General features: G+C 42.6%; 3 pseudogenes; 1 reads left to right on the top strand and 2 right to left on the bottom strand.

Moving 5' to 3' along the window:
* Positions 1 to 19,166: 19,166 nt before the first annotated feature.
* LOC147958547 (uncharacterized) lies at positions 19,167 to 32,542 on the bottom strand (annotated as a pseudogene).
* Positions 32,543 to 51,344: 18,802 nt separating this feature from the next.
* Positions 51,345 to 52,398, top strand: LOC147958546 (uncharacterized; annotated as a pseudogene).
* Positions 52,399 to 65,958: 13,560 nt separating this feature from the next.
* Positions 65,959 to 69,538, bottom strand: LOC147958545 (uncharacterized; annotated as a pseudogene).
* Positions 69,539 to 72,089: the final 2,551 nt, after the last annotated feature.

Genomic DNA, 72,089 nt, shown 5'->3' with positions numbered 1-72,089 from the left:
AGGACTAAGATAGATCCCCTATACTTGTGGGTCATCAAGACTCTTTTCTGGCGCCGTTGCAGGGGAGTGTAGCGCCTTTGGTAGGTGGAATTTGGTAAGGAAAAATTTATATAGTGTGCTGAAATTTACTGTCACTTGTTACTATGGAAAGTAATTCCCTGAGGGGCTTGTTCGGGGTATCTTCACCCCATCCAGTAGAGCAAGGAGTTGCTCCTCAACCTACTGAACCTATTGAAAATGAAACTCCTTTTGAATTTCCTTCAGGTATGATGGAAAAACTGCTAGCTAACCCTTTTACAGGAGATGGAACAAAGCATCCTGATGAGCATTTAATATATGTGGCTGAAGTTTGTGGATTATTTAAGCTTGCAGGTATACCCGATGATGTTGCTAAGAAGAAGGTCTTCCCTTTATCTTTGAAGGGAGACGCGTTGATATGGTATAGGCTATGTGATGATATGAGATCATGGAACTATAAAAGATTGAAGTTGGAATTTCATCAAAAGTATTACCCTATGCATCTTGTTCATCATGATCGCAATTATATATATAATTTCTGGCCTCGTGAAGGAGAAAGCATCGCTCAAGCTTGGGGGAGGCTTAAATCAATGTTACATTCATGCCCCGATCATGAGCTCTCGAGAGAAATAATTATGCAAAGTTTTTATGCTTGGCTTTCTGAAAACAATCGCACCATGCTCGATACTTCTTGTGCTGGCTCTTTTATTATGAAGACTATTGAATTTAAATGGAATTTATTGGATAGAATTAAATGCAACTCTGAAGATTGGGACCTCGACGAAGGTAAGGAGTCAGGTATGGCACCTAAGTTTGATTGTGTTAAATCTTTTATGGACACCGATATTTTCCGTAAGTTTAGCACTAAATATGGACTTGACTCTGAGATAGTAGCTTCTTTCTGTGAATCTTTTGCTACTTATGTTGATCTCCCTAAGGAGAAGTGGTTTAAATATCATCCTCCCATAGAAGTAAAAGTAGCTGCACCTATTAAAGTTGAAGAAAAGACTGTCACTTATAATGATCCTATTGTTCCTACTTCTTATGTTGAGAAACCACCTTTCCCTATTAGAGTAAAGGATCATGCCAAAGCTTCAACTGTTGTTCGTAAAAGCAATATTAGAACTTATACACCTCCTGAGCAAGTTAAAGTAGAACCTAATATTGCTATTGTTAAAGATCTCTTGTCTGATAATATTGATGGGCACGTTATTCAATTCGATGGTGAAACTGCTAGAATTGATAAGCCTTGTGATAAAGATAAACATAGACCTGTGGTAGGCGTGCCTGTTATTTCTGTTAAAATAGGAGATCATTGTTATCATGGCTTATGTGATATGGGTGCTAGTGCTAGTGTTATACATTATGACTTGTATAAAGAAATCAAGCATGAAATTGCACCTGCTGAGTTAGAAGATATTGATGTCACAATTAAAATTGCCAATAGAGATACTATTTTAGCGATGGGAAATGTTAGAGATGTTGAAGTCTTGTGTGGGAAAACTAAATATCCTGCTAATTTTCTTGTTCTTACTTCTCCGCAAGATAGCTTTTGTCCCATTATATTTGGTAGACCCTTCTTGAATACTGTTAATGCTAGGATAGATTGCAAAAAGAATGTTGTTACTATTGGCTTGGATGATATGGTTCATGAGTTTAATTTCTCTAAATTTAGTAAACAACATCGTGAGGAAGAATTACCTAGTAAGGATGAAATTATTGGTCTTGCTTCTATTGCCGTATCTCCTAGTGATCCTTTAGAACATTATTTGCTAGACCATGAAAATGATATGTTCATGAATGAAAGAAGGGAAATAGATGAAGTATTCTTTAAACAGGAACCTATTCTGCAACACAATTTGCCTGTTGAAATTTTAGGGGATCCTCCTCCACCCAAGGTTGATCCCGTGTTTGAGCTTAAACCCTTGCCTGATAATCTTAAATATGCTTATCTTGATGAAAAGATGATATATCCTGTTATTATTAGTGCTAACCTTTCAGAGCATGAAGAAGAAAGATTATTGAAAACTCTGAAGAAGCATCGTGCTGCTATTGGATATACTCTTGATGATCTTAAGGGCATTAGTCCCACTCTATGTCAACATAAAATAAATTTGGAAGCAGATGCCAAACCAGTTCGTGATCCTCAACGACGTCTGAATCCTAAAATGAAAGAAGTGATAAGAAAAGAAATACTCAAGCTTCTGGAGGCAGGTATAATCTATCCCGTTGCTGATAGTCAGTGGGTAAGTCATGTCCATTGTGTCCCTAAGAAGGGAGGTACTACTGTTGTTCCTAATGATAAAGACGAATTGATTCCACAAAGAATTATCACAGGTTATAGGATGGTAATTGATTTCCACAAATTAAATAAAGCTACTAAGAAAGATCATTACCCCTTACCTTTTATTGATCAAATGCTAGAAAGATTATGCAAACATACACACTATTGCTTTCTAGATGGATTCTGGTTTCTCTCAAATACCTGTGTCGGCTAGAGATCAATCAAAGACTACTTTTACATGCCCTTTTGGTACTTTTGCTTATAGATGTATGCCTTTTGGTTTATGTAATGCACCTGCTACCTTTCAAAGATGCATGATGGCTATATTCTCTAACTTTTGTGAAAAGATTTGTGAGGTTTTCATGGACGATTTTTCCGTCTATGGTTCCTCTTTTGATGATTGCTTGAGCAATCTTGATCGAGTTTTGCAGAGATGTGAAGAAATTAATCTTGTCTTGAATTGGGAAAAGTGCCACTTTATGGTTAATGAAGGTATTGTCTTGGGGCATAAAGTTTTTGAAAGAGGTATTGAAGTTGATAAAGCCAAGGTCGATGCTATTGAAAAGATGCCATGTCCCAAGGACATCAAAGGTATAAGAAGTTTCCTTGGTCACGCTGGATTTTATAGGAGGTTCATTAAGGACTTCTCAAAAATTTCTCAGCCTCTGACTAATTTATTGCAAAAAGATATACCATTTGTCTTTGATGATGATTGTGTGGAAGCATTTGAAACACTTAAGAAAACATTAGTCTCTGCACCTGTTGTTCAGCCACCTGATTGGAATTTACCCTTTGAAATTATGTGTGATGCTAGTGATTATGCTGTAGGTGCTGTTCTAGGGCAAAGAGTTGATACGAAATTAAATGTTATTCATTATGCTAGTAAGACTCTAGACAATGCTCAAAGAAATTATGCTACTACTGAAAAAGAGCTTTTAGCAGTTGTATTTGCTTGTGATAACTTCAGACCTTATATTGTTGATTCTAAAGTAACTATTCACACTGATCATGCTGCTATTAAATACCTTATGGAAAAGAAAGATGCTAAACCTAGACCTATTAGATGGGTTCTCTTGCTACAAGAATTTGATTTGCATATTGTTGATAGGAAAGGAGCTGAGAACCCCGTTGCAGACAACTTGTCTAGGTTAGAAAATATTCTTGATGACCCACTACCTATTAATGATAGCTTTCCTGATGAACAATTAAATGTTATAAGTACTCCTCGTAGTACTCCATGGTATGCTGATTATGCTAATTATATTATTGCTAAGTTTATACCACCTAGCTTCACATACCAGCAAAAGAAAAAGTTTTTCTATGATTTAAGACATTACTTTTGGGATGACCCACATCTTTATAAAGAAGGAGTAGATGGTGTTATTAGACGTTGTGTACCTGAGCATGAACGGGAACAAATCCTACGCAAGTGTCATTCCGAGGCTTATGGAGGACACCACGCTGGAGATAAAACTGCACATAAGGTATGGCAATCTGGTTTTTATTGGCCTACTCTCTTCAAGGATGCCCGTAAGTTTGTCTTGTCTTGTGATGAATGTCAAAGAATTGGTAATATTAGTAGACGTCAAGAAATGCCTACGAATTATTCTCTTGTTATTGAACCGTTTGATGTTTGGGGCTTTGATTATATGGGACCTTTTCCTGCCTCTAATGGATACACACATATTCTAGTTGTTGTTGATTACATTACTAAGTGGGTAGAAGCTATTCCAACTAGTAGTGCTGATCATAACACTTCTATTAAAATGCTTAAAGAAGTTATTTTTTCGAGGTTTGGAGTCCCTAGATATTTAATGACTGATGGTGGTTCACACTTTATTCATGGTGCCTTCCGTAAAATGCTTGCTAAATATGATGTTAATCATAGAATTGCATCTCCTTATCACCCTCAGTCTAGTGGTTAAGTAGAGTTGAGCAAGAGAGAGCTCAAATTAATTTTGCAAAAGACTGTTAATAGGTCTAGAAAGAATTGGTCCAAGAAACTTGATGATGCATTATGGGCATATAGAACTGCATACAAAAATCCTATGGGTATGTCTCCGTATAAAATGGTTTATGGAAAAGCATGTCACTTACCTCTCGAACTAGAACATAAGGCATATTGGGCTATTAAAGAGCTCAACTATGATTTTAAACTTGCCGCTGAGAAGAGGTTATTTGATATTAGCTCACTTGATGAATGGAGAACCCAAGCTTATGAAAATGCCAAGTTGTTTAAAGAAAAAGTTAAAAGATGGCATGACAAAAGGATACAAAAGCGTGAGTATAATGTAGGTGATTATGTATTGCTATACAACTCTCGTTTAAGATTTTTTGCAGGAAAACTTCTCTCTAAATGGGAAGGCCCCTATGTTATCGAAGAGGTCTATCGTTCCGGTGCCATAAAGATCAACAACTTTGAAGGCACAAATCCAAAGGTGGTAAATGGTCAAAGAATCAAACATTATATCTCAGGTAATCCCATAAATGTTGAAACCAATATTATTGAAACAGTAACCCCAGAGGAATACATAAGGGACACTTTTCAGAACGTTTCAGACTCCGAAAAGGAATAGGTATGTGGTACGGTAAGTAAACCGACTCCAAAACAATTTTTAAGGAAATATTTCTCCGTTTTGGAATATTTAGAAAAATAGAAAAATAAGTAGCAGTCCGGGAAGGACACGAGGGTGGTGGGCGCGCCCTATCCCCTGGGTGCGCCCCCTACCTCGTGCGCCTTCCAGACTTCGTTTTCTTGCACGATACGTATTTTTCTCGGTAAAAATTTCATTATATAACATCCTGAAGGTTTTGACTCCCGTATCACGCAAATCTCCTCTGTTTGTTTTCGAGCTGTTGCTGCTGCATATTAGAACAAGATGTCTTCCCAAGAGTCAATTGGGGAGAGCCGGGTATCTAATTCGGCACCGGAACCAAGGGCAAACAGCGACGCTAACCACTTTGGGCCAGCAACGGAGGAAGCGATGGAGGCTGACTTGATGAGAGTAGATGCCATGGAGGATGAAGAAGTCACCTCTCGCCTCCGAGCTGCGTTCACGATGGGGGAACTACAGAGCTCAGCTATTCCAAATTCGGTTATCCCTTCGAATGTTAGATTTCTTTCTTATGAAAATATGAAGAGGAGTGTCACTTATTCTCCCGCAGCTATGCAACACCCTTGGGTGCAAGGAGCTTTAGCTGTCACAGGAAAGCTTCGTAAGGAAATAATGGACCTCAAACAACAAGTCAACAAGCTCCAGGAGGAGAACCGCATCCTGAGGGGAATCATCGCCAAGAATATTACACCGACAAGAAGGAGATATAATCACATGGTTATGGGCACTCCCCTTGGCAACTGCCAAGCTTGGGGAGGTGCCCCGGTATCGTATCACAATCACAACTCCTATATTTACCGTTTTTTTCTCAGTTCAATCCTATTAGTAGTATCTTGATCTAGTAGAATAAAGTTTACGGCATGATCTAGTTTTGAGTTTGCTTTATGATCTTTCTTTGTAATTGAGTCTGTGAGCTATATATAATAAAGATTAGTGTTGAGTCAAGGGATTGATTATTTTGCCATGCTCTTGGGTAAATAAAAGAAAGGAGAAAACGAATAAAAAGAAATAAAAAGTTCATATTGATCTTATTGAGAGTAATGACTTCACATAGAAAGAGTATGATGATTAAAAGTTGTTGGGAGTTGGTAGACATAGCTTTGGTCATTGTTGCAATTAATAGGAAGTAATAGGGAAAGAGAGGTTTTCACATATAGATATATTATCATTGACATCTTTTATGATTGGGAGCACTCATTAAAATATGACATGCTAAAGAGTTGATGTTGGACAAGGAAGACAAGTAATGAGTTATGTCTTTCTTATATCTGAGATAAAGTATGTTGTCATGGATCCTCCAACTTGTTGAGCTTGCCTTTCCTCCTCATGCTAGCCAAATTCTCAGCACCAAGTAGAAATACTACTTGTGCTTCCAAATACCCTTAAACCAGTTTTGCCATGAGAGTCCACCATATCTACCTATGGATTGAGTAAGATCCTTCAAGTAAGTTGCCATCGGTGCAAAGCAATAAAAATTGCTCTAAATATGTATGATTGATTGGTGTGGGAGAAATAAGCTTTATACGATCTTGTGATGTGGAAGTAATAAAAGCGACGGACTGCATAATAAAGGTTCATATCACAAGGGGCAATATAAAGTGACGTTCTTTCGCATTGAAATTTTATGCATCCAACCATAAAAGCGCATGGCAACCTCTGCTTCCCTCTACGAAGGGCCTATCCTTTATTATTATCTTCTACCTTATGCAAGAGTCATGGTGATCTTCACCTTTTCTTTTTTCATTTTATCGGTTGGCAAGCTCAGCATGTTGGAAAGAACATGATATATATATATATATATATATATATATATATATATATCTAATTGGATGTAGGGGAGCATGAACCATTATTGTTGACATTACCCTTGAGGTAAAAGGTTGTGGGGCAAAACTATAAGCCCCTATCTTTCTCTGTGTCCGATTAAAACTCCGTAACCACAAGTATTGCGTGAGTGTTAGCAATTATGGAGGACTAAATGATAGTTGAGTATGTGGACTTTCTTTTTAGCTCTGACATAGACTCTTTCCGATGTTATGATAAATTGCAATTGCTTCAATGACTGAGATTATAGTTTGTCGGAGCCCAATAAGGTTTATGATTTATACTTTTGCATTGTGAACATAAGTAATCATATGACAAAATCTATATGTTGCTGTTATGAGAATAATCATGATGCCTTCATGTCCGTATTTTATTTTTATCGACTCCTCTACCTCTAAACATGAGGACATATTTATTGTTATCGGCTTTTCGCTTGAGGACAAGCGAGGTCTAAGCTTGGGGGAATTGATACGTCCATTTTGCATCAAGCTTTTATATCAATATTTATTGCATTATGGACTGTTATTTCATCTTATGTCACAATACTTATGGCTATTCTCTCTTATTTTACAAGGTTTACATAAGGAGGGAGAATGCCGGCAGCTGGAATTCTGGGCTGGAAAAGGAGCAAATATTAGAGACCTATTCTGCGCAACTCCAAAAGTCCTGAAACTCCACGGAACATCTTAAAATAAATAAAGAAAAAGCCTCGCCAAAGATGAAGGCCAGGGGGCCCACACCCTACTCACGAGGGTGGGGGGCGCCCCCCTAGGGCGCGCCCCCTACCTCGTGGGCCCCCTGGTGGCTCTCCAACGTCCATCTTCTCCTACATGAAGTCTTTCGATGAGAAAAAAATAGGAAGGAACCTTTCGGGACGAGACTCCGCCGCACGAGGCGGAACCTTGGCGGAACCAATCTAGAGCTCTGGTAGAGCTATTCTGCCGGGGATACTTCCCTCCGGGAGGGGGAAATCATCACCATCGTCATCACCAACGCTCCTCTCATCGGGAGAGGGCAATTACTTCTTGTAGTTGATGCTAGTTGGTTTATTTGGTGGAAGATCATATGTTCAGATCCTATATGCATATTATTACGCCTCTAATTATGAATATGAATATGCTTTGTGAGTAATTACGTTTGTTCCTGAGGACCAGGGAGAAGTCTTGCTATTAGTAGTCATGTGAATTTGGTATTCGTTTGATATTTTGATAAGATGTATGTTTTCTAGCCTCTAGTGGTGTTATGTGAACGTCGACTACATAGCACTTCACCATTATTTGGGCCTAGAGGAAGGCATTGGGAAGTAATAAGTAGATGATGGGTTGCTAGAGTGACAGAAGCTTAAACCCTAGTTTATGCGTTGCTTCATAAGGGGCTGATTTGGATCCACATGTTTCATGCTATGGTTAGGTTTACCTTAATACTTTTGTTGTAGTTGAGGATGCTTGCAATAGAGGTTAATCATAAGTGGGATGCTTGTTCAAGTAAGAACAGCACCCAAGCACCGGTCCACCCACATATCAAATTATCAAAGTAACGAACGCGAATTATATGAACATGATGAAAACTAGCTTGACGATATTCCCATGTGTCCTCGGGAGCGCTTTTCCTACTATAAGAGTTTGTTCCGGCTTGTCCTTTGCTACAAAAAGGATTGTGCCACCTTGCTGCACTTTATTTACTTTTGTTACTTGTTGCTCGTTACAATGTATCCTATCACAAAACTATCTGTTACCACTTATTTCAGTACTTGCAGAGAATACCTTGCTGAAAACCGCTTATCATTTCCTTCTGCTCCTCGTTGGGTTCGACACTCTTACTTATCAAAAGGACTATGATAGAACCCCTATACTTGTGGGTCATTAGTCTCCTTCTTGCACCGGCATTGGGTCACCGGAGCCGTCCTCACGGTCTCCTTCTTGCACTGGCATTGGGTCACCGGAGCCATCATAATCATAGCCAGCTGCTTCCAGACCATCGGTGTCGTTGAGAAACAATGAGCAGACGGCATCACTTCCTCGTGCGATTATGTCCCCCAACAACTCTTCTTGTACTTCGTCTCGGGCGGTGTCCATAGTTTCTACAAATATTTACAACATGGCAATTATTATTCAAACATGACAGATGGATATATTAGTGGCAAACGTAGAACTAATATTAATTAGTGGCCTCGACGCTGCTTCTCTAGGGTTTGGGGTGGCCTCGACAACGCTTCAAGGGTTTGGGGTATATCGACAATGACGGCATACGTACATGGGAAAATAATATTATCGGGGAGGGGGTATATCGACCCCCCCCCCACGTGTTGAAGTTATCGGGAGGGGGTATATCGACCCCCCTCGTGTTGAAGTTATCGGGAGGGTGTATATCGACCCCCCCCCCACGTGTTGAAGTTATCGGGAGTTTATATCGACACGACATACATACATAGGAAAATAATATTATCGGGGAGGGGGTATGTCGACCCCCCCCCTCGTGTTGAAGTTATCGGGAGGGGGTATATCGACCCCCCCACGTGTCGAAGAAAAAAAAGAAGAAAAAAAAGAGGAGAAGAAGAAAGGAATTGAATATATTCTATTTTCTCTTCTTCTCCTCTTCTTTTTCTTCTTTTTTCTTCTTCTTATTTATTTCTCCTCGTCTTCCTCTCCCCTCTTCTTCTCCTTTCTTCCTCTTCTTATTTCCTTTTTCTTCTCATTCTTTTTCTTCTTCTTCCTTCTTAAAAATACATGAAGTAGTATTGCTTATTTTTTTAAATGATGTTCAAATAGAAATTTTAGAAAAAAAGTAAAGATTTTGCCTAATTCATTGTTCATATGGATATACAAACATTTGCATATTTAAAATAATCAATATCACCAAAAAAATCTATGAACAGAAAAAATACTATTTTTTCTAAAAATCTATCTTTTGCATATATACATGAATATATATATAGGCGTCGGCGTTTAACACTACATCGACGTCCCACAAGTGACGTGGGCGTCGACGCCCGCGTCACTTGTGGGACGTGGATGTAGTGTCCAACACCGACGGCCACATGTATCTCACACCGACGATACTTGCTATTTAGGGTTTCCTCTACCGCTCGGCAACCCTCGACGACCCTCGTTCCCGATAAAAAAAAGAGGAAGAAGAAGAAAAAAGAGGAGAAGAAAGAATAGAGGAGATTCTTTTTTTATCCTCTTCTTCCTCTCATGTTCGACGACCCTCGACCCCTCGGCGACCCTAGACCCCCTCTCGACCCTCGACCCTTGGCGACCGTCGACCCCCTCTCGACCCTCGACCCCTCGGTGACCCTCGACCCCCTCTCGACCCTCGACCCCTCAGCGACCCTCGACCCCCTCTCGACCCCTTGACGATCCTAGAACTTTTTTTTCTCCCCGATAACATTTTTTATCCTTGTGAACCGGAGGGGGACATTGGTCATATCGGATTCGCCATATTTTCTATGAATGTTCTATATACATACATCCATCGATATCATTCCATACATACATAGACATCTACATTATATATGAACAAAAAAATATCAAAATTCATCATACATACATCTACAGTATATATGAACAAAAATTTCATCATATCAATATTTACATATACATACACACATACATACATACACATGACCCCCCTCATTCATCATATCAAATTCATCATATCAATATTTTGCAAAGGAGCTATATTCTCCCCAACTCTACAGTATATATGAACAAAAATTTCATCACATCAATATTTTGCAAAGGAGCAGGGGAAGGAAGGAAGGGGGGAGGATGGGGCGGTAGCTACCTCTCCTGGCGGGATCAGGGAGGAGACGCGGGCGGCCGGTGTCGGGGGCGACGGCGACGAGGACGGGCTCGGGGTCGGCGAGGGCGACGGCGGGGCGCGCTCGGCGACAACGGCGACGCAGGGCACACTCGGGGGCGGCGGACGGGCTCGGGGGCGCAGGGGGTGCGGCAGGGCACGCTCGGGGGCGGCGGACGGCAACGTCGTGGGCGGCGGACGGCGTCGGCGTGGGGTCGGGGGCGGGGCAGGGGCAACGGCATGGGCGGCGACGGCGAGACAGCCTGGCGGCGATGAGCTCGGCGGCGTCGGGGGGAAATGGGCGAGGTAAACTGAAACCGCTAAGTGGTGGGTATATATACATGAAGCATTGGTCTCGGTTCGTGGCACGAACCGGTACCAATGCCCCCTATGGTCCCGGTTCGTGCTACCAACCGGGACCAAAGGTCTCATTTCGGCAGCCCAAAGGGCGGGAAGCAGAGGCCATTGGTCCCGGTTCGTCGCACGAACCGGGACCATAGGTAGGCATTCGTACCGGTTTGTGCCACGAACCGGTACGAATGCCCCCCTATGGTCCAGGTTCGTGCGTCTAACCGGGACCAATGGCCTTCGCCGCAGTGCGGTGCGGTGGGATTTTTAGTCCCACCTCGCTAGCTGAAGAGCTCCCGCACCTGTTTATAAGCCCCGCTCTGTGTTCCCTTTCGAACTCCTCTGAACTACAGGCTTACAGGCCTAATGGGACACTGCAATGCCTGTGGGCCTGCTGCGGGCCTGAATCCTGGCGCATGGTTGGGTTTCTAGTCATATTCAGGCCGTGCTGGCCCAGTAGGTGGCATTTTTTTTTCTTTTTTCCTATTTATTTTTTCATTTCTACTTAGAACTAAATACTTATAGTTTTTTAGTGATTTCTTTTTTTCTTTTAGGTCACAAAAATTATAAACTTTCTGTTAGTGCCATTAGTTTTAAAATTTGAATAGTTTAAATTTGAATAGTTTAAATTTGAATTTTTTAAAATTTGTGTGAATCACTAGTTTATGAATAACTTTACTATAAAAATTGATTTTTGAGTCATTCTTTTTCCTGCCATTTAATATTACTGTGTTTTATCATTATACTCAATTTGGTAATTTTAGTTAGTCATAACAAATATTATAGGCATTTTTTTCTTTTTTGCTATTTATATTACTGTGTTTGGAGTGCAGACTGTTCTTGTGTTCATCGACATACGGGGTCACCAAGGTAGAGTTCTGTAGAACTGTGTAGTGTGCTTGAGACCAAGAATATCCGTCCCTGCATATTATTGAGTCACTTCCAAGAGTGCTTTTTCTAGTCAGTCTCCCCTCATACCGCGATTTAGGGAGACCTATTTTCTTAAGGCCAGGAATGAAGTCAACACAAAACCGGATGGCATCCTCTGTTTGATGGCCCATGGAGATGCTTCGTTCTGGCCTAGCGCGGTTACGGACATATTTCTTTAGGACTCCCATGAACCTCTCAAAGGGGAACATATTGTGTAGAAATACGAGCCCCAGAATGACAATCTCATCGACTAGATGAACCAGGACGTGCGTCATGATATTGAAGAAGGATGGTGGGAACACCAGCTCGAAACTGACAAGACATTGCGCCACATCACTCCTTAGCCTTGGTACGATTTCTAGATCGATCACCTTCTGAGAGATTGCATTGAGGAATGCACATAGCTTCACAATGGCTAATCGGACGTTTTCCGGTAGAAGCCCCCTCAATGCAACCGGAAGCAGTTGCGTCATAATCACGTGGCAGTCATGAGACTTTAGGTTCTGGAACTTTTTCTCTGGCATATTTATTATTCCCTTTATATTCGACGAGAAGCCAGTCGGGACCTTCATACTGAGCAGGCATTCAAAGAAGATTTCTTTCTCTTCTTTCGTAAAAGCATAGCTGGCAGGACCTTCATACTGCTTCGGAGGCATGCCGTCCTTTTCGTGCAAACGTTGCAGGTCCTCCCGTGCCTCAGGTGTATCTTTTGTCTTTCCATACACGCCCAAGAAGCCTATCAGGTTCACGCAAAGGTTCTTCGTCACGTGCATCACGTCGATTGAAGAGCGGACCTCTAGGTCTTTCCAGTAGGGTAGGTCCCAAAATATAGATTTCTTCTTCCACATGGGTGCGTGTCCCTCAGCGTCATTCGGAACAGCTAGTGCGCCGGGACCCTTTCCAAAGATTACGTGTAAATCATTGACCATAGTAAGTACGTGATCACCGGTACGCATGGCAGGCTTCTTCCGGTGATCTGCCTCGCCTTTGAAATGCTTGCCTTTCTTTCAACATTGATGGTTGGTCGGAAGAAATCGACGATGGCCCAGGTACACATTCTTCCTACATTTGTCCAGGTATATACTTTCAGTGTCATGTAAACAGTGCGTGCATGCGTGGTATCCTTTGTTTGTCTGTCCTGAAAGGTTACTGAGAGCGGGCCAATCGTTGATGGTCACGAACAGCAACGCCTTTAGGTTAAATTCCTCTTATCTGTGCTCATCCCACGTATGTACACTGTTTCCATTCCACAGCTGTAAAAGTTCTTCAACTAATGGCCTTAGGTACACATCAATGTCTTTGTCGGGTTGCTTAGGGCCTTGGATGAGAACTGGCATCATAATGAACTTCCGCTTCATGCACATCCAAGGAGGAAGGTTATACATACATAGAGTCATGGGCCAGGTGCTGTGATTGCTGCTCTGCTCCCCGAAAGGATTAATGCCATTCGCGCTTAAAGCAAACCATACGTTCCTTGGGTCCTTTGCAAATTCATCCCAGTACTTTCTCTCAATTTTTCTCCACTGCGACCCATCAGTGGGTGCTCTCAACTTCCCATCTTTCTTACGGTCCTCACTGTGCCATCACATCAACTTGGCATGCTCTCCGTTTTTGAATAGACATTTCAACCGTGGTATTATAGGAGCATACCACATCACCTTCGCAGGAACCCTCTTCCTGGGGGGCTCGCCGTCAATATCACCAGGGTCATCTCGTCTGATCTTATACCGCAATGCACCGCATACCGGGCATGCGTTCAGATCCTTGTATGCACCGCGGTAGAGGATGCAGTCATTAGGGCATGCATGTATCTTCTCCACCTCCAATCCTAGAGGGCATACGACCTTCTTTGATGCGTATGTACTGTCGGGCAATTCGTTATCCTTTGGAAGCTTCTTCTTCAATATTTTCAGTAGCTTCTCAAATCCTTTGTCAGGCACAGCATTCTCTGCCTTCCACTGCAGCAATTCTAGTACGGTACCGAGCTTTGTGTTGCCATCTTCGCAATTGGGGTACAACCCTTTTTTGTGATCCTCTAACATGCGATCGAACTTCAGCTTCTCCTTTTGACTTTCACATTGCGTCCTGGCATCGACAATGACCCGGCGGAGATCATCATCATCGGGCACATCGTCTGGTTCCTCTTGATCTTCAGCAGCTTCGCCCGTTGCAGCATCATTGGGCACATCGTCTGGTTCCTCTTGATCTTCAGCAGCTCCCCCGTTGCAGCATCACCGTATTCAGGGGGCACATAGTTGTCATCGTACTCTTCTTCTTCGTCGTCTTCCATCATAACCCCTATTTCTCCGTGCCTCGTCCAAACATTATAGTGTGGCATGAAACCCTTGTAAAGCAGGTGGGAGTGAAGGATTTTCGGTTAGAGTCAAACATCGTATTCCCACATTCAGTGCATGGACAACACATAAAACCATTCTGCTTGTTTGCCTCTGCCGCATCGAGAAACTCATGCACGCCCTTAATGTACTCGGAGGTGTGTCTGTCACCGTACATCCATTGTCGGTTCATCTGCGTGCATTATATATAATTAAGTGTCCAAATTAATAGAAGTTCATCATCACATTAAAACCAAAGTACATACATAGTTCTCATCTAACAACATATAGCTCTCCAGAGCATCTAATTAATTAAAACATACATTGAAACTATGTAAAACATTTCAATGCAAAAACAAATGCGATCATAATCGCAACCAAGGTAACAATTGATCCAACGGCATAATGATACCAAGCCTTGGTATGAATGGCATATTTTCTAATCTTTCTAATCTTCAAGCGCATTGCATCCATCTTGATCTTGTGATCAACGACGACATCCGCAACATGCAACTCCAATATCATCTTCTCCTCCTCAATTTTTTTTATTTTTTCCTTCAAGAAATTGTTCTCTTCTTCAACTAAATTTAACCTCTTGACAATAGGGTCGGTTGGAATTTACGGTTCACATACATCCTAGATAAATAAAATCTATGTCACGTTGGTCAGCATAATTTTCATAAACAATAAATGAGCCAATAGTTATAAAGATAATATATATACCACATCCGAATCATAGACAGGACGAGGGCCGACGGGGGCGGATACCAAAACCATCGCACTATATAAGATGCAATAATAAAAGTAAGAAAAGAATACAAGTATCTATGTAAACATACAAGTAAGAATATATTTTTCCTTTCAGAAAGAAGATAAGAACAAGAGGCTCACCACGGTTGTGCCGACGATGAGCTCGGCGCGGGTGATCGACGGTGGTGAAGACAGGGACGGGGCATGAAGGACCGCTAAACCTAGACAAATATTGAGGAAAATGGAGCTTGGAGGTCGAGCTTGGAGAGGAGAAAGCTTAAGTAGTGTGGCTCGGGCATTCCATCGAACACCTTGTGTGCATAGGAGGTGAGCTAGAGCACCACCAAGCCCTCTCCCCCTCGGCCAGAAAAAACAGAGCAGTGTGCTCTGCTCTTACGCGAGGGGGTATATATAGGCACCTCATTGGTCCCGGTTGGTGGCATGAACCGGGACTAAAGGGGAGCCTTTGGTCCCGGTTCAAGCCACCAACCGGGACCAATGGTGGTGGGCCAGGAGCGAGGCCCATTGGTCCCGGTTCGTCCCACCAACCGGGACCAAAAGGTCCAGACGAACCGGGACCAATGGCCCACATGGCCCGGCCGGCCCCCTGGGCTAACGAATCGGGTCCAATGCCCCCATTGGTCCCGGTTCTGGACTAAACCGGGACTAATGGGCTGACCCGGCCTGGACCTTTGCCCCCTTTTCTACTAGTAGTACCTACACAAACAAATAAGAACCTTGCAACCAACGCGATAAAGGTGTTGTCAATCCCTTCACGACCATTTACAAAAGTGAGATCTGATAGAGATAATAAATATTTTTGGTATTTTTATGATATAGATTGGAAGTAAAGATTACAAAGTAAAATAGATTGGAAACTTATATGATAAAAGATAGACCCGGGGGCCATAGGTTTCACCAGTGGCTTCTCTCAAGATAGCATAAGTATTATGATGGGTGAACAAATTACTGTCGAGCAATTGATAAAAAAGTGCATAATTATGAGAATATCTAGGCATGATCATGTATATAGGCATCACGTCCGCGATAAGTAGACCGAAACAATTCTGTATCTACTACTATTACTCCACACATCGACTGCTATCCAGCATGCATCTAGAGCATTGATTTCATAAGAACAGAGTAACAGATTAGGCAAGATGACATGATGTAGAGGGATAAACTCAAGCAATAAGATATAAACCCCATCTTTTTATCCTCGATGGCAACAATACAATACATGCCTTGCTGCCCCTGCTGTCACTGGGAAAGGACACCGCAAGATTGAACCCAAAGCTAAGCACTTCTCTTATTGCAAAAAAGATCAATCTAGTAGGCCAAACTAAACTGATAATTCGAAGAGACTTGCAAAGATAATTAAATCATACATATAAGAATTCAGAGAAGAATCAAATATTGTTCATAGATAAACTTGATCATAAACCCACAATTCATCGGATCTCGATAAGCACACCGCAAAAAGAGTTACATCAAATAGATCTCCAAGAAGATCGAGGAGAACATTGTATTAAGATCCAAAGAGAGAGAAGAAGCCATCTAGATAATAACTATGGACCCGAAGGTCTGTGGTAAACTACTCACACATCATCGGAGAGGCTATGGTGTTGATGTAGAAGCCCTCCGTGATCGACCCCCCCTCCGACGGAGCTCCGGAAAAGGCCCCAAGATGGGATCTCTTGGGTATAGAAGGTTGCGGTGGTGGAAATAGGGTTTCGTGATGCTCCTGGATTTTTCGGGGTATATGAATATATATATATATAGGAGGAAGAAGTAAGTCGGTGGAGCTACGAGGGGCCCACAATGGTGGGGGCGCGCCCAGAGGGGGCAGGCGCGTCTCCCTGCCTCGTGACCGTCTCGTTTCTTTCTTGACGTCTACTCCAAGTCTCCTGGATCACGTTTGTTCCAAAAATAACTCTCCCGAAGGTTTCATTCCGTTTGGATTCCGTTTGATATTCCTTTTCTGCGAAACACTGAAATAGGCAAAAAACAGCAATTTGCACTAGGCCTTGGGTTAATAGGTTAGTTCCAAAAATAATATAAAAGTGTATAAATAAGCCCATTAAACATGCAAAACAGATAATATAATAACATGGAACAATCAAAAATTATAGATACGTTTGAGACATATCAATGAGTGCCTAGATCTGAGACACATGGGGGTGCGCGCAGAGGAGTTGTGGTGGAGGCGGGCGTCATGATCGGCGGCGCAAGGAGCTATGCGGGTGGCGCCATGGGAGCCACACGAGTGACATGGCAAGGTTGGGGCTCTCCTTGGTGGCGGGAGCAGCGCTGAGAGAGATAGGAGAGTGTCAGTGAGTCCCCGGCCGCGCCAGGGTGCCCCTCCGGTACTGATGCAGTGCCACAACCAGATCGACCTATCGCACGACCATAGGGGTAGCGATGGGGGCGTTGAGAACGGAGGAGGTGGGGAGGGCTCCGGGGATGCGGGGTGTGTCGGCGTGTGGGGAGGAGCCGCCGCCGAGATCCAGATCGAGCGAGGAAAAGACCGGAGGTGCAACGAAAAAGAACCCGAGAAAAAATGCAGTGGGAGGGGTAGCGCCGTAGTGGTGGGAAGTGCAAAAAGAAAAACCAGATAAAAGAAACGACGAAAACAAACCATACGAAGGTGGGACAAAAAAAACTTGGAATGGAGACTACCAACTGCTTCATTAAAAATAGAGAAAGATATATCTCCCATGTTTTTCGAGTATCATGGCAATTTCTTCCCTAGATAGTGTTGAGATGCATGTTTTTTATTTTGCAATTGCCTACATAGGTAATTCAAAGAATTTTATATACATGATAACTGGGCATTTTTCCTGCACTTCAAGCAATCAAGGCTTCTGGCCATCAGATCTACGAGTTTAGGAATTTTTGACCGTTAGGCCGATTTGCAAAAACTCGTGAGTAACCACAGATCGCTATACAGGCTGGGCTGCTGCTCCCGTAACAAAATGGACGATCTGTAATTATTTGGGCCTGATGGGCCTTAGATGTGCAAGAGACAAAAAGAAATAGCGCAGAGTTCGCAGCCGCACGTCCCTCTCTTGTTGGCGAACTGTTCCGCGAGGTCGACGGAGCATCAGCACGCAGCCTCCGTCCCATGTGTTCGCCAGCGGCTCCATCTCTTCGCAAGAGGGGAAAACGTTTCGCCACCGTCGATCTCGCCGGCGGGCGAACCAATCTATACAAGCCGAGCGGGAGGCCATATCCGGTTCTTGCGATGCGAGCGGGAGGATCTCACAAAATTATGCAAGCTCTCGTCGGTCGCGATGACAAAACTATGCCCGCCGAAGGCCATGGGAGAAGAATCCGCCTTCAAATGCGCACGGTCTTTGTTCACGTGAGCTCCTAGTGCAGACTGCGTGGCGTGAACACCACTACGCCTCCTGCGCCCTCCGTTCAGTGCATTCGCGGCTCGTTGACGAGCATTTGTATATTCCCCACGGCCACCCTTTAGAGTCTACCACACGAGCATATGAAAAGGGGAGCCCGTGCACATGCTTAGTTCACGCCTTCAAAGTCTGGTAAGTCAATACATTAATTCAACGAGATCCATGATAGCCCGGTTTTTTTTAAACAATATAGCTCGTTAATAAATCTTGTATGCAGCGAGCTTGGCCTGCATGCTCCAAGGACATCTCCGACAGCGACCCCCAAATTGCCTCCCGCATCTGCGAGGAGATCAGTCTATGGACACGGATGCAGGAGACAACCATCCAACATTGTTCACATATATTTCAAATACTTGATGAATCAACCGGATGAAATACATGCAAGCACAGTTGGATTTCGTAGAAACATGACAAATTTCATATAGACCCAACGAAAACGGTTACATTTTGTATATATATTTAACCAAAAACGACACTGAACTATGATAAAACTAATCTACGGCCGGCGTCGGTGGATATCCATTCCGATAAGATGGATACCCTTGACTAGTCTACCGCCGGCTCGGCGGATCTCTACTGTCGTCCCCATGTTCGGCAGTCGTGAGCCCCCAAGGTATAAGCTTCATCGCAAAAGGCGGCTTGCTTCCCCACCGCTCATCCTAGTGGAACCGCCGGCTGATGCTTCAGCCGGATGGGAAGGGTCCCTATGCTGCAGAGACCAAAGTTAGTTTTTCGGTAAGGGGATGATGGTGGCATGCGAGAGGGCAAGACAACGGTTGCGTACGCGTCGTCGCCGCGTCTCGGCGGTGGACTTCATGAGACGCAAGCGGCGGCGGCCTCCCGTGTTCTACTTCTCCTCGATGATGGCGGCTGGCACGGACGTGCGGGCCGCCACCCCATCACAGACATGGGAGGCGTGGTACGACGCGACATCATCCAAGGTAGTGACGATGCCCATGCCGCCGTGCCCCCCTCCACCCCTCCCCCGCATGCCGACCTGTAGCAACTTGCCCCTCCTCCGGGAGCTGACTTGGAGCGGCGAGTTGCTGAACCACGCGCCGGCTTGGAGCGGCAACTTGCACCATCTGGCTTGGAGGAGCAGCGACACTACAGGAATCTGGAACTTTGCCGCCTGCCATGGCTAACGACAAAGGCATGCCTGACGGACGGCAAAGGCCTTTGCCATCGGCCAGCAGACGGCAACACGTCCGGCTGTACAAACTACAACAAAGGCCTCTTTGTCATCCGCTGGCAGACGAAAAAGATGCAAAGGCCTATGTCGTCTGCTGCCGGACGGCAAAGGGCCTGGACAGCACATGTGGCAGCTTAGGTCCGTTAAGGGGTTAACGGCATGCTTTGCCGTCTGCTGGCAGACGACAAACATATTTGCATCTTTGTCGTCTGCCAGCAGACTACAAAGTTCCCATATAGGCCAGCCCAGATAACTGCCATGTGGCATGCTATCAGACGACAAAGACCAACTTTGCCGTCTGCTCGCTGATGGCAAAGCTCTTTGCCATCTGCCAGCAGACGGCAAAGAGCCTGTACAACCCCTGTTTTTCTGTTTTTTTTCTTAAATTCATTCAATTTGACAGAATTTCACATATATATACACACATTTGAAAATAATTTCAACAAGCATACCAACAATAAGTTTCCAATAACATATCCAATATACAAGTTTCCAACAACATATCCAACATACAATGGTTTCCAATAACATATTCATACATACATATCCAAAAAAAGTTTCTAACAAGTTTTCATAAACAAAAAGAAAGTACAAGGAGAAGAGTACACTCCATCAATGCAAGCTTCCTTATCTAAAGTGATGACCCACAAGTATAGGGGATCTATTATAGTCCTTTCGATAAATAAGAGTGTCGAACCCAACGAGGAGCAAAAGGAAATGATAAGCGGTTTCCAGCAAGGTATTCTCTGCAAGTACTAAAATAAGTGGTAACAGATAGTTTTATGATAAGATAATTTGTAACGAGCAACAAATAATAAAAGTAAATAAGGTGCAGCAAGGTGGCCCAATCCTTTTTGTAGCAAAGGACAACCCTGGACAAACTCTTATATGATGTAAAGCGCTCCCGAGGACACATGGGAATATCGTCAAGCTAGTTTTCATCATGTTCATATGATTCGCGTTCGGTACTTTGATAATTTGGTATGTGGGTGGATCGGTGCTTGCGTACTGTCCTTACTTGGACAAGCATCCCACTTATGATTACCTTCTATTGCAAGCATCCGCAACTACAACAAAAGTATTAAGGTAAACCTAACCATAGCATGAAACATATGGATCCAAATCAGCCCCTTACGAAGCAACGCATAAACTAGGGTTTAAACTTCTGTCACTCTAGCAACCCATCATCTACTTATTACTTCCCAATGCCTTTCTCTAGGCCCAAATAATGGTGAAGTGTCATGTAGTCGACGTTCACATAACACCACTAGAGGAGAGACAACATACATCTCATCAAAATATCAAACGAATACCAAATTCACATGACTACTAATAGCAAGACTTCTCCCATGTCCTCAGGAACAAAAGTAACTACTCACAAAGCATAAACATGTTCATGATCAGAGGGGTATTAATATGCATATAGGATCTGAACATATGATCTTCTACCAATTAAACCAACTAGCATCAACTACAAGGAGTAATTAACACTACTAGCAACCTACTAACACCAATCCCGGACTTGGAGACAAGAATTGGATACAAGAGATGAACTAGGGTTTTGAGATGAGATGGTGCTGATGAAGATGTTGATGGAGATTGCCCTCTCCCGATGAGAGGAGCATTGGTGATGATGATGGCGATGATTTCCCCCTCCAGGAGGGAAGTTTCCCCAGCAGAACAGCTCCGGCAGAGCCCTAGATTGGTTCCGCCAAGGTTCCGCCTCGTGGCGGCGGAGTTTCGTCCGAGAAGATGGCTTATGAATTGTTTCCCACCGAAAGAATCCATATAGCAGAAGATGGCCACCGGAGGGCCACTAGGGGGCCCACGAGGTAGGGGGCGCGCCCAGGGGGGTAGGGCGCGCCCCCCACCCTTGTGTGCAGGGTGTGGCCTCCCTGGTGAAGTTCTTGCTCTCAATATTTTTTTTATATTTGGAAAACATCTTCCGTGAAGTTTTAGGACTTTTGGAGTTGTGCAGAATATGTCTCTAATATTTGCTCCTTTTCCAGCCCAGAATCCCAGCTGCCAGCATTCTCCCTCTTTATGTAAACCTTATAAAATAAGAGAGAATAGACATAAGTATTGTGACATAATGTGTAATAACAGCCCATAATGCAATAAATATTGATATAAAAGCATGATGCAAAATGGACGTATCAACTCCCCCAAGCTTAGACCTTGCTTATCCTCAAGCGAAAAGCCGAAATCGAAAAATATGTCCACATGTTTAGAGATAGAGGTATCGATAAAAATAAAATACGGACATGAGGGCATCATGATCATTCTTAGAACATCAACTCATATAATTCTTTGTCATATAATCTCTAATGCTAGAGTAATAATTCAATCACAATATCAAGTATGAATCGTGAACTTCATTGAAAACTAACAAACTACAATATCAGTCATTGAAGCAATTGCAATTTATCATAACATAGGAAAGAGTCAATGTATAAGAGATTTTCAGCAAGTCCACATACTCAACTATCATATAATCTTTCACAATTGCTGACACTCACGCAATACTTATGGGTATGGAGTTTTAATCGGACACAGAGAAAGATAGGGGCTTATAGTTTTGCCTCCCAGCGTTTTACCTCAAGGATAATGTCAACAGTAATAGTTCATGAAACTCACATTCAATTAACCATATATACCAGGATCTTTCCAACATATTGTGCTTGCCAAAGGATAAAGTGTAAAAAGGAAGGGTGAAAATCACCATGACTCTTATGCAATGTAGGAGATAAAAGTAAAAGATAGGCCCTTCGCAGAGGGAAGCAGAAATCTTAATGCGAAAGAACGTCACTTTATATTGCCACTTGTGATATGGACCTTTATTATGCAGTCTGTCGCTTTTATTACTTCCATATCACACGATCATATAAGGCTTATTTCCTCCACACCAATCAATCATACATATTTAGAGAGCAATTTTTATTGCTTGCACCGATGAAAACTTACTTGATGGATCTTACTCAATCCATAGGTAGATACGGTGGACTCTTATGGCAAGACTGGTTTGAGGGTATTTGGAAGCACAAGTAGTATCTCTACTTGGTGCAATGAATTTGGCTAGCATGAGGGGGAAAAGCAAGCTCATCATGTTGGAAGATCCAAGACAATATAATTCATCTTAGATGTAAGAAAACATAACCCATTACGTTGTCTTTCTTGTCCAATGTCAACTCTTTAGCATGTCATATTTTAATCAGTGCTCACAATCATAAAAGATGTCCAAGATAGTATATTTATATGTGAAGACCTCTCTTTCTTTATTACTTCCTATTAATTGCAACGATGACCAAAACTATGTTTGTCAACCCTCAACAACCTTTATTCATCATACTTTTCTATGTGCTCTCATTACTCTTCATAAAACTCTCATGATCTCTTTATTTCTTTTTATTTCTTTCTCTTTTCTTTTATTCACTTAGGATCATGGCAAAATAATCAAACCCTTGACTCAACACTAATCTTTATTCTATAGCTCACGGACTCGATTACATAGAAGGATAATAAAGCAAAACTCACAACTTGATCACACTAAGAGATTTCATTCTACTAGATCAAGATATTACCAAAAGGATCAAACTAAGGAAAACGGTAAAGATAAAAGTGATGGTGATACGATACCGGGGCACTCCCCCAAGCTTGGCAGTTGCCAAGTGGAGTGCCCATACCAAATACTCAATTCTTCTTTGTTGGTGGAGACGGTGGTGATTTTGTTGATGGCGTAGGCTTCTTCCTTAATTTGCGTTTGAGGACAGAATTTTGGTCCCTTAGGTCCTCGATCTCCTGTTCCAGGCTCAATATCTTTTTGCATAGTTCCTGCTTGTTTTCCTGCAAGAGGCGAAAAGGGATGAACTCAATCTTAGGTTTCTTTACTCTATCCGGGAGACTTGACTTTTTGAACTCCACATGCATGTCCCCAGGTTGAGGTAGTGGGACTTCATCTTCATCTGAGCTCGTCTCCTCATTTCCCTTGGGTTCATAGTCTTCTTCTTCTTCCGTAGTCCAACCACAATGCTCCACATCCCCATAGACCTTAGGATCTGCAAGGTAATCAGCCACATAGCTTTCTCCTTTCGAATCCTGGGACGACAAGTTGCTCTGTCTGCAGCAGGACAGCTCAAAACAAAGGCAAGAGATTTTTGCGTGACATGGGAGTCAAAACCCCCGGGAGATTATACAATGAATTTTTACCGACCAAAATACGTGTCGTGTACGAAAACGGAGTCCGGAGAGCACACGAGGTGCCCACGAGGTAGGGGGCGCACCCGTAGGGTAGGGCGCGCCCTCCACCCTCGTGTCCTTCCCGGACTGCTGCTTATTTTTCTATTTTTCTAAATATTTCAAAACGGAGAAATATTACCTTAAAACTGTTTTGGAGTCGGTTTACTTACCGTACCACATACCTATTCCTTTTCGGAGTCTGAAACATTCCGGAAAGTGTCCCTTATGTATTCCTCCGGGGTTACGGTTTCGATAACATTGGTTTCAACATTTATGGGATTACCTGAGATATAGTGTTTGATTCTTTGACCGTTCACCTCCTTCGGATTGGTGCCTTCGAAGTTGGTGATTTTTATGGCACCGGAACGGTAGACCTCCTCGATAACGTAAGGACCTTCCCATTTAGAGAGAAGTTTTCCTGCAAAAATCTTAAACGAGAGTTGTATAGCAATACATAATCACCTACATTAAACTCACGCTTTTGTATCCTTTTGTCATGCCATCTTTTAACTTTTTCTTTAAACAACTTGGCATTTTCGTAGACTTGGGTTCTCCATTCATCGAGTGAGCTAATATCAAATAACCTCTTCTCACTAGCAAGTTTAAAATCATAATTAATTTCTTTAATAGCCCAATAAGCCTTGTGTTCTAGTTCGAGAGGTAAGTGGCATGATTTTCCATAGACCATTTTATACGGAGACATACCCATAGGATTTTTATATGCAGTTCTATAGGCCCATAATGCATCATCAAGTTTCTTGGACCAATTCTTTCTAGATCTATTAACAGTGTTCTGCAAAATTAATTTGAGTTCTCTATTACTCAATTCTACTTGACCACTAGACTGAGGGTGATAAGGAGATGCAATTCTATGATTAACATCATATTTGGCAAGCATTTTACGGAAAGCACCATGAATAAAATGTGAACCACCATCAGTCATTAAATATCTAGGGACTCCAAACCTTGGAAAAATAACTTCTTTAAGCATTTTAATAGAAGTGTTATGATCAGCACTACTAGTTGGAATAGCTTCTACCCACTTAGTAACTTAATCAACAACAACTAAAATATGTGTATAACCATTAGAGGAAGGAAAAGGTCCCATATAGTCAAAGCCCCAAACATCAAATGGTTCAATAACAGGTGAATAATTCATAGGCATTTCTTAACGTCTACTAATATTACCAATTCTTTGACATTCATCACAAGATAAGACAAACTTACGGGCATCCTTGAAGAGAGTAGGACAATAAAAACCAGATTGCAATACCTTATGTGCAGTCCTATCTCCAGCATGGTGTCCTCCATAAGCTTCGGAGTGACACTTGCGTAGGATCTGTTCCTGTTCATGCTCAGGTACACAATGTCTAATAACACCATCTACTCCTTCTTTATAAAGATGTGGGTCATCCCAAAAGTAATGCCTCAAATCATAGAAGAACTTTTTCTATTGCTGGTATGTGAAACTAGGTGGTATAAACTTAGCAACAATGTAATTAGCATAATCAGCATACCATGGAGCAGTATGAGAAGAATTTATGACATTTAATTGCTCATCAGGAAAGCTATCATTAATAGGTAGTGGGTCATCAAGCACATTTTCTAACCTAGACAAGTTATCTGCAACGGGGTTCTCAGCTCCTTTTCTATCAACAATATGCAAATCAAATTCTTGTAGTAAGAGAACCCATCTAATAAGTCTAGGTTTAACATCTTTCTTTTCCATAATATATTTAATAGCAGCATGATCAGTGTGAATAGTTACTTTAGAATCAACAATATAAGGTCTAAACTTATCACAAGCAAATACAACTGCTAAGAATTCTTTTTCAGTAGTAGCATAATTTCCTTGAGCATTGCCTAGAGTTTTACTAGCACATTGAATAACATTTAGTTTCTTATCAACTCTTTGTCCTAGAACAGCACCTACAGCATAATCACTAGCATCACACATAATTTCAAAGGGTAAATTCCAATGAGGTGGCTGAACAATAGGTGCAGAGACCAATGCTTTCTTAAGTATTTCAAATGCTTCTACACAATCATCATCAAAGATCAATGGTATATCTTTTTGTAATAAATTAGTCAGAGGCTGAGAGATTTTTGAGAAGTCCTTAATGAACCTCCTATAAAAACCGGCATGACCCAGGAAACTTCTTATACCTTTGATGTCCTTGGGACATGGCATCTTTTCAATAGCATCAACCTTGGCTTTATCAACTTCAATACCTCTTTCAAAAACTTTATGCCCCAAGACAATACCTTCATTAACCATAAAGTGGCACTTTTCCCAATTCAAGACAAGATTAGTTTCTTCATATCTCTGCAAAACTCGATCAAGGTTGCTCAAGCAATCATCGAAAGAAGATCCATAGATGGAAAAGTCGTCCATGAAAACCTCACGAATCTTTTCACAAAAGTCAGAGAATATAGCCATCATGCATCTTTGAAAGGTAGCAGGTGCATTACATAAACCAAAAGGCATACGTCTATAAGCAAAAGTACCAAAAGGGCATGTAAAAGTAGTCTTTGATTGATCTTTTGCTGACACAGGTATTTGAGAGAAACCAGAATAACCATCTAGAAAGCAAAAGTGTGTATGTTTGTATAATCTTTCAAGCATTTGATCGATAAAAGGTAAGGGGTAATGATCTTTTTAGTAGCCTTATTTAATTTGCGGAAATCAATTACCATCCTATAACCTGTAATAATTCTTTGAGGAATCAATTCATCTTTATCATTAGGAACACCAGTAATAACTCCCTTCTTAGGGACACAATGGACAGGGCTTACCCACTGACTATCAGCAACGTGATAAATTATACCTGCCTTAAGGAGCTTTAGTATCTCCTTTCTTACCACTTCTTTCATTTTAGGATTCAGCCGGCATTGATGATCACGAACTGGTTTAGCATCTTCTTCCAAATTAATTTTATGTTGACATAGAGTGGGACTAATGCCCTTAAGATCATCAAGAGTATACCCAATAGCAGCGCGATGCTTCTTCAGAGTTTTCAATAATCTCTCTTCCTCATGCTCTGAAAGGTTAGCACTAATAATAACAGGATATATCTTTTTCTCATCAAGATAAGCATATTTAAGAGTATCAGGTAACGGTTTAAGCTCAAACACGGGATCACCATTGGGTGGAGGAGGATCCCCTAGGATTTCAACAGGTAAATTGTTTTTCAGAATAGGTTCCTGTTTAAAGAATACTTCATCTAATTCCCTTCTTTCATTCATAAACATATCATTTTCATGGTCCAGCAAGTATTGTTCTAAAGGATCACTAGGAGGTACGAAAATAGAAGCAAGACCAATAATTTCATCCTTACTAGGTAGTTCTTCTTCACGGTGTTGTCTACTAAATTTAGAAAAATTAAATTCATGAGTCATATCATCTAAACCGATAGTAACAACATCTCTTTTGCAATCTATGGTAGCATTAACAGTATTTAAGAAGGGTCTACCAAATATTATGGGACAAAAGCTATCTTGTGGGGAACCAAGAACAAGAAAATCAGCAGGATATTTAGTTTTCCCACACAAGACTTCAACATCTCTAACAATTCCCATTGGTGAAATAGTATCTCTATTGGCAAGTTTAATTGTGACATCAATATCTTCCATCTCAGCAGGTGCAATATCATGCATAACTTCTTTGTATAAGGAATAAGGTATTGCACTAGCACTAGCACCCATATCACATAAGGCATGATAACAATGGTCTCCTATTTTAACAGAAATAACAGGCATGCCTACCACAGGTCTAGGTTTATCTTTATCGCGGGGTTTAGCAATTCTAGCAGTTTCATCACAGAAATAAATAACATGCCCATCAATATTATCAGACAAGAGATCTTTAACGATAGCAATATTAGGTTCAACTTTAACTTGCTCAGGAGGTGTATATGTTTTAATATTGCTTTTAAGAACCACAGTTGAAGCTTTAGCATGATCCTTTATCCTAACAGGGAAAGGTGGTTTCTCAACATAAGAAGTAGGAACAATAGGATCATTATAAGTAATAGCTGTTTCTTCAAATTTAATAGGTGCAGCTACTTTTACTTCTATGGGAGGATGATATTTAAACCACTTCTCCTGGGGGAGATCAACATAAGCAGCAAAAGATTCACAGAAAGAAGCTACTATCTCATAGTCAAGTCCACATTTAGTGCTAAATTTACGAAAAATATCGGTATCCATAAAAGATTTAACACAATCAAAACTAGGTGTCATACCTAGCTCCTTACCATTGTCGAGGTCCCAATCTTCATAGTTGCGTTTAATTCTTTCCAATAAATCCCATTTGAATTCAATAGTCTTCATCATAAAAGAGCCAGCACAAGAAGTATCAAGCATGGTGCGATTGTTACCAGAAAGCCGAGCATAAAATTTTTGAATAATCATTTCTCTTGAGAGCTCATGATTCGGGCATGAATATAAGATTGATTTAAGCCCCCCCCCCCCAAGGTTGAGTGATGCTTTCTCCTTCGCAAGGCCAAAAATTATATATATGAAATTGCGATCACGATGAACAAGGTGCATAGGATAAAACTTCTGATGAAATTCCAATTTCAATCGTTTGTAATTCCAAGACTTCATATCATCACATAGCCTATACCATGTCGATGCATCTCCCCTCAAAGATAAAGGGAAGACCTTCTTCTTAACAACATCTCTGCGTACACCTGCAAGCTTAAATAATCCATAAACTTCATCCACATATATCAGATGTTCATCAGGATGTTTTGTTCCATCTACTAAAAAAGGATTAGGTAGCAGTTTTTCTATCATACCCGAAGGAACTTCAAAGCAAGCATTTTCATTTTCATTTTCATTTTCATTTTCAGTAGGTTCAGTATGTTGAGGAGCAACTCTTTGCTCTACTGGTCGGGGTGAAGATACCTCGAACAAGCCCCTCAGAGGATTACTTTCCATGGTAACAAGTGACAACAAATTTCAGCACACTATATAAATTTTTCCTTACCAAATTCCACCTACCAAAGGCGCTTCACTCCCCGGCAACGACGCCAGAAAAGAGTCTTGATGACCCACAAGTATAGGGGGTCTATCGTAGTCCTTTCGATAAGTAAGAGTGTCAAACCCAACGAGGAGCAGAAGGAAATGATAAGCGGTTTCCAGCAAGGTATTCTCTGCAAGTACTGAAATAAGTGGTAACAGATACTTTTGTGATAAGATAATTTGTAACGAGCGACAAGTAACAAAAGTAAATAAGGTGCAGCAAGGTGGCCCAATCCTTTTTGTAGCAAAGGACAACCCTGGACAAACTCTTATATGATGTAAAGCGCTCCCGAGGACACATGGGAATATCGCCAAGCTAGTTTTCATCACGTTCATATGATTCACATTCGGTACTTTGATAATTTGGTATGTGGGTGGACCGATGCTTGGGTACTTTCCTTACTTGGAAAAGCATCCCACTTATGATTAACCTCTATTGCAAGCATCCGCAACTACAACAAAAGTATTAAGGTAAACCTAACCATAGCATGAAACATACGGATCCAAATCAGCCCCTTACGAAGCAACGCATAAACTAGGGTTTAAGCTTCTGTCACTCTAGCAACCCATCATCTACTTATTACTTCCCAATGCCTTCCTCTAGGCCCAAATAATGGTGAAGTGTCATGTAGTCAATGTTCACATAACACCACTAGAGGAGAGACAACATACATCTCATCAAAATATCGAACGAATACCAAATTCACATGACTACTAATAGCAAGACTTCTCCCATGTCCTCAGAAACAAAAGTAACTACTCACAAAGCATAAACATGTTCATGATCAGAGGGGTACTAATATGCATATAGGATCTGAACATATGATCTTCCACCAATTAAACCAACTAGCATCAACTATAAGGAGTAATTAAGACTACTAGCAACCTACTAGCACCAATCCCGGACTTGGAGACAAGAATTGGATACAAGAGATGAACTAGGGTTTTGAGATGAGATGGTGCTGATGAAGATGTTGATGGATATTGCCCTCTCCTGATGAGAGGAGCGTTGGTGATGATGATGGTGGTGATTTCCCCCTCCGGGAGGGAAGTTTCCCCGGCAGAACAGCTCCGCCAGAGCCCTAGATTGGTTCCGCCAAGGTTCCGCCTCGTGGCGGTGGAGTTTCGTCCGAGAAGATGGCTTATGAATTTTTTTCCCATCGAAAGACTCCATATAGAAGAAGATGACCACCGGAGGGCCACCAGGGGGCCCACGAGGTAGGGGGCGCGCCCAGGGGGGTAGGGCGCGCCCCCACCCTCGTGGGCAGGGTGTGGCCCCCCTGGTGAAGTTCTTGCTCTCAATATTTTTTTATATTTGGAAAACATCTTCCGTGAAGTTTCAGGACTTTTGGAGTTGTGTAGAATAGGTCTCTAATATTTGCTCCTTTTCCAGCCCAGAATCCGAGCTGCCAGCATTCTCCCTCTTTATGTAAACCTTGTAAAATAAGAGATAATAGGCGTAAGTATTGTAACATAATGTTTAATAACAACCCATAATGCAATAAATATTCATATAAAAGCATGATGCAAAATGGACGTATCATATAGCAAATCTGCAAATTGGGAAATAAGAAAGTTAGAAGAAGAAGAAGACTAGCTAGAAGAAAAAGAAGAAAAAGAAGAAGACGAAAGTAAATAGGTCATTTTGGAGCTTAGTAAGGTTATTATGTCATTTTCAAGGAAAATAAGCTAAGTATGTCATAAATGAACTAAAGAAGCGAAGTATAGGTCATTTTTGAGCTAACCTAGGTAGTTATGCCATTTTGAGCTAAGTAAGCATATTTATTCATTTTGGAGAACAAAATGGTAAGTGTAGGCCATTTTAGAGCTATCCTAGATAAAATCGGTCATTTTGGAGCTAGGTAAGGTTATTTTGTCATTTTGGAGGAAAATAAACTAATTATATGATAGTTTGAAGCTAAACCAAGGTTATTATGCCATTTTTTTACCTAAGTAAGCTAATCTTGTCATAAATGAACTAGGTAAGCTAAGTATAGATCATTATTCAGCTATCCTAGGTAGTTATGCCATTTTAGCTAACTAAGCATATTAAGTCATTTAGGAGGAAAAAATGATAAGTATAGGTCATTTTATAGCTACCCTAGGCAAAGTATGTCAGTTTGGAGCTAAGTAAGGTTATTATGTCATTTTCGAGGAAAATAAGCTAAGTATCGGTCATTTTGGAGCTAAACCAAGGTTATTAAGCCATTTTTTACCTAAGTGAGCTAATTATGTCATAAATGAACTAACTAAGCTAATTATAGATCATTATTGAGCTATCATAGGTAGTTACGCCATTTTTAGCTAACTAAGCATATCAAGTCATTTTGAAAAAAATGCTAAGTATAGGCCATTTTATAGCTATCCTAGGTAAAATATGTCATTTTGGAGCTAAGTAAGGTTATTATGTCATTTTAGAGAAAAATAAGCTAAGTATAAGTCATTTCGAAGCTAAGTAGGTCATTTCTTAAGCTAAGTATGCATTTGCGCAAAACACTTGGAGAAACTTACCATCATCACGGAGGTGAAGAACCGGTTGGGTTTGTGCCAGCGCCAGGCGGAGAAGGACCGGTCGGGGTCGGGGTTGCGCCAGTGCGAGACGGAGAAGGATCGGTCGATGCTTTTCGGGAGGCATGCTGCACCAAAGATCATTTGCAATGTATCGTTAGCATGTAACTGAAATGTGAATACTAGTAAATAATGACCATTCAAATGAAACTCACCATGTCCGTTATACCAATCTGGGGCATCGACGGAGGGGTCTGACCATTTTTCTCGCACACGGACTGCACATTTTGTTTTCATGAGTCAGTCATATTAGTTAGTAATGAAACGAACATTACGTGCATGATTTAACTAATATGCAGGAGAAACTTACCACGAGGAGCTCGTATAGGGCCCGGTGAGACTCGTCGTTCTGGTTCCTCTCCGCCTCCAACAGACTAGTCGTCCTCTCCTCCAACTCCCTCTCCATCTCCGCTGCCTGCTTGTTTGCCTCCGCCAGAAGCTCCTGGGCCCTAGCCTCGATGGCGAGCTCCATTGGCCGTGGACGAGGCCTTATCTTAGGAAGAGAGCTCGTCTGGCGCTTCTTGATCTCCGAGAGAGTTCTAGGACAACGTATGAGTCCATCCCCAATGGCTGCCGAGCCATTTTTCCTCCCGTCACTAGATAGCATCACGAGCTCTGGATCAAAAGCACTCTGGCTCAGGTTAAAGTCCTCCCCTTTCGCCACCTTCCCAAAGTCTCTATACCTCACGAGCTTGTCATGGGAGGAGATGTTGGTGAAGCTCTCTGGATGATCGAGGTCAGACTCAGAGAATGCCTTGGCCTTCTTGTACGGGGCAGTATGGGCAATGGCACAGAGGTCGTACAGCGATGGCACGTCCTTCTTGTCGTGTCACACCTAAAAGAGAGGAACAACATATTAGTTAAGGGCTCAAGCTAGCATGAAGAATTAAATTGCATGAATCGTGAAGCAAACCACATACTCAATGATCCCCGTACTCAAACAGGTTGGAGCTCCCTTGATGGTGTGGCACACCTTGCATTTGGGAACGCTTATCCCTGGCCTTGTTGTGGACGGCTAGCCATTGGGTAGAGCACCACTCATCCACCAACGCCTCCCAACAGTCCATCCTATCCGTACACCATCTCAATGGCACCTAAGTTAGACAAAGAGAAATTTCAGCGCTACGCCTACGAATCAAATCAAGGAAACTAAGTACAAGGCCTTAAGAATAGGTAATTACCTTCATGTAATTCTCCTTACTCACATACTTGGTGTGACACTTCTTCTTGGCCCTCTTAATGTTAGTCGAGGCATAGTAGTCTCGAACAGCCTGCACCCGAGCCTCGTGCCATAAGTTCTGAAGTAGGCGCTTGCACTCGGTTTCGAGAACCATAGCCGCGTTCGCCTGGTGTTCCTCAAGACACCTGTAGAAGGTCTGCAACCAAACAAGAAAACACTGATTATTACAATCACTAGGTACTGTTGATTTTTAATTCTGTAAAGGAGAAATTACCCAAAACCGTCGAATCTCAATGTCGGCCACCGTCTCGCACAAGACACCGTCGAAACTCTATTGATCTATTACAGTTCATCATTACTTTTTATTGTCGCTGGTTGTTTCTTTTCACATGTTCGATTAAGTTTGTTGCACTAGTTTGCATCCTGGGAGTGAAAAAATATCGTGATAATGTGTAAGCTACTTCGAGTTTTACCTACTGGCTATTACATTTTATAATGTGGCGTAATTTTCATAATGTGGCAGATATTGGTTTATGGGAGCAATTTCAACCACAACGACATGCGTTTTGATGACTTCGGTGTGCAGCCAGAAACATGGGATCACCCATAGTTGCTATTTGATGAGAGTTGGCCTTGCTGATTTGGGCGGTACTGGCTGGAGAGTAGCATAGTGTTCTTTGAGACGTGCTTGTAAAATTAGTGTTTTCTGGGTCTTCCTTTTGCTCCTGTACTGATATATTTTTGGTGTATATTTGTAATTTTCTTTTTTTAGTGAAATGAGCATATATTTTTTGGCAAACTCTTAATAGCCTGAAATTTCCATGGACCAAGAGAAATGACTGATGGGCTGATGTCTTTGGATTGAAATTCATGGGCCTTACCCGAAATTATTATGGGCCGGGTATTCAATTATGAGTTAGGTCAGGTATTCAATTATTATTATGTACATATATATATATTATTAATTATTTCACGTTATTAGGTATTCGATTTTTTTATTATGTTCATGATAATGATACACACTTAAATATTTTATTATGTTTATGTTGTACTAATTTCGTTTACTCTTTGTCATTGCAGGTGTTAACAGATGGTGGGCGCGGGTCGAGAGCGCTCCGAGCCACCTTCCTCGGCGCGTGCTGGGAGGGGTGCTATTATTCCACCCCAGCACCTTCGCAAAGCGCTGGTAGATAGTATGACGACACCGGCGGGCGCTTCTTCTTCGGCTAGGAGAGGTCGGGGGAAGACGAAGAGGGCTGCTAGAGGTGGGCATGGCGGTAGGAGAGTGTCTTTGGATTGAAATTATTATGGATGGGCTGATGTCTTCCAGAGGCAGAGCACCTTTTTCGGGAGGTGTCGGTGTGTCGGGGGTGTCGTGTCGGGGTCGGGGTGTTGTGTCGGGGTCGGGGGTGTCGTGTGGGGGTCTCGGGGTGTCGTGTCGGGGGTCGGGGTGTCGGTGGTGTTGTGTCGGGGTGCTGTGTCGCGGTCGGGGGGTGCCGTGTCGGGGTCGGGGTGCTGTGTCAGGGTCGCGGTGTCGGGGTGTCGAGGCGGGGTCAGGGTGTCGTGTCGGGGTCGGGGTGTCGGGGTCGCGTCGGCGACCCTCGACCCCTTTTCCCCTTTTCCCCTCGACCCCTCAACACCTCGATCCTCGACCCCTAGACCCTTGACTCCTTTTACCCTCGATCCTCGACCCCTAGATCCTCAACTTGTTTTTTTCATCTCCACTTCTGCTTCTTTTTCTTCTTCTTCCTTCTTCTTCCTTCTTTTCCTTCTTCCTCTTGTCTTCTTTTTCTTCTTCATTTTCCTTATTTTCCTTCTTCCTCTTGTCTTCTTTTTCTTCTTCAACTAATCAACCTAAATAAACTAAAATCTACTAACCTAAAATCAACTAAAATCTATTAATCTAAAATCAACTAAAATCTACTAACCTAAAATCAACTAACCTAAAATCAACTAAAATCTACTAACCTAAAATCAACTAAAATCTATTAACCTAAAATCTACTTACCTAAAATATGAAAATTTGGATTCTTGGCTCACTGGCTAGTGGCTAACTTCTGGACTTGTGTGTCCAAAGTCAAATCGTAGAATTTAAACAATATATTTAGGGTTTCTTTGGATTTCACGCATCTCAAAAGAAAAGTGATGCCTTTGGAGAGAGAGAAAGGATGGAAAGTGAAGAGGAAAACAGAAGAATGAGATTTCACATATCTTAGACATAAGGAATTAAGAATCACGCCTTTGGATCTCAAAAGTCAAAATATTAGAATTTTGGAAGTGATGCCTTTGGATGCTTTACAGGGAAGGAGGTAGGGGCCTGTGCTGTTGTGTTCAACTCCAGCCAAGCTCCCAAAACATTATATCGCAGCAGGATACATTTTGTTTACTCAGACTGGTCATGCATAGAAAAATGAGCTCATAATTGAGTAGTTTTACTAGGTTTAGGCCAGTACAAATCAGGTATCATGTGAGAAGTATCTGATGTCATGACCATACTAGTTCCCTCTTTTTTGTTGACTGGACCATTTGGGCCAGGCCTTCTTTATCATTTATTTGTTATATGATAAGTTACAGGACTCTAGGCAATTTACCATTTTCAAGCCAGATAGAGTCAGACTGGTGTAGGACTCTAGGCCTTTGTATATTGGTGTAGCACAAATTTGACATTGCTCCAATTGGTGAGTTATGGATCATGAAGTCCTTAGGGAAGAGGTGGAGGAGTTGGAAATCTTTCTTGAAACTACAACACTACGATACTCATGAGACGGAAGAGGAACACCTTGTTGATCGAAATCCTCGTGTTCTCAAAGAATAGTGGCGATTTCTAGTTGCATATTGGAGTACTAAATATAAAAAAACTAACCTACAATCTAAATCAACTAATTAACCTAAATCAACTAACTAATTAACGTAAATCTCCTTTTTTGACTATGTATAGTAGGGTAAAACACCCTACTGCTAACCTAAATCAATCTAAATCAACTAATTAACCTAAATCAAAAAACAACAAGAAAAAAGGGAAGAAACCTCACCAGGGGGCGGAGCGGCGCCGGGCGGCGGGGGGCGGATCAGTAACGGGCGGCGGGCGGCCTGAGCGGCAGGGCGGCGGGGGGTCGGGGGCATTGGGGGCGGTGGTGGTCGGGGCGGCGGGGGCGGTGGGGGTCGGCGGCAGGGGCGGCGGGCACGGGGACGGCACGGGTGAGGTGAGGGAGAGAGAGGGGGAGAGAGGGGTGGGGCGCGGGGCCGACCATTTTTTAGTTAGGTTGAAACTCTTTGCCGTCAGCGTAGCTAGTGGGGTGGGCCGGGGGACGGCTGTTAGGTTGGCTACGCTCTTTGTCGTCTGCTAGCGGACGGCAAAGAAGCTTTGCCGTCTGCTAGCGGACACTACAAGAAATATGTCAACTTGTGACCACCACTATTGGTCACTGAATGGTCACAAACTTCCATTTGTGACCTTTTTGTGACCAAAAACATAAGGTCAAAAGCTGGCCGTCATAAACTGACTATAGCGACCTTTCTTCTGGAATGGTCGTAGACGTTTATGACCAAAATACGTCTACTGTGGCGTTTTGGTCACTAGCAACCTCCCCAGGCCACGTAGGCATCCAGCGTGGCAATCTGATGTGGCACAAGATTCAGCCCGGTCCAATTCGATTTTCTACATGGGCCTAGCCCAACAATTCAGCCTTTTTACTATATATTTTCTCTATTAATTTTCTCTAGCTACATGGGCCTGGCCCAACAATTTGGCCTTTTTATTTCACGGATCATGGCCTTTTTGTGATCTATTTCGTTTTTGGGCCTAAACCTTTTTATTTACTTGCCATCGCCTTTTGTTCATTGTTTGATTTGTGGCCTTTTTAGGGCCCAAATAGTATATGTTTTATTTCCGACATATCAACAATAAAGTATCAACAATAAAGTAACCAGTATTTTGGTCCAGAGAGCCCCAATCACACAAATTTTCATAAATGGCGACCAAAATGAGTATATTATATATATTACAATCATGCCATAATTCACATCATCCAGAAATTTAGAACAACTACAAAAGTGTTGCTATGAAATACTATAACAGCCATTCACATCATCCAGGAACATATAATTAGCTACAAAGATGAAGTGTTCCCTTTTTCCAACTTCTTGAGCCTGGAGCTCTTGTAAAAGACAAGAAACGATCATTATCATGGCTGTGAATTCAGAATGAAAGCAATATCCTCAAACATACAACAGCTAGGAAAAGAATATTGAACAAAATAATAAACAAATACACAAGCAGCTAGGGGTCGATCCTAATGCATGAGGGCACGGATAACAGTAGCAAATGTGAAATGCTTGATGATGTACATGAATTCACATTTAGAAGCAAAGAAATGTACTGTAAAACGTTCCATATCAGAAACATATTCACTCAACTAAAAGAAGGTCGAGTTTTACTTGCAAATGAAAACATGCTAGAACCTTTCTGTCAATTTATGAGAAGTAGAACCACTGTGCCACTTGGTTGTTCTTTAAATAAAAAATGAGTTGTAACGCAGGCTAACAGAAATGCGATGAGCATCGTTTGGGCAGACCATCTAGAATTTAGCATCAGGCAAGCCAAAAATTGCAGTCAGACACCCTGACACGACAAGCGATCCTAACTGTACAACAACTCAAGTCAAAGAGACACAATAATACAGCATCACCAATCATGTCAACCCTCACCAAACTGAATCCTACTGAGACGAGCCAACAGAACAACACCAGGAAATTAAAAAAATATGCAATACGCCGACGACAACGGCAGAATCCGATGGCCTCACCTGTTACCCCATGGGCACAACGAGCCTGGCGTCGCACTCGTGGCTGCGCGTGATGCAGTGCAGCCACCAGCAGGCGCGCAGGGTGATGAAGTGATTTTCAGGAGATGTGAGGCACTAGACAGCAATCTTGAGCATCCTTGCAAACTGGCTACTGCTGCACTGCTTCATGTCCTGCAACAACAGCAGCAGCAACAAGAACAAGCGCTTCAGTTCACCAGTTGGTCCGTGAATCGGATACTTGACAGATATACTGTATATTGCTACTATTAGTTAAGACACCAAAAGAGGTGATAATTAATAAAATATATGTATGCACTATGTTAAACCATTAAATGGGTGATTAGTAAGGGATGGTAAAATATTTGCAGATTTCACATTAGTGGACTGCTTGCACGCTGACAAGAGCAACTGTATTCCTAGTGAAAATTGAACTTGGGGTTTGACAAATCAAACAACAGACAGCAATGAAAACTGAAGCACTTGAGCTCTTTTATATTCTCAAAGACAGCAGAAAACACACGAATTAGTACAAATATATTATGCTTAGCCAGTGCTAAGAATTCAAGTGTTGCACAGTAATAGACCCACCCCTCCCCTAATAAGTAATGCTTTTTAAATGGCTGATTAGTCAGAGATGGTTAAGTAATTGCGTTCCCTGCTATTGAATTGCTTGCACTATAATGAGAGCAAAAGTATTCTACTAGTAATGTACAGTATATTAGTATATTATGCTTGTCAAGTGTTACAGGCTTCACATTTTAAGCATTTTACAGTAATTTATCGCCCTACTGTCCCTCAAATAACTAGTTAACCAGAGACGGCTAATAACCAGCACATTTGCCATTATTGAATAGCTTGCACTGCTGTACTTACGACCAGCAGTATTTCTAGTGAAAACTGAACTTGGAACATTTGACAAATCCCAAGGCCAGAATCCAAAAATCACGATCGGAGCAAAAAAGGCCTAAAAGTGTACCCCCCACACACACACACCCCTAAAACAAATATGGAACTCAACTGTGCTAATAATCATTTTCTAGCAGGATATCAAAAAAGTATACTAATTTACTATGCTAAGCCACTTGCACAGACAAAAACCATCTAGTAATTTCGGATGAACATGCTAGCAGGATATTCAAGTGTTGAACAAAAAAGTATACTAATAATAGGATTTAGTCAATAGAACCCCAGAAACCCATAAAATCACTTCACATCCTGATTCAGCGTTTTGTGTTGAAATATTGGCCATCAAGTAATTTTGTGCAAGTCTCAAAACAAGGCAATAATGATATAATTACTGAAGCCGCTGATATGGTTAGATTATTTGCAAGTGACTTCAAATAGAACATATGGCATGCCTTAGTCATGCCCTAAGGCTAAGCAAAACATATTTAAGCACCTCCATGAATATAGCCAAGTCTCTTAACATGCTTCTACTACAGAAATCATAACAACAGCAGGGTCAAGTTGAGTTAGCTGCAGACCTAGTTGAGTTGTCCCCTTCGCTTGGAGAGGACGACGATCTGGTCGTTGCCCACATCCCCCGCCAGCGGCCGACTCTGCTTCCCCATGGTCTGGATGGTCAGGCAGAAATCATATTGCCATAGTTTGCCCCTGGTTAACCCAAATCAGCAGGTCGCCATCCTAATCCATCAGACTGAACCTCTGCTTGCTATCTCGCCTGACCGCCTACACGCGAGAAGGAAAAAACATTTACTCAAAGCATCTTACAATTCACAACAAATTCGAGATTGACCCAATTAATTATACAGCATATAGAGATTTCATAATCAAAGTTCATGCTGCTAGGCTGCTAGCTATCAAGATGAAAACAACATGTAGCAGATACAAGCATACCAGGCAAGGTGGGCTAGGTGTTTAGTCCGATCCTATTACAGGGCTCGGAAATGACAATGCCACAACCCACAACCCTTTGGATGTACCAGACCCCATAAACCTGTCCAAATTGCTATATGCACGACCCGTTACAGTCCACAGTTACAGGATATGCTCAGAAATGGACAAATGCCAAAGCCCTTTTACTTGTACCAGACCCCAACCACATGTAGCTAGCAAATTAATCACTTCACGTGTCTGATCCTCTCAGATGCTAGACTTAAAGAACATCAACAAGGCCAACTAAAATCGGACCCTCCCAATCATGGATTTGGCTCCCAGGTAAGTAATAAATCACGCATCTGATCAGGTAAAGAGGAATCAAGAATAGGAGAACGTTACCAATCCCAGCTTCCGGAGGTGTTCTCCACCAGGTTGGGTTGGGTCGTGCGCAGACGTCGTAGATGATCGGCTTCTCGAACCACCAGATGACGATTTGGGTCCCCTCGTTGTACACCTGCACGGAGCAAACGCCCAAGGGCGACCGGAAATCAACCGCGGACCAAACACGCAGAGAACAACAGGGAGCAAGGGACCAACCGCGGACCAAGCCGCTGGCGCCACCGTGGCCGCAGATCCTGGGTGGTCGCTCGCGGATCCATCGGCGTCGAAGATGGAAGGCTGGTCTTGGTGTTGGCTGATGAAGACGTCGGGGTCCTTCTTCTCCTCCAACTCCGTCCGTCAGGTACCCATCCCATCAGCGCCACGCCGCGCCGCTCCGCTCCGACCGCGAACCCTAACCCTAACAGAGAAGGATGAGGGAGTTTGTGTGCGGTCAGACACGAAGATGGAGGCGGACGACTAAGGTAGGGAAGGAAGGGGAGGGGAGGTTGGTGCACGGCGGCGACAGGCGAGGTCGGTGGTGGCGGCGGGGAGGGGATGGGGAGGGAGGTGGCGGCGGGGAGGGGATGGGAAGGGGAGGAAGCGACGAGTGGTTGGGTAGGGTTCACGAGGACGAGGAGTGGGTGTGGTGGGTTTTTTCTCCTTTCTTCAGATGGATGGATGGATGGACGTGGGATTGCTAGCAATGGATGGTAGGATGTCTGCCATGTCATCGATCCGTTTCATACATGGTTCCACCAATCAAAATCCAGCTTATGTAATTGTGTTTCTTTCTTTTATCTCTTTTATATTTTTTAACCTCTTATTTCGGGTAAGCACTCAACATATTAGCCTCATGTTGTATGTTTAAATGACCCAATATTGTGCACATATGTGTATCTTAGGATTTCAAACAATGATGATTTTGTGGTCTTCATTTGCATTGCACACAAAAAAAATCATTTTTCGAGTGCCCCAAATGACTTTTTTTGTGAAGAACCTACCAAATAATTGTTGCACAATTGGACCAAATTTTTTTTCTAAAATACTAGGTCATATATAATTCACAATTGACCAAATGTTTGGGTGTAAAAAGTTTTGACCCACCTCTGTTGAAAAAGACAAATTTCCACCGATTCAGCTGGAAGCGGGTCAAATTTGAACTGCGGCTGCCGCATAGTTTGCTATTTATTTTTCTCAAAAATCATTTCTAGGTACAAAAGTATCTATTTAATTAGAGAAACACCAAAAAATTCCAAGATTCAACCACTAGCTAGGAACGATCATGCCCGCCGTTTCGACCGCATTTTGAAACAGGCATAACAAATTCAAAAAAAATCAAAAAAATGCAAAACCTTCGCGTTGTGTCATCATATGTGGCCAAGTTCCTAGGAAAAATAACAAACTTGTAATAGGCAATTATTTTAAAAAAGTGTTCTCAGAAATGAGCTATCATGTGTGGAGATCAATGGCTTTCAAGCCAAATGATCACTCTTATGGCCACATTCATGGCATAGTTTGTTCAAATGATCTCATATTGTGCACAATGATGCATATTGGAATGGCAAACAATGTTGCCTAAGGAAGTTTTCATTTTCTTTGGACGAAAAAACCATTTTCCATTTTTTGAGTGCCCAAAAGGAGATTTTTTGTGAAGGACCTCCCAAATAATTGTTGCAAAATTGGACCAAATCATTTTTCTAAAATACTAGGCCATATTTAATGCACAATTGACCAAATGGTTGGGTGTAAAAAGTTTTGATCCACCTCTCGTGAAAAAGACAAATTCCAGTCGATTCAGTTGGAAGCGGGTCAAATTTGAACTGCAGCTGCCTCATAGTTTGCTCTTTATTTTTTCCAAAAATCATTTCTAGGTATATAAGTATCTATTTAATCATATAAACACCAAAAAAATTCCAAGATTCAACCACTAGCTAAGAACGGTCATTCCCGCCGTTTTGACCGCATTTTGAAACGGGCATAAAAAATTCAAAAAAAATCAAAAATTGGGAAACCTTCGCATTGTGTCATTATATGTGGCCAAGTTCCTAGGAAAAATAACAAACTTGTAATACGGCAATTATTTTAAAAAAGTGTTCTCAAAAACGAGCTATCACGTGTGGAGATCAATGGCTTTCAAGCCAAATGATCAATCTTATGGCCACATTCATGGCATAATTTGTTCAAATGATCCCATATTGTGCACAAGGGTGTATATTGGAATGGCAAACAATGTTGCCTAAGGAAGTTTTCATTTTCTTTGGACAAAAAAACCATTTTCCATTTTTCGAGTGCCCAAAAGGAGGTTTTTTTGTGAAGGACCTCCCAAATAATTGTTGCAAAATTGGACCAAATAATTTTTATAAAGTACTAGGCCATATTTAATGCACAATTGACAAAATTGTTGGGCGTCAAAAGTTTTGATCCACCTCTGGTGAAAAAGACAAATTCCCGCCGATTCAGAAGGAAGCGAGTCAAATTTGAACTGCAGCTGCCTCATAGTTTACTATTTATTTTTTCCAAAAATCATTTATAGTTACATAAGTACCTATTTAATCATAAATACATGGTTTGATGGCGATACGTCGAGGTTTGGGCGGTGGCCAAGGCCCCCAACTCTAGAGCGCGTAAACTCGCATGCCCGATGCGTGGTCACCGCGTGACCGTGGCGTTGCCATGTGTTCTGGGCAGCCTAGGCATGTCTAGTTGGTTGGGCACTCCCCAGGTAGGTTCTAGGAAGAAAATTACAACATAAGATTCTCACGAGGAGACCGATCGATGCTCAAACATGAATTAACAGCCAAGTGTTTGATTAGCGGTACGGGAAATGCACATGGCCAATGGGCATGAGTTTTTGCTGAGGATGGTCATCGACTAATAAGAATGTCTTCGCAAATTTTCAGATCAAAAGGAGGATCCTAGGTGGTACTTGCTTTGCAAAGTACCACACTGGACAGAAATATGAATGTTGAAGCTGGGCTCAAAATAATGAATGGATTGAGCTGAAATTTGGCGGAGGATGGTTATTTGGGCATTGGAAAGTACCGTAGAAAATTGATACCATTTGGACATGCCAAAGTGGTACTTCCTTCACAATGCTCTTCTATGGACAAAAACTTGGGAAAACTAGTGAGAGAAATTGGATGAATGAAATGAGCTCAAATTTGGTGTAGGTAAGTTACATAGGTATGGTTATGCCTTGGTAGATTTTCAGATCATTTGGGTAAGCCTAGCTAGTACTTACTTCACAAAGCTTCTCTCGAGGTAGAAACTTTGAAAATTTCCTGAGAAAGATTTACTAGGAAAATTGAGCTGAATATTATCATGTGGCAATGATTTGGGTATGGAAGAGTGCCCAAAGAGTTTGAGGTTAATAGGAGGGGTCTAGATAACACTTGCTTTGCAACGTGCCAATTTGGCCATAAAATATAAATTGAACCTGGGCTCACATAGATAATTTTCCTGAGCTGCAATTTGGACGAGGGTGATAATTTGGGCATATGAAGAAACTGTATAAATTTCATGACATTTGGATATATAAAAAGGTACTTCCTTCACAATGCTTCTAGGTGGGCAAAAACTTTGGAAATTTGCCGAGGAAGATTTGCTAGGCAAGTGGAGCTGAATTTTGTCATGCGGTAATGATTTGGATAGGAAAGAGTGTCCAAAAATTCTGAGGGCAATCAAGAATATATAAATAGCACTTCCTTCATAAAGTGTTGTCGTGAACAGAATAGGAAAATGAATATTGTTGAATTAGTTTTGAACTAGGCAAGGAAGGATTTTTACATATTTGATGAAGATATGACCCAAAGAATTTATGAGATTTTTTTGGGAATTTTGGAAATGACAGAAATATAGGTTGCTTCACAACCTAGGGCAAAAACTGCCACATGGACATGACACATAGGCAAAACTGATGAGGTGGCGCCTAGTCATAGCAACCCACCATAATTTACAAGGTTATGACCATCTATATTGGTCATGATCAGCTAGAAATAAGGCAGCAGACCAGTGCTATCTGCTTTATGACCATTTCGTGTAAGGAAATTACGACCTTTCTGACCAAAATGGTCGTTATAGTTTAGGTTTTGGAGCCCCCCGAACAATTTTTGACCAATTGGTCTGAAATGGTCATAGATCTATGACCAATTCTTCCAGGGTCACTAACAGAAGGTCACAAGTTGACATATTTCTTGTAGTGGGACGGCAAAGAAAGTGGTCATTAGGTGGTTCTTGTTAGTGGGCCACCCTCCCTCTTTGTCGTCTGCTTCTATGCCGTCCGCTAGCAGATGGCAAAGAGCAGGCTGACGGCAAACATGATCTTTGACGTCAGCTCTTTCTTTGCCGTCAGTTTTCTGTAAGCTGATGGCAAAGACCTTCTTTGTCGGCAGCTGGCTGACGAAAAAGAGCTAACTGACGGGAAAGATCCTGATTCCAGTAGTGCGAGGTGCGTCGCTCGTATCCGGCCGGCTCGGCGAGCCACCCTGCCAGCTTTTATGCTAAAGATTTGTTCTTCCTGCTCGTCGGATGTCATCGAAAGGGTTAAGAAAATGATGGAAGGAGGAGATGAGGAGCGGCTAAGTGGTGTGATTCTTGTCCAGCGTTTGGCCTCCTTTAAATAGCAGGCAGGCGGGAGGAGCTTGCCCAGCGCTGTGTTTAATGCCACCCGCTCGTGAACGGACGTGTGGCCGGAGTAGGTTTATCGGTTTTCCCGCGAGTTTAATGAAGCCGTTTGAATACGACGAGGAGGCCTGTTCAGCCGGGCGTGCAGCGGGCGGCGCCCTCGCCTGACGCGTCGCTTTAATGGCGGAGGTCCACCTTGAGCCTTCTTCAATGTACATCGGCACTTTACAGCGGCATGAGTGTGGGTATCAGTGATGGGCATGGCGTCAGACGAGAACACGCCCGGGCATGGGTGATGTCTGGACGCCCGCAAAACCCCATGTTTGTCTCCGGTTTGCGGGAGAATGTACATCTGAACCGCGTCACGGACCGATGCATACCCGTGTTGGATGGCTTCCGTTGTCCGGACAGTATGGTCCGGACTTATGCAGACGGTTTGAGGGTCGGCTTTGGAAATGCCGGAAAGAGGTTTCTCGCATGTTGCGTCTTTCTTTTTCATTGCATCCTCCTACTTTTTTTAGGGGAGTGATTCTTGCTACTATCGAATGGCAATTTCTATTTGCAAGGTCTAGATGGAGGAATTTGATGATGTAATTTTGCCAAAAAATTCCAGAAAAAATATGAGAATTTAAGTAGGTCAGAAGTCATGAAGTCCTTTCCGTGCAACGATGTCTTATCAAATTAAATTCTAGAAACTTACCAACTACTAGCAAAAGACAATGTTTGCTCGTGTATATATATACACGTTCGAGGAGGACCGCTTAAGTGTATGTTTTCTCAATATAGTTCAAAAGGATCACTAGTTTTCTCCCGAGCACTTACCGTTGGGAAAAGACAGTGCAAGAAGAGACCAATGCTATCTTTAGAATATGGGAGTAGGAGACATCGAGGAGAGAATGCTTAGTATACAGCGTCAGGGTATCCTCTTACTGCACGTTGAAGTGTGCCATCATGCGCGACCAAGACAATATGTCTGCCAAGATGCTGTTGAGATGCGTAATTTCATCATTTCGCAATTGCCTACATGGGTATTCTGAAGAAATAGTACAAAATTATGTATGATTTCAATCTCAACGGTCTCTACGGGAGAAGAATCTGCCTTCAAATGCCCATGGTCATTGTTCACCTGAGCTGGCCTAGTGCAGACCGCGGGGCATGAACGGTGGCCGTGCATCAACACCACTGCGCCTCCTCCACCATCTGTTCATCGCATTCCCTACTAGTTGATGATCGTTTGTCTATTCCCCTTGGCCACTCTTAGGATCCATGACACGAGCATATGAAAAGGGGAGCCTTGTGCACATGCCTAGTTCAAGCCCCCAAAGTGTGGTAAATCAATACATTCATTCAACGAGATCCATGATAGCTTGCTTATGTCATGTATGCAGCGAGCTCGGCCTGCAGGCTAGCTATAATGTGGAGAAGAGGTTTCTTGCGTTTTTCTTGTTCACTGAATACCGCTAGTAATAACTTTTTAGAGTGTGAATCCTCCTACTGTCGAATGACGATTGCCATTTGCAAGAACTACTTGTTGGAATCTTATGATGTAATTCTGCAAAAAAAAATGAAAAAGGAAAATAATTGAGAATTTGAGTAGGCCATGCCCCGATAGACACATCTTCAAAAACATCAAACATGAAACTCGTAAGCTTCCATGTCAGATCACACCAAATGTTTCCAGACGTGACACCATGTCGCGCCACACTTTTGAAACATGTTTGGTTCTCCACGCGGTGATAGGTAAGCTACACCAAACAAAAATCTTTTTATACTTTGCACTGTGTTTGATTACATGCATTGAACTCACATGCAGTCTGGCATGCTTCTTAAAGTAGTACAGAGCCGGGCCAGCAACTCCTTTGGAGAGAGACAACCCAGGGAGGTCGATGGCGGGAGTGCGCGAGGTAAAAAGTGGGGGAGGAAAATAGCGAGGCCGTAGCTGGGCAGACTGGGGATGAGGACGACGGCTGGTGATGGAGAGCATGGGAGGAGGCGAGGGAGGCGGCGGCGACCACAGGAAGGGGGAGCGGAGGGGGCGCGGGGCTTGAGAGGGATTGGTGGCTAGGTTTTTACTGCTCACCTGGACGCTCCATATTTCACGTACGCAAATCCATACATAAAACCACGTTATTTCCTGGACCCATGCCTAACACGGCCCACATGTCATTCTCTTGAGAAGCAGTTGCGAGGTGCAACAAGAACCAACGGTGGACTGGACGCCGGCGAGGTAAAAACGGGAGCAGTAAAACGATCATGCGACCCTGGTTGATCTCTCGACCCAAATTTAGGACAGTAAAACTGAGCCACTTTCCTGGCCTCTCACGCCTCCATTCTCCTGGGCCGTTCGATCGTGTTTTCTGATCGTCATCTACCATCGAGTCCTCGTTTGAGTCGAAGCTATAACATCTTGGGCCGGCTGTCCGTTAAACCGCTACTCCGGTAGAAAAATCGAAGGTTTCTGGTTAACTGGGCCATCTACGCAGCCCATTTAGCCTCGTGCCCTCGGAAAAAGATACCTCAGCCACTCGCCGCAGAGAAAAAGAAGGAGAAATTGCTCACTCCCCTCCCGACCTCTCCTCTCCATCGCGACCTGGAAGAAAAAGGAAATCAACACATCGCCTCTCCAATCTCCATCGCCATTCGCATCCCCTCCGTTTCATCTTTTTTCTCGCGATCTTTGGGGTGAGACCCTAGACATACTTTTGCGGCGGCGCCGCCCTTGCAATGCGCGTCCGCGCCACCGCAGTAGCCATGTCCAGCGAGGAGCCCAATCTCGGCAATTCCATTGCCTGCATCAAGTACCTGAAGTCGCAGGAGCCATCGCAGACCGGGTTGAGGGGCTGAAGAGGGGCCGCCCCCGGTCATCGTGCACCTCTCCGGACCTCTCCCGATCCCTCTCCTTTCGTGAGCCCTAGGTGGCGGAGTTCGTCGCTGTATGAGGGGATCGATGGGAAGTAATCACTCTTCACGGCGGATGATGTGCGCCCCTCGCCGGTGGGGATTATTGGATAGTTTCCTCTCTGTTTCCATCCTTCGCTGCCTCGGTACAAGTACGTTATTATGTACCACAATTCTTTCATGGTTTCGATGATTTTAAGGTCTGGTCTCCTAGTTTTCCCTGGAATTTTTTAGAAAGAATCGGGATGCGTACCACGAATCTGATGTGTTGTTGATTATGTTTATTCTTGGGTTCACGAGAATAAGGTTGGGAACATAATCTTTGACTTTCTCATGAAGGAAATTGAAGCGTTAGCTGGTTGATATGGATCCACCATGCGAAGAGGTTCTCCTGATGTGGCGGCCATGTGTGATTATTGATTACACATCATGTTTTGTCGCCCAATATGACTGGTTTCAATCCTTTATTCTTTGTTTTTTCTACAACCCTAGGTTCACAACTCTTGCTCATCTGTTCCTTCCGGCTGGGCGTCCTTAGCGCAAACAGGAATCAACAATGATGATATTGTTAGCTCGGCCACCAGGTAGTTGCATTAGTTAAATCAAGTGCTTCACAAAATCCCTGTAAGAAGATGGTGCTTCGCAAAATTCAAGTTTGTCTTTCTGATGCACTTGCAGTGATACTATTTTTTTGTCACCCTATAGTCCTATACTACAGAAGTGCAGCAAAAGCATCCATCTACTCAAGGTGTAATACAAGAAGATTTAAGATGCTTGCACTGCTAATTTATTATGCATATTGTGGTCAAAGTTTGTTTCTCTGAACTCCTTATATTTTTTTCAAATAAACTACCAAGGAAGGTGATGTTATCTTACAGAGCAACTATAAATTGTTTTAGCTGGGACCATATTTCTGTATTGATTACCTTGGTTGACTGCTTCACCAATTTAAGACATTAGGTTGCTTCACTGTGAGCAAGTTGCCTTGCATGTTCTACTTGAGCGATTATTTCACAACCTGCCACAATTTTATAGTGCGTTTGAACATGATTTTTCCCTTAAGGAAATGCCTTTCTTTATTGTAATCATATGTAATGAACCAGAGAAGAGCACCTCAAATCTGAGATAGCACAAATTCAATCCAACTGATTTGATCGTGCATTTTATGATGATTTTTAGCTTAAGAAACTTTTGCTTCTTTTGTAGATCATACATAGTTATTCAACCATAGAATAACTCCTCAAATCTGAGTTAGCATACATTCAATTTGGCTGGCAAACAAATCAGTAGAAAGAAAGAAATGGTCAATGATAAATGATATTGACTTTTTAGAGTCCATCAGGAAACTTTGGAATTGTTCATCTCCAGTTTCTATGAATAAGCCGGCATGTTTTATTAAAACCGTTCCTTTCGAACATCCATATTTGAAGTATGTTTATAGACTTGATCAGATTACCGCTTTCTTTATAACCTATCTCATGTAACCTGTATTTTTGCTTGTTCATGGCAAATACTATAGGCATGTTGAGAACTATTGCTACTCACCTAAGTGATGCATCGTTTTTTCATTCATGTCGAATGATGAATTGATACAGTTTTGAGATGAAAAGTTATGGCACTGGTAAACATAACACTTCTTTCCAATTCAGTCATCGAGCATTTGATATATTTCTGGACTCTTGCTACCATTATGAAAACAGACACGTGCAACAGCACACCATCTTGGGTAAGTGCCTATGCTAATTTGCTCTTAGTTAGATTTGTGTTTTTCATTTTGTTTAATTATAGCTTGAATCAAACAACGATAGTAGATTAGGTGAATGATTTCCTTCAGATATAGTGGTTTTGTAGATTCAGTATGTTACACACGGTACTAGATAGCACACCGACTATTTTGATACATCAACTGTTGGATGAGAAATCTACGCCATATATATCCGGTTTGAACTGATTGTATTTTATTCCAAAAATTACCAGACATATGTTCCCAAATAATGACACTATTTAAAAAATTGCATTGTTCTTCAAACTAAACATCGTTATGTTCTTTAATATGAAAAGGCATTTGAAAAATGCCTTTCTAACCTTTGACCCATATATTTGTTGAAATCACTACCATCCCATTGGAAAAACTGGATGGCTGCCATTGTGCATCATTAGGTTCCTCACCACAATAAATCAGATAACATCGTTTTTTTTCTAGGGGTAAATAAATAACATCTAAAAATAAAGATAAGAAATCAGAGAAGAGATAAGGTTTGAGCTGGGGTCCATGGGACAATGCAAAAAACTTGTTAAAAATAATTCTGTAATTAGGGGGGAAATCTCCCCTTGCCCAACCGTCGTTGCGGTTTGTCCAGCAACTGACGCCTCCCTTCGATCTCTTGGAACCGACGCCTCCTCGATCGAGGGATCGTCGTGTCTCTTCGGGACATATAAAAGGGGGCTTGTAACCATCGATCAAGGAATTCGATCATTCTGATTCAAAACACGTTATCAGCCCGTAGAACAACCAGCGAGAGCAAAAGGCAACAGAGAAAGAAGAAGAGAGGAAGTACTCGCCGCCGGCGAGATGACAGGCCTCGTCTCCTTCTTCCTCCATCTGATCTGCGAGGATGGTCGCCGCTACCGCCTCATTGCCCTTCGCCGCCATGGAGTTGGTGGCCACCGCCGTTTTCGTCGCCAGATGCAAGCCATCCGTCTATTCGGCCGCAGCGCCGCTGTACGTGGCGCTCCTGGCCGCCACCGCGCCGCTGGACGCGCCCCCCGTGGTGCTCCCCTCGCCCCTGGACGCGCCCACGATGGTGCCTCATGCGCCCGTGGCCAGGCGCCCATGGGGTTTAACCCCTAGCTAGTGGCCGGCCCGAGCGCCTCCATGGTGCACAGGGCTGCAGCCGCGCCTGCACCGCCCCCTGGATCTCCGCCTCCACCACCTCCTCTGCCGGCCGCGTGGCTCGCACCGTCGACGCCAGTGCCCGCCGCCGAGGCCGCCGGCCCGCCCGGATGCTGCCCCGTGCCGATGCGCGCCATCGTGAACGAGGAGGAGGCGCTCGCCTTCGTCTCCGCGCCGACCGGTGCCTCCGGAGTCGTCTGCCTTGGAGCAGGCATGGAGGACGGTGCCGCCACCGCCACGCCTCAACAGGAGATGGCCGCGGGCTCGAGCACCCGCACTGAGCAGCGCTTCGGCCGCCTATTCGGGCGTGCCGTTGCAGCCCTCGACCGCCGTCCGGCCCGTCGCGCCGGCTCGTGGGCTCCGGCGAGCCTTGGACTCACCAGCGCCGCACTAGGGACTGCTCGCCCAGATCACGTCGTCGTCGACTCTTCTTCGGACGAGGAGGGGTCGTCGGTGCTATGCCGGTGACCACCGGAAACGCGAGGGCCTGCGGCGGCCCCTCCTCCCGCCGACGCCGCCGTGTGACAGTGGGGATCGAGCAGAGGTGGTGGTGCGGGGTTCGGATACTCCGACCCTTATCCGATCCGCCCGCTCCCCCTATCTTATGCGGTGCGGCGGCGTGTGGGCCGGCCAAAGGCCGGGCAGGCCCAGGCCCAGGCGCCCGCGGCTTCCCCCCTGTGCAGTGCTGTGGTGGGTGGGCCGGCCAGAAAGTGTGGATTTTTTCTCTGTTTTCTTAACATTAGTACTAATTATTGTATTTGTGCAATTTTAGTCTATGTTTAGTACTGTTTAGTACTTAGGTTGACTACTACTTACATTTTAGTCCTATTCTAGATTTATTCTATGTTAGGACTTGTGTAATTATTAGTAGGTGTGTTTATATTATGTAATGGATTGATAATATAAATAAAGTACCGGATTTCACCTGGGAAGAATGACATGTTCCATGTGTTTACCACATCTCATTTTTATCGAACATGTCTTTGCGATTGAGATCTTCTCTCGCATATCAAACTTGCAAATTTTTGAATGTTTCTCCCTCATTTTATTTGGAATCACAAGGTAATGAGTTGTGATCTACTGCTTATTTGCAGACTGTCCTCTCTTACTGTGAGGTCTACGCTTTGTCATTCTCGACAAACGATTACCTCCAACATGTATTCCTTATATTTGAATTGTAGCATACACAAGGTAATGGCGATGTAGCCTATTACTGTGAGATCTAAGTGATCTTCAAAGTGTTATGTTCACACAATTGAGGTTGAGAATTTTTCAAGTTTACACTTGAGTATCAAATTTTTGCATTCTTATTACACAACCATGATGGTTTTTAATTTACCACCCGTAAATTAATTATCTCTAGTTCTCCCGTGTAGACAAAGATGACTGCCAAAGAGTTTGAGGAGCTTGCCCTCAATGGCCACAATTACCCTACATGGGCTATGGACATCAATATCAGTCTTGCGTCCCGTGGGATAGCGCGTGCAATACAACCCCCGGAGACTCCTCTCCCGGATGGGGCCACGCCGCTGACAGAACAGCAGAATTATGCTGCTTTATTCATCATAAGGCATCATATTCATCCAGATCTCAAGTCTGAGTATTTACAGGAGGAATCTCCTAGTACTCTGTTTCTGGCCCTCAAAACAAGGTATGAACAGCAGAAGGCAGTAGTCCTGCCAGAAGCACTCCATGATTGGACTCATCTCCGTCTTCAGGATTTCAAGTCCATCGGTGAGTACAATCATGTTGTTCATAAGATATGTTCGAAATTGCGTTTTTGTGAGAAGGAACCTACTGAGGGGGAGAATATAGAGAATACTTTGTCTACTATGCTCCCTTCAGATAGGATCCTCCAACAGCAATATCGTGCTCGTAACTACACTGTCTATTCCAAGCTTATTCACATGTTACTGCAGGCTGAAAAGCATGATGAGCTACTCGCTAAGAATGGCTCTCAGCGCCCAGTTGGGGCACAACCTTTACCTGAAGTCCATCTGAATGTTGCAAATAGACAGAAGTTTAATGGTACCCCTCGGGGTAAACAATCCAATTTCGAGCATAAACGAAAGCGCAATGGGAATAGGAGATCTAGATACCCAGGCAAGGGAAAAGGCACTTCAAAGCCCAGGTTTGATAAATCTAAGCTTTGCAACAAGTGTGGATGCTCCACGCATTCTACTGAAAAGTGCACAATGCCCAAGCATCTGGTTATGCTGTACCAGCAATCTTAGGGACGCAAAGCACCTCAAGGGAAAAGGTTTGAAGCCAACTTCAACCTTCATCCGGATAGCGCAAAAGGAGCTGGTGGTTTCGCATGATGTTCCTCCTGGACCGAACAACGCCGTGGTTCCTTATCTGCCTGAGGCTACTGCTGAAATGGAGAACACGTTGATTGAGTACACTGCAAACAACGTGTTTGGCGACTTCGACTAGTCCCTCAATCTCCTTAGTGATCTACTTAATTATGTCCATTTGTGATGATTGTAATAAGAACATAAGTTTATTGTTGTCTTTATATTGTATCAGCACATTTGATATAATAAAGATTGTATTATATATATTACGATGAGGTTTTCTTATTGAAAATTCTTTGTTTTATATAGTTTTCTACGGGGACAATCCGATGGAAGAGGAATTATACCTTGTGGACAGTGGTGCCACAAACTCCATACTGAGGGAGATGAAATATTTCCAAACTCTGAAAAAGACAAATGGAGATATTCTAACTATCGCTGGACACGATACTGTGATTGTTGGTACTGGACGTGCCATATTCACCCTCCCAAGTGATACATATGTGACAATTGAGGATGCTTTACTGTATCCCGATTCTGCACGTACCCTGATCAGTTATCGAGATATCCATAAAAATGGTTTTCATATTGAAACCCATGAAGACAACAAAGAGGAGTATCTACTCTTTACTAAAGATGACGGATATGGCAAAAAGGTACATGAGAAAATTCCTTCTCTATCGTCTGGTTTGTACTATACGTACATCAAACCTGTGGAACATGTTGCATACAAAGTAATTTTTCAGAATGTTAACGCATTCCAAACCTAGCATGATCGCCTAGGCCATCCTGGAATAGGGATGATGAGAAAAATTACTAGCAATTTCATTGGTCATAATTTCCTTGAGTCAAAATTTCCTCAATCCTCTGATTTTGTGTGCACATCTTGTGCCACGGGAAAGCTAATTTTGAGGCCCTCACACCTCAAAATACAAGCTGAACCACTTCAGTTCCTTGAACGTATTCAAGGAGACATTTGTGGTCCCATTCAACCATTATCTGGACCTTTCCGGTATTTCATGGTTCTGATTGACGCATCTACACGATGGTCACATGTGTGTCTTCTATTCACACGAAACCATGCATTTGCCAAGATAATGAGGCAAGTCATTAAGTTGCAAGCCCATTATCCTGAAAGTTGAATTAAGTCAATTCGAATGGACAATGCTGCAGAATTCTCCTCGCGTGCTTTCAATGATTATTGCATGGCTTTGGGGATTGAAGTTCAGCACTCTGTTCCATATGTCCATACACAAAATGGTTTGGCTGAAGCATTGATTAAGAGGATCAAACTCATTGCAAGACCTTTGTTGACAAATTGCAACTTCCCAACCTCTTGTTGGGGTCACGCTGTTTTACACGCTGCTGACTTGATACAATTGAGGCCAACTGCATATCACAGTTCTTCCCCTCTGGAATTGGTACGTGGAAATCCTCCAAGCATTTCCCATCTGCGTAAGTTCGGATGTGCTGCATACATCCCGATCTCACCACCACAGCGGACATCTATGGGCCCACACAGGAAGTTGGGGATCTTTGTGGGGTACAAATCAACGTCGATTATTAAGTACCTGGAACCCCTAACTGGGGATCTGTTCACAGCCCGTCACGCTGATTGCATATTTAATGAGGAACATTTTCCGGCATTAGGGGGAGATTTCAAGTACCAGAAAGAATGCCCGGAAATTGATTGGAATGCTCATTCCATTTCATCCTCTGATCCACATACCCATGAGACCGAACTTCAAGTTCGGAAGATCATTAATTTGCAACATCTTGCAAATAATCTGCCAGATTCATTTACTGATTTGAAAGGTGTTACAAAATCCTTAAACCCGGCCAGAAACGCGCCAGAAAGAGTGGAGGTACCAATAAAAACCACTCAACTCCCTATTCCTAAAAAGAGGGGGAGTAGTACGGCCTCTGACCCAGAGCATGCTTCTAGCAAGCAGCAAAGGAAATCGAGGAGAAAAACCTCGGAGTCAGTAAATGCAGGTCAACTCAACGTTGACAAACACCTGATGGGTAGTATACACCCAGTGGAAGGGCAACCTCCACAACCCAGTTCCAGTATGCACAAACTAACTGGGACATCGGAACATCCAGACTCGATCGTATTGGGAAATCACGAAGAGTCACTAGGGGTGCAGGAAATTTCCATCAACTATGTTGATTCTGGAGAATTATTTGACCGTAAGACTACGACTGTCAACATATATTTTGCTGAAAAGATTACAGATACCCTTCTCACTGATCATGATCCAAGGTCTATCGTTGAGTGCCAAAAGCGCTCCAACTGGCCTAAATGGAAGGATGCAATCCAAGCAAAAATTGCCTTGCTTAACAAAAGAAAGGTATTCACTGAAGCAATACCTACACCTCCCAGTGTTTTCCCTGTGGGATTCAAATGGGTTTTTCTTCGGAAACGGAATGAGAACAATGAGGTGGTGAGATATAAAGCAAGGCTCGTAGCACAAGGTTTCACACAGAAACCCGGCATTGATTTCACTGAAACATATTCTCAGTAATGAGTGCAACCACTTTCCGATATCTTATATTTTTGGCAGTGCAAAATCGTCTATCTATGCAGTTGATGGACGTCGTGACCGCATATCTTTACGGGTCACTAGATTCGGACATATATATGAAGGTTCCCGATGGAATCTCTGTCCCGAATAAAAATGCAAAACGCAACATGTATTGTGTAAAGCTGAATAAGTCATTATATGGCTTAAGGCAGTCGGGGCGGATGTGGTACAACCGACTCAGTGAGTTCCTTCTTCAGAAAGGTTACTCCAATAGTGCTGATTGCCCATGTGTTTTCATCAAGAAGTCCTCTACAGGATTTTGCATCATTTCTGTGTATGTTGATGATCTCAACATCATCGGCAGCACACCAGACATTGGTGAAGCACGCAATCACCTAAAGATGGAATTTGAGATGAAGGATTTGGGTAAAACCAAATTTTCCTTAGGTATTCAACTTGAGCATCTTCCCTCAGGAATCATGGTACACCAATATGCCTATATCCAGAAAATATTGGAGAAATTCAATATGGACAAATCATATCCATCTAAAACTCCCATGGTGGTTCGATCTCTAGATGTAGAGAAAGATCCGTTCAGACCAAGGGATGATGGAGAAGAGGTGTTGGGACCTGAAGTTCCATACCTTAGTGCTGTTGGAGCGCTTATGTATCTTGCAAATTGCACAAGACCTGATATTGCATTTGCAATGAATCTACTTGCTAGACATAGCGCAGCTCCCACCAAACGTCATTGGTCTGGAGTGAAGAATATCTTTCGATATCTCCAAGGCACAAAGGATCTTGGCCTATTTTTCCAGTTCCAGAAAAATCAGGACTCTGATGTGATTGGATATGCAGATGCCGGCTATTTGTCTGATCCCCATAATGCCAGATCTCAGACCGGCTTGGTGTTCCTACATGGTGGCACTGCTATATCATGGAAGTCTTCGAAACAGACTCTGGTGGCAACATCTACCAATCATTCTGAAATAATTTCATTATTTGAAGCAACATGCGAATGTGTGTGGCTTCGCAGAATGATAAACCACATACAACAGTCATGTGGAATGGGTTTGATAAAATTACCTACCATTATCTATGAAGATAATGCGGCCTGTGTTGCGCAGATGCAAACAGGATACATCAAGAGTAATATCACCAAGCATATTTCTCCTAAATGGTTTTCCCCCCATAATCTTCAGAAAAGCGGGGAAATAAGCATTTTGCAAGTCAAATCATGCGACAGCCTTGCTGATTTATTTACCAAGTCTCTACCAAATTCTACATTCCAGAAATGTGTTCATGGGATTGGTATGCGAAGACTTAGGGACTTGCAGGTGTCAGGGGAGTCTCTTCTTGAGATATCCTCATTTTAATGACATCACATTATGCTATCTTTCTTTGTGAGTATATGTTTTCAGGATCTCATCAAAGATTTTATGAAAAACTTTTGAAGGAGAATCTTTTGAGATGATAGAGCTTCCCGGACAATCGTGAAGATGATCTACATGGTCAAGCATAGATTAGGGAGTGTTAAAAATAATTCTGTAATTAGGGGGAAAATCTCCCCTTGCCCAACCGTCGTTGCGGTTTGTCCCGCAACCGACGCCTCCCTTCGATCTCCTGGAACCGACGCCTCCTCGAGGGATCGTCGTGTCTCTTCGGGACATATAAAAGGGGGCTTGTAACCATCGATCAAGGAATTCGATCATTCTGATTCAAAACAAAACTAAGTCCCATAACAAGCCCAGTGAATATGATGGAACATTCATACCGCATTCTCACCTTGAAAAGAAACTTGAACTCCATGTTTTAGAAAACATTCTAACACTACAATATAAAATTCAAAATCGACGAGCGCGGCAACGCGCGCCATTGATGATCTAGTACCTCGGATGGGCAGGTTGCCCAGCATCATTTATATGTAAAATTCTCCACCATTTTCCTTGATAATGTTCATTTATAAGATGCCCATTGGATGTTTGTTCTAAAAATGTCCCATTTACAAGATGATATATAATGTAGTATGACGTGTAGAATATATGTGCTATTACTTTGTATAATTTTTTAAATAGTAATCCGTTTAGATGTTGTTCATGTACATGTGCAGAGTGCAGACACACTGTTGCAGTTACATTAATAAATAGTAGAGTCGGTCATAAGTCACGAAGACCTTTCCGTGCAAGGATGTCTTATCAAATTTAATTCTAGCAACCTACCTGCTGCTAGCAAAAGACAATGTTTGTCCGTGTATATATACGACCGAGGAGGGCCGATCAAGTGTCTATGTTTCCTCAATATAGTTCAAAAGGATCACTCGTCTTCTCTCGAATACTTATTGTTAAAGACAATGCAAGAAGAAACCAATGCTACCTTCAAAATATGGGAGCAGGAGACATCCCGAAAAGAATGCTTAGTATGACTCAGCTTATGTGTACCTCCGGGTGTTTTCCTACAGTGTCAGGTTTGTCTGATGACCCTAATATGATACATGTAACTTTACATGTTGCTCAATAAAGCCTAGCAAATTTCTTGAAAATGAAACAGTCGAGAGAGAAACTATTGATTAATAGTTCACTACTTAGACAAGGAGCAGCAAGGAACAGTATGCAGTGGCATAGATTAAGAAATTACTGTACTTGATTAGTGATCCATGGCCAAATGACTGCACGATGCAGATCTTGAGGTGTCATCTAATTTGTTAAGAATAATAACCCCGGCGGTTATTAGGGGGATAATCCCCGCTTCATTAGATGTGCGGTTCCATGTTTGTGGGAACCGTCACGACAGTTGCCTCCCGTAGAAGCACCCCTAGCAAACCGTTGTGTCCTTTCCCATTGTATATAAGCACCAGTACATCATCAATAAAGACAGAGTTTTGATTATTTGTTTAGATCCTTTGTTAGTTTACGATTGACTCTCAATACGTTATCAGCACTTTTCTCTGCCCAGAAGCAATTAGGCCACAAAACAGGACGACGACAGTGTGCACGGCGCTGTCGGCATGGAACACAAGGCGTTGAAGTCGCAGAGCCCTCGGGCCTGGACTTCGCGCACCAGCCGTGGCGAAGCAGGCGACACGACGCCTCGGGCCCCGTGCCGCAAGACGTCCCACGCCCGGCTGTGCGTCGTGGCCACTGCCCGCGCTCCGCCCGAGCCCGCACCAGGCCATGGCCACCACACCACAAGACCCGGCCACCGCGCCGTCGGACGCGGCCACAGCACCAACTGCGCCGAGATGGTCCTCGCTGCCTCGGCCCTCTTCCGCCTCCGCTAACGGCTGACGACTCCATGCCCGTGCGCTCGGCTGTAGCCAAAGTCGTGGTCGCGACCTCCTGCGTCGTGGCCTCGCCGCCTGCGTACACGCCGTGGCCGCGCTCCTCGCGCTTCGCCCGGCCTCGACTGGCCGCCGCCCGGCCGTGCCCATGGCCGCCGTCGCGCCTGCGCCAACCGCCTGGGCTCCGCCTCCACCCCCTCCGGCGTCGTCCGCCATGGAGCAGGGATGGAGAACACCGGATCAAAACAGGCTAAAGGTGAGAATAGAGCAATGCCTCTGTCGCGACGACGTTCGCCGCCGTTGCTTCATCACCCATCACCGCCGTGGAGAAGGTGATGTTCACGGCCGCCTCAACCGCGCCTCTGCCCGTTGACCCCGTCGCCTCTTGGCGGCTGCCCTCTTGAGGGGCAGCACGTCGGCCTCCCTCGGCTGCGCGGCCGTGGATGCGAATACGTCTGTCGCGCCTCTTCCCTCGCCGACCCCCGCGAGACCACCGCCTTCGCCGAGGACAGGCGCACGTCGCCAGTCGCCACCTCGTGGCCCTTGGCCTCCCGTAGCCCAACTCGCCGGCGGCCTCGCCATCGAGCAGCCGCGGGCGCCATGCTGGGACTCGCGAACGGCGTCGCGCCCGGGACGCTGCTCCCTGGCGGTTCCTCGGACGAGGACGAGCGCGGCGGGAGTTCCTCTCGCCGCCGGTGAACGCCTGTGCGGCGGCGCGCGTGGAGGTGGCACCGGCCGGCCATGGAACTCTCCGCCTATCTCGTGTGTATCTTGGATATTGAAGCCGATGGGGTTTTTTTTCCTCCACTCGTCGATCGTCGCTCTCTCTTATCCATTCGCTTGACCAGGCTAGGAGACTACCATGCCATACGTGGCCCATGTGTAAATATGTTGAGTACTATGTACTCCCTCCGTCCGGAATTACTTGTCATCAAAATGGATGTGTCTAGAACTAAAATATATCTAGATACATCCATTTTAATGACAAGTGTTTTCGGACGGAGGGAGTATTCCATATAATATGATGATATATAATATGATGATATAATATATCCCCATATTTCTTACATGTTGAGATTAATTACATCTATTATTTGCAATTGAGATTTTTTTATCTGTTGCAAAGATAAATTCAGTACCTTTTCAGTACTGATTTGCGATTGAGAATTTTCTTCTCTCGCAAAACAATCTGTGCGATTGAGATTAAATTTTCTCTTGCAAAATATTAATTCACCCTGCTGAATTATCTTGCAACTTGATACAAGAACATCTCATTTAATTTGAGGTATATATAATTCAAGTTTTTTATCACTTGAACACCAAGTTTACGACATCATTACTATTCATTATGATAGTGGTGTATTTCTGTTGAGTACGATGTATTCCGGAATGTATGCATCTCCATGTTCGCTACATGTCAAGATTAATACTTCTATTTGCAATTGAGATTTTCATTTTCTTTTCTTGCAAATACAGATGCAAAATTCTTAGTGATTTCTTCAAATTGATGTATTGGGATCCCGAGGTAGTGTGTAGATCTACTGCTTTGCAGATTATCACCACTACTGTTTAAGCCTACATTTTGTCAAATTTGACATTATGATTGCACAACATTGTGCACCCCCATGCATTTTACTAAGTCATGACATAAGGCATTAAGAATGAGTATCTACTGATTTCATCAGATTATACTCCCTAGTGCTGCGAGATCTACTTTATTTTGGAGATTATCTTCAAGGTGTCATGCTTAGCAATTTGAGATTTATATTAATGGTTTCAAGATAACTTCTTGAAATATCCATTAATTTTACAACATTACCATGATGGTCTTTAATTTACTAATCGTAAATTAACTATCTCTGGTAACCGATGGCTAGAGAATTTGAGGCATTCGCCCTCAATCGCCACCACTACCCTACCTGGACATGGACATCATGATCACTCTCGTGTCTTGTGGAATAGCATGTGCAATCCAAGACCACATGATTAACCTCTGGTCGGAATCACACCGTTTACAGAAAAATATTGTCTTATACATCATAAGGCATTATATCGATTCAGATCTCTGCATCTAGTTATTCTGTATCAGCAATTCCTAGGACACAACAGACCTCAAGGGCAAAGGTTTGGAGCTCACTTCAACCTTCAACCCGACATCACCAGCAGTGACGGGACCCTATGGGCACGGAGAATATGATGATTGAATATGACTCAACTAACATGTTTGAAGACTTCATCTAGTCTCTCAATCTCCTGAGTGGTCAACATAATTTATGTCCATTTATGATGTTCTAATAAGAACATAAGTATTGTTGTCATCATATATTGTATATCACAATATATTGTATCAACACTTTGGTACAAATATATTTATTCTATATATCTGAGTGATTTTCATATTGAGAATCATCATGTCTATATATAGATTTCTACGGGGTTCAATTTGATGAAAGATGATATGTGCCTTGTGGACATATGCACCACAAACTCTATACTCAGGAAAGTGAAATGTTTTCCACTCTCGATGAGAGATAGGAGATATTTTAAAATCGCTAGACGTGATGAGGTATTTGTTGGCTCAACTCGAGTCATATTTACTGTCCCTGTGGGTACTCGAGTAACGTTAGGATACTTTATTGCTTCTGGGTTTAGCTTGTACCCTACTAAACTATAGAGGTATCCGTCAAAATAGTTTCCATAGCGAAACTTATGATGACAACAAAGAGAAATATTTTCTCTTTACCATATGCAACGGATGTGGCAAGCACATTCTCTATGTATCATCGGCATTTCACTACACATACTACAAAACCCGTAGCACAGTTGTGTAAGAGATAGTTTTCCAGAGTGTCTTTTGCATGACAAACTTGGTGTTCCTGCTTTGGTCATCATTGACATTGGGTTGAAACCGAAACTATCAGCAATTCCAATGGTTTATGATTATTATTATGCTAAATTCTAATAACATTTGGATTTTATGTGCACTACAAGTGACACAGGAAAGCTAATTTTAAGGCTCGCACGCCTTAAAGTCTACGGTGAACCACTCAGACTCCTTGAATGCATCAAGTCGAGGTAAGTGGCTCTTCCCAGCCATTGAGTAGACTATTCAGGCATCCATGGTTCTAAAAGACATATCTACATGATGGTCTTAAGTGTGTGCTTTATTCACATGTATCCATTGGCCATTATCCTGACATCGATTTCAAGCAAATTGAATGGATAACATTGCTGAATTCTCCTTGAGGACCTTCTCTATGGCCTTTGGATTGAAGTTTAGCAATTTGTCCTAATGTCTAAACTCAAAATGGTTTGGTAGAATCCTATCCAAAGAGTTAAGCTCATTGCATTATCTTTACTTTGGAATTGCAACTTACCAACTTTACGTTGGTGTCATGCAGTTTTACACGCTCATGACATAACTGCATAATATTATCCCCCTTTATCTTTGATATGTGGAAATCTACCAAGTATTTCCTATCTGCGGTAATTCGGTTGCATACCGATATCACCACCCGGCATACATCATTGGCCCCTCAACATATAGTTGGGATCTATGTGAGGAATAACTGTATTTCCGTCAATACCTCGAGCCCCTCGCATGGGGAGTTATTCAAGGCCAGTATGCTGATTCAATGAGGAACATTTCCAGGCATTAGGGGGAGATTTCAAGTACCATAAAGAGTGCCAGGAAATTAGTGGAATGTTCAACACATTTCTGCCTCAAATCCACGTACTCAAAGATCTGAACCATGCATTCAAAAGATTTGCAACTCATTGCAAATAACCTGCCACATTCATTTACTGAATATAAAGGTGTCATACAATCCTACAATCCTGAAAAATATGTCGGAAAGAGTGGAGGTACCAACTAAAACCACTCAACTCCCTGTTCAAAGCAACAGGGGGAGAAGTACGACAATAGTACATCAGGATTCAGCTTCTCGCAAGCAAGGATATCAAGGCCCGTGAATCAGTAAATGCAAGTCAACTTCACGTTGACAGACACATGATGGGTATATACACCCAGTGGACGGGAAACCTCCACCAACCCAGGTCATAGTGCACACAATGACCGGGACATCGGAATACCCGACTCAATCGCATTGGGAAATCACGAGCAGTCACCATGGGTAATGATATTTCCATCAACTATATATTGATATATTGATTCTGGAGAAACATATAACCGGAAGTCTACAACTGTCGACATACATTTCTCAACTATATTGCAAAAACCATTCAAATGATTTAGATCCAAAGACCATGGCCATGGCAAAGTGTGAACAACACACGGACTGAACTCAAGCAAAGGGTATAATCTAGGTAGAAATGATCTTGCTCAATAATGGGAAGGTATTCATAAGCAATACCTACACCAGTTTTCTTCTGGAAACAGAATTGAGAACAACAAGGTGGTGAAACAAAGAGCAAGTATTGTAGCACAAGGGTTTACACAGATACCCAACTATTCTCCAGAGGTGGAATCTCTTTCCGGTAACTTATATCATTGGCAGTACAAAATCGTCTATCTATGCAGTTGATGGATGTAGTGATCACATATCCATGTGGATCAGTAGATTCAGACATATATAATTGATTTCCGATGGAATCTCAATTCTGGATCGGAATACAAAACGCAACATACATTGTGTAAAATCAATAAGTCATTATATGACTTATTCTTGTCGGTACATATGGTACAACCGACGTAGTGAGATCCTTCTACACAAGGATTACTCCTACAATGATGATTATCCATGTTTGTGTGTCTGCAATGACAACACATGTAATCATCTAAATGACGGAGTTTAAAATGAAGGATTTGGGTAAACCAAAATACCGCTCGTTACTACAACTTGAGCACCTTCATTCATACATTATGGTATACTATGTTGTCTATATCCAAAATATATTGGAGAAATTCATTGTGGACAAATCTTATCCATCCATAACTCTCATGGTAGTTCATTCTCTGTACGTAGAGAAAGATCTATTTAGACCAACAGATGATGGAAATGAGATATTGGGACTCAACGTTCCATAAGCCATTGGATCCACCAAAGAAAATTGGTTGGTACTCAAGAATGTCTTTTGATATCTCCAAGGCATCAAACATCTTGTCCTGATTTTTTAGTTTTACAGAAATGTGAACACCGGTATCATTGGATACATCGATCAGATCCCCACTATGTCAGATCATAGACAAGCTTAGTGTTCCTACTAGGTGTGATAGCCCTCTCATGAAGAGTATTTGAAACAGACCTCATGGCTACATCCACCAACCATTATCTCAAAGATAATGTTGCTTGTGTTACTCGGATGCAAACAGGTTACATAATAAGAAATATCACTATATTGCATATCTTGTAAGTCAAATCATGCGACTGATTTGTTCACCAAGTCTCTACCAACTTCTACATTCTGAAAATATGTTCATGGAATTGGTATATGACGGCTTCGGAATTTGCAAGAATCGGGGGGAGTATCTTCCTGAATTGTTCCTGTTCAATGCATCATATTATACTCTTTTTTCCTTCATGAGTTTACTATACAGGTTCTCATAAAGGTTTTTAATGAGGGTTTTTGGAGGAGACTTGATCAAGATGATGTATTATTATGACAAGCGGTCATTAGGGGGGTGTTAAAAATAATAACCCCAGTGGTTATTAGGGGGATAATCCCCGCTTCATTAGATGTGCGGTTCCACGTTTGTGGGAACTGTCACGACAGTTGCCTCCCGTAGAGGCACCCCTAGCAAACCGTTGTGTCCTTTCCCATTGTATATAAGCACCAGTACATCATCAATACAGACAGAGTTTTGATCATTTGTTCAGATCCCTTGTTAGTTGACGATTGACTCTCAATATAATTAATGAGTTGAACTTTTCTCAACCACACCTTCAAATGTGTGCCGCCATTATTCACACAAGCTTGTCCAGTGAGACCATGCGTGACTTGAACAGTGGTCGTGAAGGAACTCTATTGCACCTCATCTGTCCCAACCCGACTAGTTGAGGAACTAGCATTCATCTATTCCTTGTGCTATTAGGATATGACACAAGATTAATAATTTGTGTACAGGAAGGCAATGGAAACTCCATGCGCGTACGTGTCCAATTTAGGCATGTTAATTCCATACGATAATTTAAGAGATAATATCACTGGTGGTCATACAACTTGCGTTGGATGTGCAGTTTAGTGCTAGAACTATCAAAATACGTTTTTCTGGTCATACAACTTGCACTCTGGTGCAGATACGGTCATTCCCTCCGTATCCGCCGCTGGCGTGGCATGCCACGTAAGCACGGGGCCACTGTCAGTGACAGAAAACGTCCTGGAGCCACCCGCGCGTGGTAAACTTGCACGGACCCCCCTCGGAAAATATTTATTCACGTCAAAAGTCCCTGCATACGGTGGCCCCAACATAACCTGTTATGGTGGTCTCTCTGTTTGCAAATCCCCCCGATTCCCAAATTTATAGTCTTCCAAAAAAAGAACCCTAGGCGGGTGACGACGGCTGCTGCTGGCTTGGGGCATGCAGTTGTTGAGGCCGACGGCGTCGAGGTAAGGAATAGGTCGCCGGCGGTCGGATCTGCTTCTTACCCCTCTTGGTTTGGCGAGATGGGTGGCTCCGACGTTGGCAATCGCAACAGAGAGGAGGAATGGAAGGCCACTGATGTTTACCACTTCAGATTGAAGAAAAACTCGGAGGTAATGCTCCTTGTCCTCCCTGAATCTTGCACGAAAGCTTCGTCCGTTATTGAGAAAGATTTGGTTCTTAGGTAGATGAGCTCCTGCAGTTTGAGATGTTGTCAGTGACTGAATTTATGTGTTTATTACGTGTATAGGATTGCTCACATGTGCACCGCGTGATCCAGAATGGAGTGCAAGGGAAAGGTCTATCATTTGTGATCTGTCTAGTTGAGGAGAAGGAAGCAGAGAAGCAGTCCATGAGGGAGAAGCACAAGATGGAGAAGAAGTTGCTTGCAAGGATTCACAGGGAACAATTGTTGTGTAGAGATAGGATGCTAGTGTTCACAATTAGCCTTTGTTTTGTCTTGTGGGGCATCCTCTTTGCAGTAGCAATCAAGAATTAGTAGGGAGAAAGATGTAAGAGGCCTGAAGATGTAATGTGTGCCATTATCTTTGCATTTTAAACATGGTTAAGAGGTTTAATGTGATTTCTGTGTTTGCAATGTGACACTTGTTGGAAGTGACAGAATATGAAATTTGCATCGAAACAGACTAAATATAGAGCTTACATTCTGCATGAAGATAGCTTGATAATCTCGCGCTTTGGGGCGGCAATGGCAGCCGCATGCGCCGCATGACGCTGCGCCCGAGTGCGCTGCTCTGCCTGAGCTGCCTCGTGCCTTATGTGGTCTGCCTGCATTGTGGACAGAGACGCCGCAAGCACTGCATTGTCGAGCTGCTGTTGTGCCGCGCGTACATGTACTGAAGTTTCTGTACATGTACTGCTCCTTTTGCCTGAAAGTAAACTGAATTTTTGGACAATATTTTGGCACAGTTCAGTACTGAAGTTTTAGCACAGGTTTCAACTGAATTTTGCCAGAGTTTTGGCACACATTTGTACAGGATTGTACCATGAAAATAAGACAAAAATCTGAAAGTGTCATGAAGATTGTACACACATGGACCATCAAAAGATATAGATATAACTCCAAATAGAACAACATCCATAATTAACAGGAACAAATGTTGCTCGAAACTACAAGTTCACTTGTCTTGATAACATAAAGAGATGATCAAAAGGAGCAGTGCTTAACCCCATCAAAAGGAGTAGTTCATTCATGAACTTGATCAACGATGAACTTGATCATTCATGCCTAACAAAATTTCATTCATGAACTTGAACACATGGTCATGAAAACTACGACAAAAGGAAATCATGCAGGTCTTCAGGCCAGCCTTCACGAAACAGAGCATCTTGTGGTGCATTTTGGCTCACAATTGCCTCCTCTTCAGCCTGCATGAAGAGAGGTGGTTCTAGGTTGACAGCTCCATCGGCTCCAAAAAGCAAGTTGTAGAATCCTGGAGCAGCGGCCCTTGCTCCTCTGGGAGGATTGCTTCCAGATGCAACATTGCCTCCTCTTGTAGCTGTTGAAACATTCCCTCCCCTTTGAACACTGCCTCCTCTTGTTACATTGCATCCTCTTCTTCCACCAATGCTTCCTCTTGCCCCTCTTGCTCTTCTTGGTACATTGCCTCCCCTTTGAGCTGAGCCTCCTCTTGTTACATTGCTTGCTGCAGTAGCTGCACTCCTCACCCTTCCCCTTGTCATTGCTGTTGTCACCCTACCTACAGGAATTGTGCCTCTAGAATTTGCAATGAAACTAGACTCGGGCAAGGGACCATAGTCCATAGGAGTTGGGTATGTGAATTTTTCCTGGTCAAGAAATTAATACAGTAAACATATAATGCCAGGAAGTGAAAATAGAGTTACCAAAATAAGACAAATAGAGGGAGTTGTTAATATTGTACATTTTGTTGCATCTTGTAGACCATGGAGTCTGGAGTTTGTGTTGGATCAAGCTGTGGGTACACTCTGTGTGGCATAATGTTCTACAAAAGTACAAGAAATTTATTAATGTAGTGCATGAGAAAAAGTAGTAGTTAACAAAATAGGCCTCTTAACAAAATATGTAAGAAACATACAACAATTATGCTAGGATCATCTTCTTATTCTGATTCATCTAGTGCTTCCTCAGTAGGTGGTTGATTGGCATGTTTGTAGTGGCCTTTCTTGTTATGATCAGCAGCCCCACAAACAGAGCAATGCATAGTGACACCATGCTTGGTCAACTTCCTCACCCCTTTCTTATCCTTCTTCTCCTCTACATCTTTTTTCCTACTTTTCTTTGGCCTGCCCATTACTTTGGTGTAAATGGGTGGATAAACTGGAATGCCATGCATCTTTTCCCATTGCTTTGGATCCCTCATTAGCGTCATGTTGAAGCCATAACACTTCCTGTACTCCTCAACAGTGTAGCATGAATGAACCATGCTCTCTGGCTCAATTCTCTCATGCCTAAAACAAGCAATTGCATGATGACAAGGTATGCCAGACAGTTCCCACCTTTTGCAGTTACAACTGTTCATGTTTAGTTCAACAATGTAAGTGTTGTTCAAGGAGATAACCTGGAATACACCTCTTCCATACTCCCTCACCTTATAGTTTTTTGCCCACTCCACATACTTGTCCAGCTTCTTCTGTATCTTGGGGCAAAGCCTGCCTGTCCACTTTGCTGCCTCCCTTTGCTTACCAACAATCATATAGTTATCTTCCAGAAGATGTAATTCAACATTGATTTAATTGGAAAGTCTCTACCATCCAAGATATAGGTGCAAATTTGCACAGAATTTGTCGACACAATCAATGGAAGCAGATGTAACAGAAATGAAGCAATATATCATACTTGCAAAAAGTGAAACTAACCTGTTGAACACTTCAGACATGTTATTCAGCAATATATCACACTTGCAAAAAGGATCAAAGAAAGCTTTGATCCAAGTTCTTGGAGACAACTTCTCAACCCAACGGAATGCTGCTAAGTTGTCTTCTTTCATCTTATCCATGTTCTTGTTGTAGGCAAGTTCATTAGTGGATCTTGCTATGGCCCAGAGGTCATTCTTGAGTTGTTCACCCTTATGTACTTTGTGAAAATTTTGGTAAATGTGTCTAACATAGTTCCTATGTTCTGAATGAGGGAAAACTTTCTGGACTGCATTTATCAATCCCTACAAAACAATAGAAACATTATTGGTCTCCAGCCCTACATACAACCCTGTTTGGAATAATGAAAAGAAGAATGAAACTATATATCACCTTCTGCTTGTCACTCATATGGTGAAGGATGAAGTGTTTGTTATATTAAGGTCATCTCTCAAAGAGGCTAGAAACCACTCCCAACTGTGTGTTGACTCCACTTCACATATGCCAAACGCTATAGGGAAGATACAATCGTTTGCATCAATCCCAACTGCTGTCAGTATATTCCCTTTTTTTTTGATGTGACAACCATCAAGGAAAGTTATTGGTCTGCAGCCCTTCAAAAACCCTCTCTTACATGCATCATAAGACCAGTATAATGTTGAGAAGTGGTTCTTTGTCATGTTTGTCTTCTCATCAAAAACCTCCTTTGTGCACAAGAAGAATTGGCTCCCTGGATTGCTCCTCCTCAGCTCTTGCCCATAGTCCCACAATGAGTTGTATTGGTCATCATCTTCTCCCCTGATTTCTTTCATAGCCGCTCTTCTTGCCTTCCCAACTTACTCCTGTGAGCAACTAAGTTAAATTCTTGTTCCACCTTGTCTGAAAACTTCCTTAAGGGCATTTTCTCATTGTCTCTGAACTCTTCTCTAAACTTTTTAGTAAGAAATGGAGCTGTAAGAACTTCCAGGTCCCATTCTTTTGTGCAAGTGTGCTTGTCGGCGTACTTCTTGATCTGAATGCTGCTGGATCTGTTGTCTTTGCCTGCCTTCAAGTGCCAAGTACAGTCATCCTTGCATATGGCCTCTAATGACGTGGTAGTATTTCTAAGCTTCCTCACATTCACTCTATTTCTGACACTATATGCATTTAGAGCATGTCTGAGCTCTATCATGTCTGCGAATACCATCCCTAGCTTAAACACTGGTGCATTCAAGTCTGTGCTAGGGTTGAAAACACTGAATTTATGCTTCAACTTCTCTTTCTTTATTGTTGACATATTCAAATGACTGTCCTCCAATGCATCTTCTGGAAGTTCTGCTTCATAGTTAGCAAATTCACTCTTTTCTCTGTGATCATCTACATCTCTGTCAACATTTTTCTCAAACAGGTCATCATCACCATCTTGAACATCATAGTCACTCTCATAAAAATCCTCATCTGTTAGCTCTTCTTGAACATTCTCCTCTTCTTCATTGCTGTCACCATCATCCTCACATTCCTCCTCCACTTGAGCTGCAAACCCAGAACTAGATCCTTCACCATATGTCATCCTCCTCCTTGATTTCCTTGATGCCTTCTTAATTGGACTATTTCCTTTCTCAGACCAGCTAACATTTTCTTTTCCATTGGGTTTTGTGGGAGTAATGACCTTCGGCAGTTCTGTCACTCCAGTAATCAGAACTTCATCATCTGTTGACTGCAGGGTTTCACCATGATCTACTACAAGCACTAGGTTCTTGTGCTCTACTGTTGCAGTAATCATCAACACCATATCTTCATCACAAGTCAAAATCTTAAGGCCATCAGCAATTGTCTTCCCTGGTTGCAACCAATAGACATTAATTTTGGAGGCTTCCATGTCACATCCTAGTTGTGAAAGAAAGTTATTGATCCATAGCATTGACCAAGTGTCACTCTCACACATGTCAAACCAGTCAACCTCATAGTCCATGTAAATCTTCTTGCTCTCACTCCCACAGAAAACCCCCTTGTGGTGAATCTCAACAGTAAATAAACCATCAAAATAACCTGCATTGTTAAAATAATGCATATTCAGTAAGCAGGGTACAACAAATGTAATGAACAAAAAATTCTATTAGCTACTAAATCAATACAACAAAAGTACAGAAAGAATTGACATTTAGTTAACATATACACCTAATTCAGAGTACACGCCCTTAGTGTCAAAAAAATTCAGTTTACTACAGTTTTTTTCTTTAGAAATTCAGTTTACTACAGCACACATACTTGACATAGCAATTTAAGTGCCAAATTCAGAGTACACGCCCTCAGTGTCAAAAAAATCAGTTTACTACAGTTTTTTTCTTCAGAAATTCAGTTTACTACAGCACACATGCTTGGCATAGCAATTTAAGTGCCAAATTCATAGTACACGCCCTTAGTTTCAAAAAAAAATTAGTTTACTACAGGTTTTTTCCAGAAATTCAGTTTACTGCAGCACACATACTTGACATAGCAATTTAAGTGCCAAATTCAGAGTACACGCCCTCAGTGTCAAAAAAGTTCAGTTTACTGCAGTTTTTTTTTCAGAAATTCAGAGTACATACAACATTATTTGCATCTCGAAAACATCACACAATTTCAACCACATAATCCAACCAAACAGGATCATGTCATAAACCATAGCCAAAACAACGAATTTATCATGCTTTTACACACATAAAACTGCGTCCTTTCATAACCCCTTCCTAAACCCTAGGTCGATATGCGAACAGGGGAGCTTCACCTTCGTAATCTAATGGCTACAGGGGAGCTGAACCGTAGCACGACCGAACATCTGTCAAGAACCCTAAGGAGGCAGACACCGACCTAGCGCGGCACAACAAAAGACGGCGGCACAAAGAAGATGGCGGGGAGCAGAGGAAAAAACGAGATGGCGGAGACCAACGAGGGGGCAGACGTACCATAGGACGGTGCTGCTTCGCCCAGACATCGACGGCGCGGTTCACTCATCTCCTCCGACGATGGCCGCCGTGACGTGCCGGTTCCTCCACCTCCGCCTCTGCCTTTGTATGATCGGGACACGAAACGGTGGGGAGTCGAACTGAAGCGCCAGCGATTTTGGGGTGCCGCTCGCAAATATACACACCTGCCTGTTCCCGCCTTTGTAGGGACTTTTTTGTGCACATAGTAACAAGTTGAGGGGGGTCCGTGCAAGTTTACCATGCGCGGGTGGCTCCAGGACGTTTTCTGTCACTGACAGTGGCCCCGTGCTTACGTGGCATGCCACGCCAGTGGCGCATACGGAGGGAATGACCGTATATGCACCAAAGTGCAAGTTGTATGACCAGAAAAACGTATTTTGTTAGTTCTAGCACTAAACTGCAAATCCAACGCAAGTTGTATGACCACCAGTGATATTACCTCATAATTTAATGAGATCGATGTTTACTCATCTATCATGATCATGTACGCAACAAATTCGGCCCAGCTATAATCATGACAACCATGGGCAATCCTTTTTGGCGCGCGACGTGCACCTCCAGCTCCCCCTGTACGTACATTTTTGGGCCAGTCCAACTAGGTTTTTCACAGTTTTGGGAAGGTTGTAGAGCCTTCTCTTTCTTTGTGTTTTTTCTTCTTCTTCCAATTTCAAACTATCATTTCCTTTTAATTTTATGTTTTTTATTTTCTTTTTCATGGATTTTTTTGTTTTTTCTTTCTATTCATTTTTCAAACATCTTTTCCAATTTTTGTGAATATTTTTCTGAAATCAGGAACTTGTTTTGAAATTATAATATTTTTAGAATTCGTGATCATAATTTATGTACTCGTGAACAACTTTTAATGTCGTGAACATTTTCTACAAATTCATAAACACTATTTTAATTTATTTTTAATTCTAAATTTATTGTAAAAAATTGTGAACATTTTTCGAAATTCGAAAACAATTTTTTGAAACAGCAATAAATTTCTAAAGCTACAAACATTGTTTTTAGGAACAATTTTATAGAATAAAAAACAGCAAGTATAGAAAAGAAACGGAAAATAGGGGCGCCCTGCCCCCCATATGGACCGGCACAAAATCATGAGCTGGGGGAGCATGGGTTCCATGCTAGGTCGCTACCAAGCGACCCATGGGCGAAATAGGAATTTTAGAAGCTTTCTGTTGTTTTGATATATTTAAGATTTTGTTTCAAAATTATTGATTTTTAAAAAATTCATGAACTTTCTTCATAGCAATTGTTTTCTGAAATTCAATAACAATTTTCAAATTCTTGAATTTATTACTTATGAATGAACCTTTTCAAGTTCATGATTTTTATTATTTTTATTTTTTGAAATTATTAATTTTTAGAAAAAAGTTAGCTTTATAAATTTTAATCTATAAAAAATGGACCGTGTTTTTTCTTTGAAACGAGTGAATGGTGTGAGATACCCGAGTAAGCGAGCGACAAAACTTAATGGGCCATGGCCCGCAGTCAAATGTGTGAGCGTCAGTTCACCAAGTAGCGTTTAAGGTGTTGAAGAGGCGCCGTCGATGACGTTATGGGCAATCTGGGCGGCAAGGAGAAAGGCCATCCATGAGGGCATTTTCCAAAGTCCTC

Source organism: Triticum urartu, chromosome 7A, assembly GCF_056163025.1.
Source record: "Triticum urartu cultivar PI428250 chromosome 7A, HENAU_Tu73, whole genome shotgun sequence".
Lineage (NCBI taxonomy): Eukaryota > Viridiplantae > Streptophyta > Magnoliopsida > Poales > Poaceae > Triticum > Triticum urartu.
The sequence above is the reverse complement of the archived record's forward strand: the minus strand, read 5'-3'. Positions and strand labels throughout refer to the sequence as shown.